The sequence below is a fragment of the Chenopodium album genome, chromosome 9, assembly GCF_948465745.1.
Source record: "Chenopodium album chromosome 9, dcCheAlbu1.1, whole genome shotgun sequence".
NCBI classification, from domain to species: Eukaryota; Viridiplantae; Streptophyta; class Magnoliopsida; order Caryophyllales; family Amaranthaceae; genus Chenopodium; species Chenopodium album.
In genome coordinates this window covers 4,789,702-4,861,790 of record NC_137842.1, presented here as the reverse complement: position 1 = coordinate 4,861,790, position 72,089 = coordinate 4,789,702, and the positions used below count along the sequence as shown (strand labels likewise).

General features: G+C 35.5%; 1 protein-coding gene and 2 pseudogenes across 1 annotated transcript; 1 reads left to right on the top strand and 2 right to left on the bottom strand.

The window, feature by feature from the left end:
* Positions 1–7,778: 7,778 nt before the first annotated feature.
* Positions 7,779–9,044, top strand: LOC145559438 (heavy metal-associated isoprenylated plant protein 2-like). Its single transcript, XM_081620859.1, has 2 exons — positions 7,779–8,136; positions 8,676–9,044. Exons 1-2 carry the CDS (start codon positions 8,052–8,054, stop codon positions 8,954–8,956), a joined length of 366 nt encoding a protein of 121 aa, XP_081476985.1. The 5' UTR covers positions 7,779–8,051; the 3' UTR covers positions 8,957–9,044.
* Positions 9,045–35,098: 26,054 nt separating this feature from the next.
* On the bottom strand, positions 35,099–44,533 carry LOC145557357 (tryptophan aminotransferase-related protein 1-like; annotated as a pseudogene).
* Positions 44,534–45,372: 839 nt separating this feature from the next.
* Positions 45,373–51,630, bottom strand: LOC145557356 (cytochrome P450 98A2-like; annotated as a pseudogene).
* Positions 51,631–72,089: the final 20,459 nt, after the last annotated feature.

Sequence of the window (72,089 nt, the reverse complement as noted above, 5' to 3'; positions counted from 1 at the left end):
GATTAACTCGGAGGGATCAAACTCCTTGTTTGCTATGACCGCTTGAACGAGCTCAGAGCTATCATTGCAGACCGGCTTGGATTCATTTCTCTCCATTCCAAAAAGAAGATTAATTCCCAGATCACCAGAGTTCAGGTTGGCTGACTTCTCGACTGTGGAGAGTTCTTCATCGAGGAAGTCACAATCGAGGAATACTTCGAATCCTGGTTCACGGATCCCATCATGGACAAATGGCTCGGGGAATTCATAGCATGGGAAGTCTTCCCCTTCTTTGATGTACTGGCCATTGAGAGTGAACGGATATGGATCCATGGCCATTTCTGTCTTCGTGATTCGAGCATTGTTGCGAGCCTTCAATTTCAAGGCGGCCCGTTTCAAGTCTTCCTTTGTTGGTTCGAATCCTAAGCCGAAAGTGTCTTTCTTGATTGCACCAGGATGGCCCCAAGATTTAGCCATTTTCTTCTTGAGCCCAAGGGTCATTCCAGGAAAGTGACCTTGTTTCTTCAGAATGGCGTTGATACTAGTGTTTGAATAAGGATCGAAGTCGAGATGACACTTTTCCTCTTCTTCGATCGCAAGAACATCATCTAAAGAAAAACCCCATAGGTCTTCATCTTCCTCGTCGTGTTCAACATGGACGATAGGGGTATCAATGACTTGAATGCGCATAGGAGAAGCATCGATAGTAATCGGAATCCCTCCCATTATGGCTTTCACTTTCTGGTGGAGCGACGACGGAATCGCCTTTAGCTCATGAAGCCAAGGGCGTCCTAACAGCAGATTGAAAGAGGCCTTGATATCCACCACCTGAAACTTGGTGCGATGCTCAACGGTCCCAGTGGTTATATTCAGTATGATAGTACCCACGGCTTGACGGCGAGTATTATCGTAAGCGCGAATCCCCTGAGTGGAAGGAGTCAACTCTTCATTCTTTATACCCAACTTCTTTGCAGTACGGAGTGGGCACACATTGATTGCAGAGCCATTATCAACCAGGCTCATAGGAACATTCATCTGCCTACACACCACAGTGAGGTGTAAGGCCTTATTATGTTGATCCCTTTCCGGGGGTAGATCCTTATCAGAAAAGGAAATCAGATTGCTGGTACTCGGCAGCTCAGTAGTGAGGAAGTTGACCAGTCCTTGGGGAGTCATGTCGTCATCGACTCCTATTTTCACCAGAGCATTCATTACAGCCTTTCGATGCTCGTGGGAAGTGGCCAAAAGCTTCCATACATTCATCTCCACCTTGGTCTTTTGTAGCTGTTTGACCACATCACTATTCACAGGGTCGATGGAATCAACTATCGGATTTGATTGTGGTGGTGGTGGAGGTGGGTTAGGTTGTTGCAACCGTCCACTTCTAGTGAGAACCTTGACCTCAAGGTCCCCCCAAACATCTTCACTGGTGCCGAGAGACGAACAGGCTATATCTTTGAGATAGATATCTTCATCATCGCTATCCCAAATCCCATTTACTTCTTCAGTGCTTGAGATAAATACAACTTCTGGCAGAGGTTTATTCACAGGTTGAATGAGTATCGACGGATCAAAGGAGACTTCATCTCCCATGATAGCCAGAGCATCAGAAAGAGGACCTGTTTGAATGTTAGGCTTCTTGCCCCCCGGAGGGACAGGAAGTTGGTTAGCATCTATTAGGTCTTGGATTGCGTCTTTTAGCCTCCAACACTTCTCAGTATTATGACCCTTGCCTTGATGATACTTGCAATAAGCATTGGGGTCATAATTAGCGGTCCTATTCTCAGGTCGAGGTTCTGGGAAAGGTCCAATTGGCATAATCAATCCCTTACTATGAAGACGGTCATAAGCAGCATCATAAGTCATTCCCAAAGGCGTATAAATCCTCCTTTGCCTTTGGAATTTTTGAGGAGGAGTATTAAGGGCCAGCACATCACTAATGTCGATGTTGTTGGTAGCATTATTGGGCTTAGAAGACGAAGAAGAAGGAGTGTCGTTCTTCTTGTTTTTCCAAGTGCTGCTGTTATTGTTGTTACCAACAGACTTCATCAGTTCATCTTCGATATTGATTCCAATATCGTATACAGCTTCAAAGGTACTTAAAGGCAGAAACTTCAAGTGTTGCTTGTATTTATGCGTCAGATTGGAAATGAACAAGCGAACCATTTCCTTCTCCTTGGGAGGGTCTACCAGGAGTGCAGCTGTTTCTCTCCACCTACTTAGGTAAGTAGTGAAGCCTTCATTCTCTTTCTGTTTGAGAATGGAGAGTTCACGTTCAGAAGTCTTGGCCTGAATGTTGCACTTGTATCGGTTCATAAAGCTTTCAGCAACATCTTCCCAGGTCGCAACATGCTTAGATTCTAGGGAATAAAACCACTGTTGACAGGCATGCTCTAAGGAAAGAGGAAACACCGTAGGGAAGAGTGTCACATCTACTCCCTTAAGAGCCATAGTTGCAGAAAAAGCCTTCAAATGGAACAGCGGGTTATCAGTAGGCTTGAACTTTGGAATATCAGCAGTGGAAAATTTTTCAGGGAGTTTCTCTCTTATGGACGAGGAAGTGACAGGCTGTTCCACATAAGTGAACTCTTCTGAAATCTTACTCATCTGTTCCTTGATCTTGTCCATCGCAGCAACAGTAACACTGTTTTGCTTGTCTTGCTCTACAGTGCTGACTCTAGTAGTGAGTGTCTGCATCATGTCAGACAACCTTTCGATTGTCCTGTTGAGGTTCTCGATGTCTTCCTTAGTGGCCATTGGTTGAAAGTAGACTGGAGACGGATCTTGTGGAGATGACTGAGGTGGTTTCCTTGTACGCCTCTTTGGTACAAGAGGTTGTTGAGGTATGGACTCGAACCGTAACAATCTACCCTTGCTTCTTGCCCAAGTGCTGTGACACCGAAACAAACACACCTTTAATGACCAAACTTGACCTTAACCTATCCGGATTAAAGAAAATTTTTTTTTTTTTATCGAAGCTCTACTTATTAAAAAAAAAGGAAACATGGGAGGATACCATCCGACTTACTCCGAAAAAAAAAACGACACAAAAAAAAACGAGACTTCCCTAAAATACGGTCAAAGTGATGTACGACTAAAAAGAAAAGTGTGTGGACATAACATGTGAGTTTATAAACACGTGTTTTGACCGTATAACTAGACACGACTCAATACTGGACACAAAAATCGAGAAAAAAGACTGACGGGACACTTTCCTGGGCACCGTGTCACGGTACAGACTGGCGTGACACGGTTAAGGCTTACCGTCAGACGGTAGCCTTTACCGTGTCACGGCACTGTTCACCGTGACACGGCAGAAAATGCCGTGACACGATGCGCAGTTCCAGGTCAGATTTTTTTTTTTTAGACTTTAATCGATTTTAAGTCCGTACTAATTACTATGTGAGAAAAAACCCTCGGTCATGGGTCAAACAAAAAAGCAAACACATTAGGGTTAGCACCGAACAAACACATAGCATGTAGGCACGATGATGTAAAAAAAGTTCGCAACCTAAAGTCAAGGTCTATGTTCAACTATTGGTCAAGCTTTGGGTGTCAAAAGGGTACCATGGTTAAGAGTTTGGACGCGTTAGCAAGGCAGCCTCCCTTGAGGGTGTATGCCAACGGGCGGCTCCGCGAGTTCGTGATGAAATCGAACTCGACTCCATGGTTTGGGTGGATTTAATAACTCGGATGAACCCTTATTGCCATGAGCGTTTTTGGGTTGATAGAGCTTAAATTCCCCGGGGCTAAGACGCATGTAGAACACATACGTTTTTTCAGAAAAATCGAAGGAAGTCGACTGTGGAAAAAGAAAATAGGTCACCGGACAGATTTTAGGACTGCCGTGACACGGCAGAAATTCCCGTGTCACGGTACAGTCTACCGTCAGACGGTACACTGTACCGTGACACGGCAGACTCTGCCGTGACACGGCAGTCAGAAAATCTGACTGGTGCCCTGTTTGCTTTTGCGCGCAACCGAGTTATCCAATTTTTCCTACGGGACAGACCTGAATGTGACGTTAAAACGTCTATGCAGATGCAAAAAATGCCAAATTAATCACAGGAATATTTTTTCAAGAATCTTTCAAGTCTCATCCACTCATCTTAATTAAATACCGATCACTCAAATCGATAAATAATTAAGAATCCTCCCCAGTGAAGTCGCCAAATTGTAGGCGTCGTTCGAAGTGCGCCTACGTTAAAAGCATGTTGTGAATATGCTTGGCACTCATAGGAAGTGGGAATTGACATTACGATTAGGGACAACGATTAGGGACAAATAAAGTAGGGAGCCGCCAACAAGTTTTTAAGGAACTTGTAAACCGTTCACGGATCATAAAAAGGCAACCACGATAAAGGGACAACGAAGGCAACGATTGACCCGTGAAGGTTACACCCCATTCATAATCCATGAGATTACTAACTCCATATGGTTCGGAACCACGAAAGGAGGATCGGGGATGATGGTACGAAGTGAGTCATGGAGTCACATTCGCCCGTATTGGCCTCTACTCGATTCTTATAATGAAAAGTATTCCTGCAATCTCAAAGGCATACAAACAAAATATTCAATTTGCTCCAAACCATTATTTAACTAAATTGGTTCAAAATTAATGCACACATAATTCTAAATATTTGTGATCACTTGATTAAACAACAAGATTAAAAAGGAACCTAAACCGGTTGTCCAAATTATCTTATTAGGCGTGATTTTCAATTACATATTCCCATTAACATGCAATATTGTGATCAAAATAAATAATAGAATCAATATAAACATAAAAAGAATCAATTTAATCATAATTCCAACAACATAAAAATCGTTAGAAAGACAATAATAATAAAAAGAGCATGATCCTTACTTTGAATCTGTTTGTTTGCAACTACAAAATAATAAAACGAGTTAGTAACTTCAAGGAAATAATAAAACAACAATTAAATTAAATTAAATAAAAACAAGGTTAATTTTGGGGCCAAACCCTCAAACGATTCTACCTTTCACGCCTTGGTTTAAGGACAGAACCTCGAGTAAAATATGGACTCCTTTGAGTGCTTGAAGAGGGAATTTTGAAGTGAAAAGGGTAGGCTAGTGTTTAGGTTAAGAGCATAGAAGAGAGGAAAAATAAGAATAATAGAATTCTGGTTGCCCCGTTCATCAGAAATGAGGGGGTATTTATAGGGAAATGTGCTGAGGGAGCACACGGAACCCTAAAATGATAAAAAACCCTAAAAAAATATCCCGTGACACGGTCAGACCGTACCGTGACACGGTTAGACTGCACCGTCAGACGGTACAAGTTCCCGTGACACGGTCAGTCTTTGGAGTGTCGCGGGAAATTTTCAGAAAACGGAACGGAAAACGCGTTAAGGGTTTGCGCGGAAAGGACGCGGAGCTTCCCGTGTCACGGCAGACCTCCCGTGTCACGGGAAGTCCCACCGTCAGACGGGAAGAGTTCCCGTGACACGGTCAAGCCTGACCGTGACACGGTCAACTCCAGTCCACTTTTCCGTCTAAATTCATTTTTAACCTACTTTCTTTCGGCTTTTTGAGTGCCGATTGATAATTACGGGCTTTTTTCTGACTTTTAATATTCGGGCTAAAATAATAAATAATAAATAAAATTAAATAAAATATTTGGGCCAAAAATAATAATAAAATAAAAAGGTTTGGGCTTAAATTAAAACTATGCTTTTACCAAACACCAAGACTGATCCATGGACCTTTCAAAAATATGAATTTAATAAAATACGATTTTTTAAGCACTCTCGGGATTAAATACTAAACCCGACCAACAATGGCGGTGAAAGGTTATTTATCATCGGGCTTGGTTTTGGGGAGACATTTTTAGGTGTCTACATTAGTGTTTTATTATTAGTAGTATTATTATTATTGAAAGAGCACTTAAGTGATACCAAGTAGATAGTAGTATTATTTTAAGAAAATATAGTGACCATATTATAATTCAGGCCGTAAAACTTGAATTTCTTATGAGAATATATATATGATCGTGCATGTAATTTAATTAAGTCTCATTTAGTCTTTTAATTTTGATTTGGAAACTTTAAGAAAGGGTAATATAATAATATCATACAAAAAAATTTACAAGAGGAAAATTTTTTATATATTTTTTGAAAGAAGAAAGGGGTAGCCTTTTCAAATCTACCCGAAAAATCGATCCGTAACCGTTCCGAAAATAAGGGTAACCAATTAATTAAAATAATCAATACAAGTGTTTCCATAAAAAAAAATTTCCAAACAAATTAACAATAAAAATAATAATACAAAATAATAATAGTAATCATAATAATATTACAAAAAAAAAAAAAAAATATAAACTAACCCGATGTACATGGAAATATGGATTTGAATACAAAATATTAAATAAGATCAACAATAAAAAAAATATGATAAAATTTATGTAAAAAAGATAATATTTATTGTATTTCCTTATAAATAGACATAAAACTATTTCATAATACATGCATCAACAATTAACCACACAATACGTAAAAATAATAATCATTGGTTTAATATCAAACCTACATGGCTTTACAATACCCTTTGCAAAACCTATATGGTGAGAATATCCAACAACATCAACCACGGCTCAACATGATGAGGGATGCAATGGAAAACGAAGATACTGCGAGGACCGAAGACGGGAAAAGAACAATCTTGACACCAACATTCTTCGGAGACATAAGATACATGTACCAGAATTATATAAAAAGAATAGACACTACATACTACACACTTGAGATGGAAAAGGAGAATAGAGTAATTTTGCCGGCATCATTCACAGGAGGACCAAGATTCATACACCACAATTACATAAGCAAAATATACTCTCCATAGAGGAGATGAAGATAAAATCCGTCTGAAACTAGCAGTTTTATTTCTAATTATGTTATTAATAAAAATATTTCTAATTATGTTATTAATAAAAAGTAGTATTTAATAAGTTGAAATAATTATATTTTTTCTCTGTAAAGAATTGCAATATTATATCGACTAAATTAATAATTCATCTCTTCATTATTTTAAATGTAATAATTCATCTCTTCATTATTTTAAATGTATTTGATTAATAAATATTGAAGAAAATAATAAAAATAAAAAGCTATAAATAAACCCGTGCATCACATAATTAAAAATAATAATACAAAAAGTAAAAATACTAAAATAATAATAATAATAATAATAACAATAATCTATAAACTAACCTGTGCATCGCACGGGCTTCACACCTAGTATTTATAATTAAATAAACGTCAATCCTAATCCATTGGCTAAACGAGTGTTAAATTGTCAATTTGTACGTCAACCATATTCGTTAGTATTTTTAATAAAAACCATTTTAATGTCAACATCTTGCATGCATGTCGTAGACCTTTTCAACTGATTCTTACGTCTCAACTACAAATCAATAAACAATATGATCGTACCCATCTTCAATACCTACTCAACTATACTATATAACCATTAGATAAACGTAACAAAATTATATATTTCTATTTGAGGGGTATAAGCCGTATAACAAAATTATATTAGAGATTAATTTATCATATTTCTTCATATTTACATCCTACATTGAATTTTCATGTACATTATCTTTCTGCAACCTTATTACTTGCATTTTTTTATTTAAAATCACTGTCATAGTAGTATATTTATTTTCCTATTGGTTTGGTACGGTGCTCACAAAAATTGACCAATTATATAATTTCACAAGTAGTGTACGTACATAGTGTAATTATATGTATACATAATAATTTAATTAAAACGTTAGGCTTCCAAATCTAAGGATTTTCCGGGAAGAGGTCTCCAAGAGGAAAAAAAAAATTAAGAAGAAGACATGCAAATAATTAAAGTAAGAATTTATGTTACCAAACTAAAATAAATAAGACTTTGTAAGTTGGTTGTTGGGTCTTTTATGTTTGTCTTTTTAAATATCATGACAAGTTAGAGGATTGTATTATTTGTGTACGTTAACTAAGATTGTGATTTTTAGTTGTTGGATTATTCATCGTTTGGGAGAAAGTTGAGAGGAAAAAAGTTCCTTAAAAATGGTGCATAAAACAGTTTTGAAGGTGGATGTTTCTTGTGATAAGTGCAAGCAAGAGGTCTTCTCTATTGTGTCCAAAATAGAAGGTAACAAAACTTTCCTTAGTTAATTAATTAAATTAGTTGTTCATCTTTCTCTTTAATTATGCAAGTTTAATTTCTAATTAATTATATGATAGATGTATGTAATTCGATGTTATACTCTTTGAAATTTCTTCTAAAGATCAACAAACAAGAAAAAGTTAATAAAAGGTAAATAATAGGGTGTTTGGTCAACAATCTTAAAGATTGAAAGTGAAAGGGAAGGAGTAAAATGGTCAAAGCTAAGGGAGATACTTAGAGAAAAAGGTGGGTTATTTTTCCTTTCATTTAATTAAAAGAAGTAAGATCATGATCCAACTAGGATGGGTTTGGTCTGAATTAGCAGACTAGACACTTTAAAAGTAAGAGAATAGGTAAAGGATAATCTTCGTCCTTAAACTCAAAGTTAGAAGTCACTGGTTGACTTGTTGTCTTTGCGGCCTTGCCATTAGGCCAAACTTAACTTGACAGTCATTTTCAATCAAGTTGATATTAATTAAAGAGTGATGTTCTAATCCATGGTTAATGGTGAATCATACTTTTAGGTGTGAACAAGATTGAAGCTGATACAGAAAAAGGGACCATAGCAGTAATAGGAGTTGCAGACCCATTTGCTATAATCAAACGCATAAGAAAAGCAGGCAAATCAGCCTACTTTGTAACTGTTGGGCCTCCTCCGAAGCCAGATGAGAAGAAGGACGAGAAGAAGTGCACATGCTCGTGCCCATACCCGTATTCGTATCCGGGTGGATGCTATGTTTGCAAGCCCGTTGCTATGATGACTATGGATTATCAAGATCCAACTCCACCTTGCACCATTATGTGACTTACATGATCAATTGTGTTCATCTTTTCTGCTCCATGTTGTTCGTTTTTTTGAGCATGGTTTAATTTATCTATTTAGCATTTTTGTATATATACAATACTTGTGTCTTATGTTGATGAATGTTTGTAATTTTTTTTTTGATAAGATTGTGATTGAGAGGGTCATATTCCTATTAATATAAGTGTTTTAGTGTAAGTGTAACGTTATATAATGCAAGTTATCGTTGATATATAGCTTTAATGTGCGGTGGGACTGGGACTAATTTGCAAGGGGTGAATATCTAAGCTAAATACTAATGTATGAGAAGTTTGGTGTCCACTTAAAATAGGGCAAATACAAGTTTATCTGCCATATAAACGAATTTTTGTTAATCTGATGACATTTTTGTAAATATATTGAAAAAAGTGGTCATTTACTCATTACTTTTGGTGAGCTGTCCAATCATTGTTTGCAACTTGCTTTTACTGTTTAGTGAGGAAATTACACATGTACCTCTCAACTTGTACATAAAAAGACACATGTACCCTTCCATTGGTACTTGAAAAGACTATTATACTCCCAAATAAACAAATTGTTTATCTGGGGTATTAACTGAGCACAGCTAGTTAAAGTATCTAAAGTGTCTTTAATTTTATGTACGAGTAGTTTTTTTAAAATGATTATTAATCTTGTAGTCATCATAGCAAGATATCTCTCATACATAATAAGTTCCTTTTCTTGTTAAGTTTGATTTAGATATAATAACTTCAATTTGTTCAATTTATCTATCTATTAGCAATTTTATATATATAATACTACCTCAGATTCTTATTATGTGTAACAAAAGAATATTTTATGTCTCACAAATAATACCCCTTTGTTGCAAATAATAAGAAACGGAGGTAGTACTTGGTTTTTTAAGTTGATGAAAGTTTTTGTTTGAGAGAGTGGTCATATTCTTATTGTTTTAACTTTAAAGTGCTCTAGTGTAACGTTATATAATTTAACTTATCGTTGACATATAGCTTTAACGTGGGACTGGGACTAGGACTATATTGCAAGGGGTGAATCTCTGATACTCCGTATTATATACATATAACTATATAAGATGTTTGATGTCAACTTAAAATATCTAAAGTGTCTTTAATTTATTTTTTTTTAAAAAAAAAAATTGTAAATCTTTTAATCATTATAGCTAAGTATCCCTGATACATAAGTTCCTCTTTAGTTGTTGATCTGGGTTTAATTTAGATTTGATAACTTCAATTTGTGGTTAGATTGGTAATTTGCTTTGTCGTTGCTGGAAATTTCCAAAATGAGATTTTTAGTACATGAATGCCCATTGTGGGTTTGTTCGATTTGGAGGAATTCGACGGTTTATCTAGGTTTAGGTTATTGTCAAAAGAGTTTGAATACACAGTAACTGGTCTTCCCCAGGGATTTTATACTACCTTCAAATGTGGTATATATTGAAAATGGTAACGTAATCGGATAATTGCAAAGTCTGACGATCCAAGGAATGAATACTCGTGGTCGGCCGGGTAGGCTGTTGCCCGACCGGGCCCACCAAATTTGCTAGAGTGGGTTTGTTTATTTGTCTCCTATGGGATACATATAAATACAAGTATTGTCTTCTTCTTTATGATTTTTTTAATACAATATTATTGAACCCTAAACACATAATTTAAACACAAGCCTACCCTTTTTAGATCTGAACAATTCTTAAACATTTCCAATCTTTGAATTCGGGTACACCGTACATAAATTGCAGAGGTCGTTGTGTAAAACTTGGGGGGTGTGCGTCACTGGGATACCTGTACTGGTGGTGCATGGGAAGTTCTTGATATGTCTATTATTATTTATGGAATCAGCACGTATTTTTTCCAATAGTATATTATGTTTTAGCTAGGATGGATGAAGATGGTTATAAGGGAGTTTGCAAGGGCTCTCCTTAACATTTTTTTGGCTAACCTAAGGTTAACCTAAGTGGGATCGAGGATGCGGCCACGTGGGGCTAGTGCAAGTAACTAAATAAGTACATAATAAAATTAAACTGGCCTTAGGGTTCTCCTCGAGGAAATACCTCCGATGTTTAAAATTAGCAATTAAGAGAATAATAAGTGAAGTATCTCTTATTGACATTTTTTTTGGACGAGTAATTGACATTGTTGTTGGCTACAAGTGCAAGTACAATAATTGACAAACGAGTTAGAAACCTACCGCAAATTCTTCTATGGACCCTGGTCCATCTAAAAATAGGTGCATTATGCCTATACTTTTGAATGTTTAGTAAAAAATCTGAACAATTGCAAATTTTAAACATTTGTTAAAAAAATCTAAATATATCGATCAAATTTTGAATCTTTAGTAAAAAAAAAATCCAAATATTGCAAATATTAAAAATTTAGTAAAAATATATGAACAACTGCTATGTACTATGCCTATACTTTTGAACATTTAGTAAAAAAAATCTGAACAATCGCAAATTTTTAACATGTAGTATATATAATACAACACTATATAAGCCATCCTTTGCTCTTTTTTACTTGACCTATTTCTTTTATCACGCTTGCCAATGCAAAACTTTAACGGTTTATAACATTAATTCTCCATAATTAAAAAATATAAAAGTTATATATTATGATAGTACTTATTGAGACAAATTCAAAATGATCCAACATAAATATATTGTTCCTTACATATTATTCACAAAACATAGTGAAAGGAGGGGTGGTGCATAGTGTAAAAGTTAAAGCGGGTCAAGTAAAAAAGAATGGAGGAAGTAAGTATCAATTTTTTGAAAGAAGCTTGTCTGGCTCGTAATAACTCAATAGAATTGTAATATAAACTGAACATTTACTGCATATAAAATAAACATCTCTTTATAAAATATGAACGTATAAAATTGGATGTTTATGATGTTCATTTTTTGTGATGTGTTCATAATTTCTTTTTTTACTAAATGTTCATTTTTTTTGGTAAAGTGTTCAAATTTTTTTACTAAGTGTTTAAATTAATTTTACCTTTCTGCACTATTTTCTTGTTTTTCTTTCATGTCGGTTTGTCAATTTGATCAGGAGAGAGAATGTGTAGTTCAGCAATTGAAAGAGCAATGACACGTGTCGTTTTCTGATGTATCTTTAGTTTAGTTTTTTTTTTTAAATAAAAAAAAAATTGAAAACCTATTTTGGGTAAAAATTTATAATCAAGTTAAAAAAGAATCAACTAAAATCTAAATAGCAAAATAATGATAGCAAAATAATTATAGCAAGAATTTAAAATTTCTAATCAAGTTTAAAAATAATTAACTAAAATGTAAATAGCAAAATAATTATAGCAAGAATTTATGTAGCAAATCAATCATAGCAATGTGGCTGGCCACACCGTGCGGCCAGCCACTCTCTCCTCTTTCACTCTCCTCTTTTCTTCTTCTCCAAGCTCAGAAAAAAAAAGACATCTTGATTTTCTCTCCCCTCAACACTTTTCACATTCCCATTATCTTCTCTCTCTTAAAACCATCAATTTTTCTCTAAAATCCATTGTAACTGCTCCAAAATTCAAGCAATTTTGTTCTACTTTTTCTCAAATTCAACAAATTTTAGTCAAACTTACATATAAGCAAGTTGAAGTGACCAATTTGATTAGAATTTTTGCAACTACGAACCCTATTATGACAAAAGAACAAATTGAAGAAAATTTAAATGGAATGAGGTAAAGAACAATAAACTCGTACAGAAATTTGTTCTCAAATGCAAAGGTAAGTTATACTCCAAAATTTTCGAAGAATTTGATGATTTTTTGGGCGATTTTTTATTAATATTTTTTTTAAAACAATTTTAATGTTTGTTAGTGGTACGGGAGTTGGTGATGGTGTGGTGGAGTTTAAGGTTTTGAGGACGGCGGTTGAGAAAGGTTGGTGTTGGTGGTGGTTATGGTGGGTTCGAGTGTGGATTAATGGTAACTAGGTCGGGGGCTACTAGGGGTAAGTAAGTCAGTCAGGGGTTACTAGGGGTTACCATGTCAGTCAGGGGTTACTAAGTCAGTCAGGGGTTACTTAAGTGGGGTTACTAGAAGGGTTAATGATATGACAACTTGCCGCACCGTGCGGCCAGCCGCACCAAAAACGCGCTGTTTTTTTTTCACAAAGTTTTTTTTTCCTTTTCCAATATCTACTTTATATACTAGACTTAGGCTAAATTAAATTTCATTATTTCTTATTTTAAAAAAAAAATTAATTGACAAAAGAATTAATATAAAATATTTTTTCTAAAAAAAATATTTAAAAAAATCATAAAACGTATTCCATTCAAGTTTAACTGTAATCTAATGTTTTTGTTTAACAAAAACAGTGTGTATATCTTCAATAATTTCTAAGTAAAAATTACAAACACTTTTTTAACGATAACTTAAAATATTGAGTATAGTATTAAACTAATGATAAATTAATGATAAATTATAAAGATCATCGTGCATGACAGGTGAACTAACCTAGTTAAGAAAGAAAGAAAGTGTGAGTGTTTGGGCCTAGGTTTTTAGCAAGAAATAAAGTTTGTAGCGTAAATGGGTTTGTGGTCTAGTTAACATGGTACATAACAGACTTATTGACCTTAGACAATTATTTAAATGTGGGCTTGATGGCCTCAATTAGGATTTTGGGCCTTATTAGGAAATTGGGCTTAAGCAATTTGTTAAATAGGCCGCAATTTGTACCTTCCGAACCAACATAATAAGGCACATAATCAGCCCAAATAAATCCTACATCATTTCTTGTAATTCTTCCTGTTCCTGACCTACGCATATTAGCATATAGGACTGTAAGTTTGCGCCCATTCTTGTAATTATAGGACTGTAAGTTTGCGCCCATTCTTGTAAGCACCTTCACCTGACCGGTTTAATGTCGTAAATGTTACCAATGGCTTTGGACAGGGGGGTAACTTGTACCGGAATCGCTGGAAGATGTAGTTAGCTACAACAAAGAAATCAATAGAAAATGGAAGGGTTAGAAAGAGAACCATGATTTTAAATTGAACTATTGGTGTGTTATAGCTTGTGTATGAGTAAGTAAAGATAAATGGCGACCGGCGAGGTTTAGGTTTTGATAATTTGGAAGTTTAATTATAGTAGTGTATATATGAATATTTAGGAGCAATATTGATATAATGTGCCACTATTTTATCCCAAACATTCATTAATTTACACACACACATATATATATACTCTATTCGTTCCCATTTAATTAACACATTGAAATGGGCAAAAAAAATTTGTGTGGACCAATAAAATTAGGTGCCTTAACAACACGAACTTTTAACAAGCTAAGGTGCGCATGCATTTAGGCATGTAGCAGCGGCATGAACTTTGACTAGTAGCCTCAGCTCAACAGCACCAACTTCTTCACCGGGTGCACAAAACATCATGAATAAAACCCATCACCAGATAATTTGTTGTTATTGATGCGAAATTTTTAATATTTTAATAACTTTAATTTTTGTTTTGACATCATATATAGTCCTTAAGATCCAAATTGACCCAAGACCTTAACCAAGTCACTTTATAGTACACAAATTGATGCACTTTTGGTAATTTTTTTGCTAAATTTGATTTCAAAATTAATCTCTACAGACTAAAAATGACCCCCCAAAATCTGATCTGAACATTTTTGCTGTATGAAAATCGAGACACGCAATTCAATCCAAAATGATTTTTGATAATAATAAAACATTAAAGATACCCTGTCTAATTACTAGGATTATAATTTAACAATTGACACTTCTACTTGTTTTACAAAGTATTAAAGATACTTGTTTCCACCAAATGACTTAGACCCTTCATAATAAAAAATTTTGCCTCTTTCCCATTTTGGTTATTATTATACATTTATACTTGGTATTTAGTTCATTAGTGGCCGTACATGTAAGAGTAAAATAAAATAAAATAATATATATAAATCACTTTCCTAGAATAAGATTCTGAGTAGTGAAATAGTTTGTTACCACAAGGGATAGTTTAGCAATAATAAGTTGTAATTGCTCTTATTTCAAATAAAAAAAAAAAAAAAAAAAAAAAAAAGAAAAAAAAAAAAAAAGGTTGTAATTGCTCAAAATAATGATGTAGTGAATGATGTGATACATATCAATCAATCTATATATATTAAAACTCATGGCAAGGATGGTAATCTTGCCACGTGTTGCCGATCTTGTCACGTGTCGCAATGTCACCTATATTAATTACCAATGTTTCCTCACAAAATTTTATTATTTGTTAGAAATAATATTTGAACCCATAAGCCGTAACCTTTATATTCATTAAAATTGAACTTTGATCCAAGACACATCTTACTCAATTCATTATAAAATATATTCCTGGGCCTCAACCATCAGCTTAAGCTTTTGGTTGAGGCCCAGGAGTATATTTTATACTCTATCATGATGCACTGATGCAATGTTTCTGCTCTTGCATCACTTGAGCTTCATTTTATAATAGAAGGTTAATTTGATGTTTTAACTTAAGCTTATGTTGTCCACAACCCGAAGGGCAAAAAAAAAAAAAAAAAAAAAAAAAAAAAAGTGTTTCATGATAAAGTTGAATCATAAAGTCACCATTTATTTGAGAATTTAACCTTTGAACTATTTATACAAATGAGGTAAAAGGGAATTACAAATTGAAAATCAAATTTGAAAAATGAGTTAATATGAATTTCCTATCTTTTTGTTTACTATGAAATTATTGTATCTTCAAATTAAAAGTATTTATATTTTCTAAATAGGTGAACCGAACCATTTCAAATCCAATCCAAATTAAAGCTCATTTTAAACACATAAATCCTAATGAATTGCATATACTTGTTTATAACTTTCTCAATTATAGGATTACACACAATTCAGATACATAACCTAGACTTCTTATAGAGATCAATCCTCAATGTATTTATACAACAAAATTTTCTAAGTAAATTGAAGAATAATCAATTAGAACAGTCAACAAGAGCAGCTATGTTATTTAGCATGTTGAGGGGAAGTAGCGTCTTTTCATTGTTCCTGGAGAAGAGTATGCAAACTTCTCACTTATAAGGTGGAGACTTTTTGTGAAAAACTACCTTACATACATTAAATTTTGTGAAAAACTACCTTTTAAATAAATTATTGTACTACCTTTTAAAAACTAAATGTTGTAAGTTGCTACCATGCGTTTGATTTAACAATGAAAGAGAAGGGGAATTAGGGGTTATAAGTGGGCTACGGAGAAATTTGGTGGGAAAAGGAGAAAAATGACACAATGCAATAATCCAAAAAAGGTAGCTTTTTACAACATTAAGTGTTTTATAAGGTAGTTTCTTACAGCATTTAGTGTTTATAAGGTAGTTACTTAGAGCAACTCCAATGGTTATAGGTAGGGACTTGCATGCAATTTCAATAATTTCCTAACTACTAGCTTGACCATTGAAGCTAGAAAACTCAATTAGCTTTGCCAAGCTAATTTGCTTGGAAAATACACTTGCCAAAATAAAATGCTCATTGCACCAATTAAGCTCTTTCTATTTATTTTCTATCAACCACTACTACTAAGCTAATTAATAGCTAATTATTGGAGCAAAAAGTAGCTAAAATGATAATTAGCTTAAAAGCTTATGTGGCATGTCAACATAATTGTCAAATTAGTTTGCCATTGGGTTTGTTCTTACAACATTTTTTTAATAAGGTTGTTTTTCACAAAAAAATGAAATGTATAAGGTAGTTTTTCATAAAAAGTCCTTACTTAAAAATTCGACTTTTTTGGTTTTTTTTTGTGAAGGACCTTCAGACGGGAAAAATAGTGATGAGGAGCAATAGTGTCGGGAATCTCTATCCTCTCTCATCCAAATCATCATCTTCTTCTTCTATTGTTTTTGCTATTCTTTCATCTGAAGTATGGCACAATCGTATGGGACATCCAGGAGATCATACTCTTACTTTCCTTAGAAGTAATAAACATATTGATTGTAATAAAGGAAATGACTTTACTATTTGTCATGGTTTTCAATTAGGCAAACATTGCCACCTACAATTTACTGTTTGTCCTTTTGATATTGTACACAGTACGTGATTTGTTTACTTAACCTCTCCATATCAGATCAAATGGGGTGCCGTTACTACCTGCTTTTCCTTGATGATGTTAGAGATTTCGGAAAATATATGTGTGATATATTTTCCGTAGGTATAATTTAAGAGAATAATATATTTAATTAGGATATTTATGTTAAGATATCAATTTGAGAATATATCTTTAGGGTTTATGGTTAGGCGTATATCTTTTAGGAAGATTGTTCCTATCTTATGAGCTTAGGTTTTGTATAAATACTTAACCTATTGATGAATAATAATCAAGCCATTCTATTCTCTTCTTCTCTAATTTGTCATGGTATCAAGAGCAGGTTAATTTTTTTTCCCCCTTCAAAAATCACAACCATGGCCGGTGGTGAGACATCACCTCCGTCCCCCTTACATATAATTGTGGGTAATGCAAAAATTCATGAAAATCATCTACATCGTCAATTTGATGATACTTGTTGGATTATAGATACCGGAGCTACTCATCATGTTACCGGCAATAAATCTTGGTTATTTGACACTCGTTATATTGAATGCCCCGTTGGATTGCCGAATGGTGAAAGTGTTCTTGCTACTTTGGAGGGATCGGTCAAATTATCCGATCAAATAACTATCTCTGGAGTTCTTTTTGTGCCACATCTTAATTGCAATTTAATTTATGTTACACAACTCAGTGATCAATTAAATGTTGTTGTCCAATTTAACTCATATATGTGTGCTATACAGGACCGATTGAAGCAGCTGATTGGAACGGAAATTAGGCGAGATGGACTATATTATTTCTTTGGCAAGTCGGATGTGGTGCAACGTGTGTTGTGGTTGAAGCAACTTCGGATTTGGAGCTTTGGCATAGAAGAATGGGGCATCCTTCGAAGAAAATAATTAAGTTACTTCCGCACATTAGCAATAAAAGTACTTTAAATAAAGGTTGTGAAGTATGTTTTCGTGCTAAGCATCCAAGAGACAAATTCCCCTTGAGTGAAAATAAAACATCAAGAATTTTTGAGAAGTACATTGTGATTTATGGGGTACATATCGTCATGTTTTTTCGTGTGGGGCTCGTTATTTTTTAACTATTGTTGATGATTATTCAAGAGCTGTATGGATTTATTTGTTGATTGATAAAACAGAGGTTTTTTTTAGATGTTTATGGCTTTTTTTGCTATGGTTGAGAGGCAATTTAATCAAACAATTAAAATCGTTCAAAGTGATAATGGAACCGAATTTAATTGCTTGATTGATTTTTTTGTCGCTACTGGAATTATTTTCCAAACTTCATGTGTGGGAACCCCTCAACAGAATGGGAGAGTGGAGCGAAAACACAAACATATTCTTAATGTTGGGAGAGCTTTGAGATTTCAAGCCAAATTGCCTATTTATTTTTGGGGAGAATGTGTTTTGGCCGCCGCTCACTTAATAAACCGAACTCCAACACCTCTTCTTCAAAACACATCCCCATTCGAAATTATTTTCAATAAACCTCCTTCTTTTGATGCTATCCATACTTTTGGTTGCTTGTGTTTTGCTCATAATCAAAAGAATAAGGGGGATAAGTTTGCTAGTCGGAGTCGCAAGTGTGTATTTTTGGGGTATCCGTTTGGGAAAAAGGGTTGGCGTTTGCATGAACTTGAAACTAAAGAATTATTTGTGTCTCTTGATGTCAAATTTGTGGAAGAAAATTTTCCTTTTGGTTGTCCGGATGACATTAATGTTGATGTGAGTGTGCATGATATGTCTGATAATGTTCACAATGATTTTGCGGAAATTTTTGTGGGGGAAGAAGAGTACGAGGACACCGAGGCAGCCCACACCGCAACCCCCTTGTGGCACGACGATGCTGGCCGCAGGGGGGCTGCGGAGTCTCCTGTCCAGCACGCACCATGGCAGCAGCAAGCTGGCCATGATGCTCACACAACACAACAGCAAGCTGCTGCTCATGATGCTGCCTCTGTCTTGCAGCAGGGCCTTGGCGAGGCTGATCAAGGTGGTAGCAGCAGCACAGAGGCACCGCTTCAGCCGCACATAGACCACACCAGCACCACTCCACCCGTCGCCCAACAACCAAATTTGGGGCTCGGTTTTCGGGAAAAATTCCCGTCTGTTTTGCTCCGTTATTATGTCACTCACACGGTTTTTGCTAATAGTCCATCTCCGCCTTCCAATCAGTCTTCGGGTACTCCGTATCCCTTAGCACATTATATACATTGCGATAATTTCTCTGTGAATTATCGGAAGTTTATTTCAGCGGTTGTTCAAACCAAAGATCCAACGACTTTCAAAGAAGCTATGCAATCTGAAGGATGGCGTAAGTCCATGAATGAAGAAATTCGGGCCCTAGAGAACAATGGTACTTGGACTTTGGAGCATCTTCCCCCGGGTAAAAAGGCTCTAGGGAGTCAATGGGTTTATAAGACCAAGTTTCTCTCTAATGGAGAGGTTGAGCGTCTTAAATCTCGTTTGGTGGTATATGGGAATCATAAAAAAGCAGGTGTAGATTATGATGAGACATTTGCACCGATTGCTAAAATGACAACGGTTCGAACTGTTCTTGCTATTGCAGCTGCAAAGAATTGGGAAATTCACCAGATGGATGTCCACAATGCTTTTCTCCACGGTGACTTAAATGAAGAGGTATACATGAGACTTCCACCCGATTTTCAGAGTTCGGATCCTTCTTTGGTTTGCAGGTTGAGAAAGTCCCTCTATGGTTTAAAACAGGCACCGAGATGTTGGTTTGCTAAACTTACTACTGCCTTAAAACATTATGGTTTCATACAATCCTATTCTGATTATTCTTTATTCACATATACTACTCGTGATTCTCAAATTACTGTTTTAGTATATGTTGATGATTTGATTATTTCTGGGAACGATTCCGCTGCATTATCTGTGTTTAAGACCTATTTGTGTGATTGTTTTAAGATGAAGGATTTAGGTCCTTTGAAATATTTTTTTGGGGATTAAAGTGGCTCGTAGCTCTGCAGGTTTATTTTTATGTCAGCGAAAATATACTCTGGACATTGTTTCTGAAACAGGTTTGCTAGGCGCCAAACCTAGTGGTTTTCACATAGAGCAAAACCACAAGTTAGGTTTAGCCAATGGCGCAATTCTCTCTGATCCGGAGTCTTAGAGGCGACTTGTTGGTCGTCTAATTTATCTTACTGTCACGCGTCCTGATTTGGCGTACTCTATTCATATTTTGTCTCAGTTTATGCAGCAACCACGTAGTAAACACTGGGATGCTGCTTTAAGGGTGGTTCGATACTTGAAAGGGACTCCCGGACGGGGTATTTTGTTAAGCTCTGATTGTGATTTAAATCTGCAGGGTTGGTGTGATTCAGATTGGGCTGCATGTCCCCTGACTCGCCGATCTTTATCTAGTTGGCTTGTTTTTCTCGGTAAATCACCTATTTCGTGGAAAACCAAGAAGCAACCCACGGTCTCCTTCTCTTCTTCGGAGGCCGAATACAGGTGCATGTCTTCGTGTTCTAAAGAGCTGAAATGGGTGAAGGCTTTGTTGTTGAGTCTTGGATTTCACCATCCAAAGGCTATTAAGTTATTTTGTGATAATGAAGCGGCTTTGCACATTGCAAATAATCCAATTTTTCATGAACGGACAAAGCACATTGAGATTGATTGTCACTTTGTTCGTGATGCAATTACTGAGGGGTGGTTATCTACATCTCATGTTCCGACTTCTTCACAGCTTGCGGATATTTTTACAAAAGCTCTTGGGAAAGCACAGTTTGATTATCTTCTTTCCAAGTTGGGCACTTACGATCCAAGCACTCCAACTTGAGGGGGGGGGGTATTGAGATATGATAGTATATTATTTTGATATGATAGAATATTTCCATATAATATCTTTTCTATTTTAGTTATTTTCCTAAGATCCTAAGATATCTTATGATACTAGGACTACGATTTGTATCTCCTATATATTTCCCAATGTGATTAATGAGAAGGCAAGCAATTTTATTCCAATTCTTCTTTATTCTCTATAGTTTATCATGGTATCAAGAGCAGGTTAAATCTTGGGACCGCTCACAAAAATTTTCCCCCCTATCGGTGACTTAGAAAGTTAAATCCACCGGTGGGATTAAAAATTTTGCTTCCGCTATGCAATATTAATACTCTTTTAATTTTTTTTTTTTTTTTTGGGTTGGTACATGTATCATGTGTATGTGAATTTTTTTTGGGAGAATTTTTTTTTTTGGAGTATGTGAGTGGACTTCCTCCACTATAAGTCTATAACACATCTTTGGAGATGAAGAAATTAAATAGCGTTATGCTTGACGCAATATTTTTTTTTTAAAAAAAAAGGCTCTTTTGTGTCGTGAGACAAGATATATTTGGTTCTCCTTGTGCGGTGAGACAAGGTTTGTGAGTTGATTCAAGCATGATTTTGCTCCTTTGGATATGAGTGTGGTTTAATCTGAAAAACCAAAGATTTGAGTGTGGTTTACTATGAAAGACCAATAAAAGATTTGAGTGTGGTTTACTCTGAAAAACCAATATTTGATTGGAGCTCGATTTTGCTCTAGAAAAACCAAAAATTGTTATATTTACAGGTTCGAAAAGAATGGCGTTCTTATTTGATTGATAACTGATGAGTTCGAAAAGATGAACGTCCTCATCGTTGAAAAAAAGAAGAAACAAAAATTGAAGGAGGTGTCACAAGAGTGTGCATCTCGACTTCAACAAAGTGAAGAATTTCCAATCGCAACGTTCGTGTTACTGCCGTTACGACTGCGGGAGGGTGTTAGAGATATCGGAAAATATATGTGTGATATATTTTCCGTAGATATCATTTAAGAGAATAATATATTTAATTAAGATATTTATGTTAAGATATTATTTTGAGAATATATCTTTAGGGTTTATGGTTAGGCGTATATCTTTTAGGAATATTGTTCCTATCTTATGAGCTTAGGTTTTGTATAAATACTTAACCTATTGATGAATAATAATCAAGCCATTCTATTCTCTTCTTCTCTAATTTGTCAGATGACTATTCACACTACTTAGTGATAGAACAGGAAATTGTAGAAAAAGATGGAAGACAAAGATCAAGATCGAAAAATTGCAGTGGCTAGGGTTTAGCTCTAATACCAAGCAGAGTGATGGAATTTTCCCTCCGAGGGCTTGTGTTATTATTCACAATATATATAGGTTACTGTAGGAGTTTATAGGTACTACGCAGCGGAAAAACATGAATCATATTCAATCAAGTACCAATCCCAAGATCACATGCATAACACACAAGACACATAATCATACCTTTAACGCGTGAATTCCACGAAGCTATTCGACAGGCAAATCAGGGAGAGAATAGAGCCTCAAGCGTTGCTCCTCTACTTAGTCCATGAGATTCGAACGAGCCGTCCACCAATACTAGATTGGTCGAGTGATTGAGGAAAACCGCGATCACCACCTTTAAGGACAACCGACCACCGCACGAACCACCACCACCACGACACACCACCGGCGCCTAGGAGGAGGAGAGAGTCGTGAGAGAGAGAGGACTTTGAGAGGGTTGGGTTTCGTGTTTGCTAATTAGGGTTTGATCACACTGATCAGTTAATTGCTTACTTGCTGTAAACCTAGGCACCTAGTCTATTTATAATCTCATTATAATTAGACTAGGGCACGAAGCCCAAAACTCCCTTATCCATTCCATATGGCCGACCACCTAGAGTGATGAGGCCCATGTTGGGCCTCGTCTTCTAATGCTCGATCTAGCTCCTTTGTGTGACCTTATAGGATCCGTCCAATTGGGCTTTGGCCTATTTTACTAGTCCAAAGATCGTTAGTACCTCTAGCTATGGCAAAACGACGACCCAAAAGTACGAATTTAATTATCTCCATAATTTGATCCAATTATATATCTAGTAATTGTACACGACGAAGACATAACTCCTTCAATCTCCCACTTGTCCGAGACAAGGGTGCAATATTCAAATTCCTTAAGTCAATATATGTGTCGATTTGATAATATGATTGCATCGCATGTCGAGATCATATTAATCTACAAATCGTTTCTTGAAATCTGAGTTAGAATTACAAAACCAAATGATTACTGTATAATGCATTTGAACGCGGCCACGTATTTTCTGAATTCTCCCTCTTCAAGCGGCCATGACACATTTCCTAATTTAATAGGTAGACTATATCCAATCTTGTGGTAACATGACTCCCACTCAACTTCTGAAATAACCGGGAAACACCCTTTATAATCTCCAGTTACGGCTAGACGTTTGAGTGTACCACAGTCACAACATCCATTGAATGAAATCAATGTTCCACTCATGTCAAAGGAATCCACTAATATATACGGAAGCTCTATACTTGAACTTCAAAGTAGGTCAATAGTTCGATCATGCATCATTCATGCATATCCAAGTGATTGACCGAGCATCACTATGCCCCTATAGCCCATGAAACTGCGCTATCCAATCAATCTTACATGCTAGTTCATTTAATGAAATCATTTATGTCCACTTTAATGATCTCGAACTAGGAACTTTAAATAATATATGAATTTTGTTCACCTGTGGGGTTTCAATTCACCAGGTCATCAACCTGATGAGCCCATGAATTCATAATTATTTTGGACATTTTATTTAATTTCCAAAACCATAATTAAATAAGAGAAATAATAATTTCTATTTTAAACATAATTCTGCAAATTAATGCATTTCTCATGTAATATGCTTTCTCAAAACATATACAACTTAAATTACATAACTTGCTTCAATCCTAAGACTTTAATATGACTCTCATATCTTAGTCCATGGAAGGGGTTTAGTGATTTCTCACTCATAATAAAACTTTGCAGAACACGACCTTCCGCTGGTCAATGATCTCATAATTGAGGTGATATCTCATATCTATAAGTTTGGATTTGTGATGTGACTCTGGCTCCTTTGTTTTGGGCAAAGGTGACCTGTTAGTCACATGACATTTTAATCCGAACTTCCTCTGTAACTATCTGACTATAGTTTAAAACACATATTTTGACATCGAGTATGCAACAGTGCTCTGCTTTGAACTCTCCAAGCTCACTGTCCTTTTCGATCCAGACACAAACATGCATTTAGATCACCATCTAGAATCATCTTGCCTGTTTGGAAAACTTGCATTCGTGTAACCTTTTGACAACTTGTTTAAATTACCATTTAACATAATAGCTAGAAGAATTCCTTTAGTGCTTCTCAAGTACTTAAGGATTTGTTCTTGGTAATTCTCCGTATGCTTATTCTGAATTTGCTTGAAAACTGTTACATATGCACAAGTCACATGCAACATCTTGCTTTGTACATTTCATGGCACATATAATGAACCTTTTGCAGAAGCATAAGGTACACTAACCATACAACTCAACTCTATTAGCTTTTGAAGGCACTGAGTCTTACTGAGTGTATTACCATGAAATATGGGAAGATATCCTCTCTTAGAGTCTTGCTTCATGAACTTGTCAAGATCCTTATCAATATAAGTCTCTTGATTCATTCCAATCATTCTTCAAGATTCACATCAAGGATCTTAATTCCCAATATTTACTCAACATCTTCTAAGTCTATCATATTGAAACAATCTTTCTAATCACTGCTTGACTTATTCAAGCATTGATATATCATTTCATATGAACTGTATGTCAACTACATACTAGACTAAAAGACCAATTGCTCCCACTAAACTTCTTGTCTCTAAAAGAATTCTTTCGTTCTACTTAGGAAATCAAACTGTTTGATTGCCTAATCAAAACGAATGTTCCAACTCCCTGATGCTTACTTCAATCCATAAATTTCTGAAGTTTGCAAAACTTTCTAGGAATTTCTGGATTTCAAAACTCTTAGGATGTATCATATACATTCTCACCATCAAGAATATTTCATGAAAGTGATTTTGATATCCATTACTAGAATAATCCGAATAGGCTTACCCAACTAATAGGTTTGACCCTATTTGTAAGACTATTATAGACTAACACATTTTTACAAACATGGAGTCCATACTAGATTTCATGGCTTTAAGCCATTTCCTGAGTTGGCATTTATCCAAAGCTTGATTGTAGGGCATGGATTCTAACCATTCCAATAGGAAAATTTTAGAATCCACTTTTTTTCAGAATTTCAACAAACTGTTTGTTTTGATCCTAAGTCACCTACGATAGGTATGAGCGACAATAGAATTATTCTCTTCAACTCTTTGAAGTCTTTCATTCTAGTGGGACGATAGAAGCCTCTCTAGTTGAATTAGCTTGCTTCGACACATGTTTTATCAAATTAGCTGATTTCATATGCCTTCGTCTCTGATGTAGTGTTATCCATATCCATTTGTTGCTCGTCTCGAATCTCATCGAGATCTAACTTTACTCCCACTTGGCTTTGTAGGAAGACATTCTTTCTATAAAGACACTATCGTGAGCAACAAACACTTTGTTTCTATGCGATTGTAGGAATAATACCTCTTAGTTTCCATGAGAAGACCCATGAAGAACTACTTTTCTGATTTAGGGTGTATTATGTTATCTTTGTAAACATTTTACATTGATTTCATAACCCTTAATCCTGTTTAGGAAAGATAACTTTTGGAACATTTCCAAATCATAACTCTTATGACATCTCTTCTTATTGCTTTGGTTAAGTTTCTTGTTTAGTGTATTCGCAATTGTTGTTGTTTTAATGCATATCCTCAAAACGATATTTGTAAATCATTAAATCTTGGATCGAACAATGGCAAGCAAAGTTTGATTCCTTATTCATAAACATACAATTTAATTGTAATGTTTCTGGATTGTGAATTAATTCAACAATTCCCTTTAGATGATCATTCCTTTTTGAGCTAAATATTTATCACAACAATCATATTGTGGTGTTAAATTGTTTATCTCAAACTGATTTTACATTTCATTTTTGGAATTTTGAACATTTCAATGTTTCCAAGCTTTACTTCATTAAGTAATTATCGATATATTTACTTAAATCGTTAGTAAAAGCAATGAAATAGTCAAATCTCTGTGCTAATTTTGAACTCATTGGTTCACATACATCATATGTATGAGTTCCAAAAGGTCATTTTAGCTTCTTTTACCCTTTCTACAAAAGGCAACTTGGTCATCTTAACTTATCAAGCATGACTTCTAATTCTCAAGTGATTCATAATCATATAAGAATGTGAGTCCATCCAAAACTTTGGATGTGCAAATGGTTTATGTGACCCAACCTTACTTTGTTATAAGTAAGTGTATTTTGAATCATCTAAATCTTATTTTGTCATCTACTTATATCAATGTCATAAAACAAAATTAACTCATATCTAGCAAAATGAAAACAATTTATTACCTTGGTCATGGATCAACACTTGTCCAAGCCAAGTAAACCAAATTCAGTATTCAAAACAAGAAAATTGAAATATTGTCTCATCAAAACTGGAAATTGTTCTAAAATCATGATAAACTAATCAAAAATTTAAAAGTATGAAGCTATCTCTGGTCACTCAAATACTTCTAGTGTACCTTCAAGCTCCATTTCCATGCTAGCTTCACTTATTTGCAGTTCCTGCACAACATCACTATGTTAAGCACTGCAACTTGGTATCATATACCTAAGTGAAAGTTAAAATGTTTATAACATTATACCTGAGGTTGATGCTCCATTCTTCTTGAGGAATTCATGGTATTTCTGGCAATTTCGCTTCCAATGCCCCTTCATTTTGCAGTAAAAGCATTCACTTTCACTTGCAGCCTTGGGCTTTGGAGTCGTCTTAGGCTTTTCAGGAGCCTTGGCAACTTGCTTGCCCTTGCTCTTGGCACTAGCCTTTTGCCCCTTCTTCTTGAACCCCTTTCCCTTTTGAATCATAAGAAATTCCTTTTTAGGTTCCTTAGGGATTTGTTTCTCAGCACTAACCAACATTGCATGCAATTGATTCATAGTCTTTGCAGTGGCAGTCATGTTAAAATTCATGATAAACTGGTTAAAACTTTCTGGTAGTGAATGGAGAATGATGTATGTTGCCAAATCATCACTGTATGGGTGCCCCAGTTTTTCCATACTTTGAATTAGGCCGATCATTTTGAAAACATGATCATGAACTGTGGCTCTCTTCTCCATCCTACAATCCAGAATCTCACGATGGAGCTCATACCTTTCAACTCTAGCTTGTTTCTTAAACAAAGCTTTGAGTTCTTGCATGATTGAGTAGGCATCCTGGTCCTCAAAACGCTTTTGAAGACTAGGCTCCATGGTAGCAATTTATTAAGCAAGTGATAGGTATAGCTCTATCATGAGCTTCCTTGTGCTTCTCGATCTCTGCCGCAGTTGGATTTTCTGGCAGAGGTCCTGGTAATGGGGTATCAATGATATCCTCTTTACCCTCAGATTTCAGAACAAGTCTTAGCATTCTTTCCCAAGTGGAAAAGTTCTCCCCTGTCAACCTATCCTTCTCAAGGAATGGTCGAAGGTTGTAAACGTTGTTGTCATTGTGATTACAGCTACCTATCTATGTCAAAATAAGGCAAAGTTTAAAAATTATGTTTAATTTAAAACTAAAGTACCATAAACGCATTCATTTGGTAATTTTAAAACACTTTATTCAATGATTAATTGATCCCAATTGAATTTTAAGTGATTCCAAGATCCTTTATTTGTGCAATAATTGACCGGACTGAGGCCCTACCATCAACCATTACATTTTCAAGGTGAGTAAACTTTTTACTGATTACAACTCTTGTAACTCTTGGTTGAATAATTAATCATCACATGCTTAATTATTACCCTTAGCTTCAAGGTTCTAAACTCTTTAGGTAACCTTGTTGAGTACAACCAATTAAAAGTGTAAAACGTAATTTACCCTCACTCCCCTAAGATATAATATGACACCCAGCTGAGGCATGACCCATCATAAAATATCAAAGGTTTCATCGGGTTTTTTATTGGAAAAACTATCTCAATATTACTGGGACCTAGATTCATTATGTTGTGATTATTTAGTGAACTCTAGTGCATCATCAATCAACATAAATAAAATCTAACATGCATAATCTACTAATGCAATAAATCATGACATAGTATGACCCCTTAGTCCTAAAAAAACTAGAAATGAAAAAGCTCCCACTTGAATCATCATGGATCTCCATCCACCTTGCTCCTTTGGGCCTTCACTTCATGGGCTTCTTTGGACTAACACTATTTAAATAACTATTCTATTTACTTTAAATAAAAGTTACAAAAATACTTAACGGTACGCAGACCGTATTTAGATTACAAAAATACATCACGATGCGCAGATCGTATTTAAGAATCTATGGGCCATACTAGTCTATATATAGCAACATAATATCATATATTATAAAAGTGCCATATAATAAATCACTCAACATGCTTGTCTAAACTACAACATCGAATGTTCATAATAAAGTCAACGCATTTCCTAAAATATCTCATATTTTAATCATAATTAGATAATATCATATATTATTCATGACCGTTATAAAATATCATATATTTAATTTAGTCATGAGATAGAATCAAATCATATTTTAATCTAGAAAGATAAATCATATTTAATCATTCATGATTATCCTAACAAATTTAAGAGATTCTATCCTAATTATTAACCAATCAAATAATTTTAAAATCAATTATATCCTAATCTAATTATGGGATAATCACATTATTTAAATCAATTATTATTCTTTTGGAATATGCTCAGAATATCCTAGTCAATCTTATCCAAAATTAACCACTTTAATTAGGATAATTACCAATTTAACAACTTTAAATATGGATAATATCAAATATAACAACTCTTGAATATTTGATTTTATCCTAAAATAAAAGATTTTATCCAAATAAAACCAACTTTATCTTTTAAAATAAAAGATCATATTTTCAAAATATTTTATCTTATCCAAAATAAAACTGATTTTATCTCAAAATAATTCACAATTGTCTTGAAATAATTTTTAAACAGGATAATAAATTTTTTTTTTTTTGAAAAACCGCAAGCCACCATCGCCGGCCACCGTGGTTGGCTAGCCGAAGCTAGCCACGGTGGCTGGCTGTCTTAACAGCAGCCACTGCCGCAAGGCAGCAGCGGGCAGCTGCTCTGGCAGCCATGGCAGCAGCCGTGCAACGCTTGCACGCTGTTGCCCACAGCCACCCTGACCTCCTGCCCTCCCTCCCTCCCTCTCGGACTGTCACCTGGTCGGCAGCCGCCGTGGCTGCGCCACCCAGCCGCGGTTGCCGACCACCTAAATTTTTTTTTTTTTTTGTGTTTTAATTTAATTAAAATAATGCTTATCATAATTAAATTAAATCAGTCCATAAGATTAAAATTAAATCACATTCAACTTTAAAATTAGGGTTCTTCATAAAATTAATCCCAATTTAATTCTAACTTTTAAAATTAAATTGATCATCATACATAAAACACTTTTATGCATAAATCAATCCGATTAAAATTATGAATCATAAAATAAATCGAATTAAACCAAATCAAGCACAAAAATCATATTTTAGGGCTAGGATTTTCGAAAAATTCGAAATTTAGGGTTATGGGGTTCGAAAATTTCGAACAATTAGGGTTAAAATTCGGTCTCTTCATGGCTATTTTGAGCATAATTAAATCACATTTAATCTATTCCAAAAGTTTAATCACATTAAATATAATAATTGAACCATAATTAAATTAATTTCTCCCTCTTAATTGATTATAAAATTAACGTGGACATCAAATAATCGTATTATTATGATCTAGCGCGTTCATGCAAGAGGTTAACTGATACCACTGTAGGAGTTTATAGGTACTACGCAGTGGAAAAACATGAATCATATTCAATCAAGTACCAATCCCAAGATCACATGCATAACACACAAGACACATAATCATACCTTTGACGCGTGAATTCCACGAAGCTATTCGACAGGCAAATCAGGGAGAGAATAGAGCCTCAAGCGTTGCTCCTCTACTTAGTTCACGAGATTCGAACGAGCCGTCCACCAATACTAGATTGGTCGAGTGATTGAGGAAAACCGCGATCACCACCTTTAAGGACAACCGACCACCGCACGAACCACCACCACCACGACACACCACCGGCGCCTAGGAGGAGGAGAGAGCCGTGAGAGAGAGAGGACTTTGAAAGGGTTGGGTTTCGTGTTTGCTAATTAGGGTTTGATCACAATGCTCAGTTAATTGCTTACTTGCTGCAAACCTAGGCACCTAGTCTATTTATAATCTCATTATAATTAGACTAGGGCACGAAGCCCAAAACTCCCTTGTCCATTCCATATGGCCGGCCACCTAGAGTGATGAGGCCCATGTTGGGCCTCGCCTCTAATGCTCGATCTAGCCCCTTTGTGTGACCTTATAGGATCCGTCCAATTGGGCTTTGGCCTATTTTACTAGTCCAAAGATCGTTAGTACCTCTAGCTATGGCAAAACGACGACCCAAAAGTACAAATTTAATTATCTCCATAATTTGATCCAATTATATATCTAGTAATTGCACACGACGAAGACATAACTCCTTCAGTTACATCATTAACCTACTTTACGTAATTACATTATGCTATATATATCACAAAACAAAATTTGAGAAATGGTATACAGCTCAACAATGTCCAAAACAGCCTAACACGGCCTAAAACCCTAATCCGAACCTTAATAAGTCAGCTAGCTTTTTTCTATAATTAATTGTTCTTCTACTTTTTCTCTACAAACTCTCTCTCTCTCTCTCTCTCTCTCTCTCTCTCTCTTGCTCTCTCTTTCTCTCTCTAAACGATTGGTTAACTTAACTGTATGAGGGGTTTTCTCTAAAACACCTCTCAAGGCAGTTGAACTTCTCTATTTTGCAGGACTCATTTTGACTAGACAAGCAGATTTTCCCATTTTCACATTCTCAAACTCTATTGCAGAAACAATAAATATCGTCTTGCTGATGTCAACTAACTTGGTTAAAATATATTATACCCGATATTGAAGATCTAATCTTTTTTAGCATCATTACCCTTATAGCTCTTTCAGCAGCCTACACTGATGATTTCTAATTCTTTACAACGGCTTTGATGAAGACATATATACTATATCATCGAATTATAGCCTGGTTGCATTATTTTACATATATATAGTTGTTGGCCAGGAATAATCGAAGAAATACATTGATTACGCAATTTATGATTTGGTATCCGATTTGCTAAAATAATACGTACCTTGTGCCGGTGAAATCATTGACGCATCTTTATTGAAAGATAGTCTAAGGGTGGAAAATGAAATACTATTAAACTCTTAGCGTAAGATTTGTAACGCATCTTATATAATTTAGTACCAAAAATTAATTAATAAAAGTTGTCTATATAACTTAATATCATCATTCATCACCAACCTGAAAGAAATTAAATCAGTGATGTGGATTTAACAACCTATTGATCTCTCCTAGTCTCCTACACATGATTTAGCATGTATGCCATATTATATGCTAGTCAATCTACGTTAACACCTGCGAGACTACGACTACAACTAGTTAGGTGATGATTATATGCGGGTCCACTTAATTATTAGATTTAATTGTTAATATTTTTATTAGTAATAATTAAAAGATTTTTTTTGTCAAAAACTAACTAATAAAACCCAGATTTTGCGAGAAACTACCTAATAAAAGAAATGTTGTAGTAAACTACCTAATCAAGGTAAAATGTCGTAAAAAAGTTACCTAAAAAAGGTAAAATGTTGTAAAATACTACACATGTCGAATTTCCACCGTTGATCGATCTAAAAACACTCCGAAACCACCGCTTTAATTCCCAAAACTAATATAACTAGCTTGCAATCGACTCTAACCACCTTTCAACCCCAAAACCACCACCTCTAAGCCCAAAAACCACCATCTTGAAGCACTAATCTATCCTCACTAATTCGAAATATCCTCCAACCACCTGGAAAATAACCTTACCACCTTAAAACCAACCCTCACGGTGGTTTCGATGGTGTTTTAAGGTGGATCAAGGTTGTAAAACTAAGTCAACGTTGGAAATTCGGTCAAAGGTAGTATAATACAACATTTTATCTTTTATTAGGTAGTTTCTTACAACATTTTTTTAATTAGGTAGTTTTTCAAAAAAATTTAGGTTTTATTAGGTAGTTTCTCACAAAAAGTCCTAATTAAAATTATAATTTTTTAATCATTAGATTCAATTATTAATAATTTTATTAGTAATAATTATTTTAAAAAATTGATACATTGAAAATCAATGAGACGAATATAATAAGACTTACATGAGTATATTTTTTCTAATTTATAAAAAGTACTTGCCCCAACGTTTCGTCAGTCGAGAAAGTATCATTGTCTTCTTCTTGCGATTAGAAACAAGTTTCCACCTGATGACAAATTGGTGGTGGTTACGGCAAAGGAGAGGAGTTAGGTCATCCATGGTGAAAGAGAGAGAAACTTTAATTGCTTGAGATTCTCGAATTTTTCGAAAAATGCCCAAAAATTCAAATTGGGGCTTTCTTATGTGATGTATAATTGTTGAAATTGATTGTCTCTAGCAAATTTTAACAAAAAATTTAGGGACTAGTTTCAATAACCAAGCTTTAGTCATAGCTATCAGTAAGTTCAATGACTATTTCATGACCAATAATGCTACTGAATTCTTTAAATATTCACCAAATGCCATCAAATTTTCACAAATTCACCAAATATCACCGGAATTTTTAAAAATTTACCAAATGCCCTTTTAATCGTACATAAGTTAAATTCCGAGCTTATTAAAAAAAAGGTAAAATTCCGAGCTTGGTGAAAATGACATAAATGCCTCATCACCAAATTCACCGAGCTTACTAATGGTTAATGAGGCATTTACGCCCTTTTAATCAAACATAAGTCATGTTTTTCTTTTATTTTACAAGATACATAAGTTATGTTAAACATACTATATATATGTTAAATTTCAAGCTTGGTTAAATTCGAGAAAATGACGTTAATGCTGTTAAGTTTTTACAAATTCACTTAATACCATTAAGTTTTTCAAAAAACCACCAAATGCCTTTTATATCATCATACATAAGTTTTTTTTAACGCAAACAAGACATTTACGTTATTTATTTTTTGCGGATTTCAAGCTTAATTTTGACCCATAAAGATCCAAATGACCCCAAAACCATATCCGTTTCATGGTTAAAAAAAATAAACGTAAATCGAGATATTTCTTGACACATGTAATCATCCAAAAATGTTACCCTACAATTAAACGCAATGATGAACAACCTTTAATTTCACCGCCATTATTATTGGTCGGGTCGAGAATTTAATCTTGGGAGTACTTAATCCACATTCAGTCAAACACAACTTACAAATCAATCTAAATGTTTAGTCAAAGCATAGTCCATTCATCATTTTAGCCCAAACCCTTTTTAATTAATTTCATTTTACTTATTAATTAAGCCTGATTAATGAATAATAAAACCCTAAACCTAAAATAAGTTCCGAATGAAATGGCGCCTAATTATCCCGTACGTAATGCTAAATAAAAAGATAAAAAGAATTTTAACGTAATTCCAGAAAAGGAATCTACAGCGTCACGTCAAATTCTGTCGCACCACGGAAAATTCGGTCGCGCCACGGAAAAATTCGTCATGTGACACGACAATTTATGTCGTGACCCGACTATTTTATAGGGTTTTTTTTGTGGCGCCTTCAATACTAGGGTTCCGTACCTCACCCCTCACATTTTTTCTATAAATACGAGGCTGATTTCTCAATTTCGAAGCACCAAATAATTCTCTCTCTCTCTCTCTTTCTTTTGCTCTAGCCTAAACACTATCCTTCCTTATTCTTCCACAATACATCCTTCAAGCACTCCCCAAAGTCCGTACTTTACCCGAAGTTCTACACTTAAACCAAGGCGTAAAAGGTAGAACTATTTGAGGGTTTGGCCTCAAATCAACTCTACTTTAATTTAATTTAGTTTCCAGTATTGTTTATTATATTTTCCTTGAAATTACTAATGCGTTTATTGTTTTATAGTTGCAAGCAAAATCAATCAAATTAATATAAGGAATCATGTTCCTTTTGTTCCAATTATATTTCTAACGATGTTTGTTATGTGTTTTGTATACTAATCGTTGTTTTCATGGTTAAATTGCTTCCAATGTTAATGTTATTCTATTGTTTATTGTTGATCACCATATTGAATGTATAAAGGGAATATGTAATTGAATATGACGCTTAATAAGATAATTTGTACGACCGGTTTAGATTCCTTTTTAATCTTGTAGTTTAATATCAAGTGATCAATAATATTTTAGAATTATATATATGTTGCATTAGCATTCAACCAATGTAGCTTAATAATAGTTTGGAGCAAATTGAAATTTTGTTTGTATGCCTTTGAGATCGCAGGAATTACTTTTCACAACAGAAATCGAGTAGAGCCAATATGGGCGAATGTGATTCCATGACTCACTTCGTACCATAATCTCCGATCCTTTTTTCGTGGTTCCGAACCATATGGAGTTAATAATCTCATGGATTATGATTAAGGTGTAATTTTCACGGGTCAATCATTATTGTCTATCGTTATCCCTAATTCGTGATTGCCTTAAAACTTGTTAACGGCTCCCTACTTTGTTTTATCCCTAATGATATATGTCAATTCCCACTTCCCACGAGTGCCAATCATATTCATAGCATGCTTAATTAGGCGCGCTTTGAACAACGCCTACAACACTAAAAAAAAAAAAAAAAAAACTAATTATGACAAAACACCAATAAATGAAAACAATAGTTGAATTTCTGAAGAAACTCAGCAACTAATCTAGCCTAGCTAAAATAATTTGAGTTTTTTCTTTTATATATAAAACGAAAACAAGTACAAAGGCTTTTGATTCGTAATAGAAAAATCAGAAGAAATTACATCCAAGAGCGATAAAAGACTCTCACTAAGCCAAACACCATCGTTAAATGAGTATACCGTCCATTTTGAGAATCGGTGAGCCCTTGAGTTTTGAGAGCTCATTTTTTTTTTTTTTTTTTTTTTTGCGGATTTACTATTGCAATGAATTACAAATAAAAAAGAATGAGTCTTTAAAAAAAAAAAAACAAAAAAAAAAAGAATGAAAGAAATATGAAGAATATATAAATGTCTAACAAACATTATTTAAAAAAAATAAAGCAAAAATATATTTTTTAGTCCACAATTCTTAGAGATGAGAGCCTTTCTAAGAAGAGGTTGAAAGAAGAGTCATCTCCCATCATGTTTACTCTAATATATCTTCAAGAGACGTTGATTCCGAACCGTGAGCCATTCCTTCCTTGGAATTTCAGCTTCCTCATTACTTCTTCTGCATCTTCACCACTTTCAAATTCTACCCATGCAAATGCTGCGTAGGGTGAAACAATTCAAAATATATATCTTTAAAAATATAATTATTAAATTTAAAAGTACACTTCCTCTTATTTTATTTAAGAAATTAAATTATCTAAACTTATATATATATATGTATATATATATATATATATATATATATATATATATATATATATATATATATATATATATATATATATATATATATATATATATATATATATATATATATATATATTTACAGAAATAGATGGAGTAGCAACACATTGTCAAATCACGATCAGACCATGTTATATAATTAAGCATGCGTGGGTGGACAACAAACCTGGAATAGTGCATAGTTGGGATTTATAAAAGAAAATGGGTATGAAAATTGGGATTTTTCCAAGTGGGATTTTTTAAAATCAACCGCCTAAAATTGAGATTTATAAATAAAATTTTCCTTTATATTATATGTACTCCGTATAAAATATTCAAAATTTAGAGCCAAGAATCAAATAATGACAATGATACCGAGCAATCAAGGCTGGAATAAATACCTGGAGTGGGAGAAGTGAGCTTTCCCATGAAGTTACAAAAGCTTGGAGAAAAGTCTGGGAGGTGAATACGCGGAGTGTGTTGGACAACAACAGCTCTAAGCTTCTCCCAGCGTTGCCCTAATACGCGGTGGCCATATTCGAACAACCCTTCAACTTCGAACAATTTAGGCACCTTGGAAGGCTTCTCAACCATATAATAAGGATCATGTTCATATTTATCAGCTATAAAATTTAAGATCTTTGTTGCTCGAAGTTGCCCTTCATGGCTACTTCCAATGCTAGTCAACAATATTTGCTTCTTCATCTTTTTTGCAATATCTTGATCCTTTATGATGGCCCACCTATAATATAATATAATGCCCCATCATTATGAGAATTTTTAACTTGAGTAATCATGAAAACAAAGAAAAAAGAAATAACATTTTTTCCACAAGCTTTGAGCATGCATGCATGTGAGAATATGACCTTCATGGACTATTACGCCTTCTCATCTATCCGTCCTAAAATAAATGAAACACTTTAACTTTTTACACTATTCATAAACTTACTTTGACTATAATATACTAATGTATTAAAAACATATACGATACATACAAAATATTGTCTAATTAAAATATCATAATATCAATCTATTAATAACTTTACTCTTGAATTATTAAAAAAAAAAATCTCAAATCATCAACATATAACTGTATATAAAGTCTTGATATTTGAAATTAAGAAAACAAAATATGCATTACTTTAGGGTTAGGGTGTGTGGTACACTTACCCTACTCGAGATCCAGCATGACCAGAAGTCTTAGACATTGTAAAGAGCATAACATCATAATCAGCTGGAGAGGTTATAGGTGTGTAGTGTGGCCAGTAATAAGCAAGGTCATATATCACCACTCCTCCTTCCCTATTCACCACCGGTGTTCGAATCGTGCCATCGGGGTTGTTCGGAGATGTTACCACTTCAACGTACGGACCCGATTTCTGTTGGAAGGTGTTGGCATCTCCTTGCCATTCAAATAACTCTGATCTCTCTTGCTCTATTGCCTCTCCATAATACTGCCATTAAAAATTGGATATGTCCCATCTGACGTCAAAAGTCTTTAATAGGCCAGCTAACAACTAACAGTACATCATCTTGACTTTTGTACAACTCATTATACGGAGTATTTTTTGTAACAACTAACAATACATCAACGCTAACAAGATTGTTTGGTACTATATAACGAACAATAATAATATTTTAGTACTTTATATAATACCTTCACACAACCACCAAGAGCGCACCCGTTCTTCCACCACCAAGGCTACCGAAAACGGCCCCTTTCCGACCCCGATCCCAGCTCCCTCCCCTCGAAAACCCAATCCAACCCAAATCCCATCCCCTCCCCTTCAAAACTTGATCCCAGCCCCTTCCTCTCGAAAACTCGATCCCAGACCCATTCTGACTGGTCTGGGTTTGGTGGTTTCGGTGGGTGGTGGTTTAGGTGAGTGGGTTTGAGTGGGTTTGTGGGTGGGTTCGTAGGTTTGAGGGTGGTGGTGGTCTGGCAGTGAGTTTGTGGGTGGGTTTGTGGGTGGTGGTGGTCTGGGCAATGGGTTTGTGAGTGGGTTCGTGGGTTTGTGGGTGGTGGTGATCTGGGTTAGGGGGTTACGGTGGTGTCGGTGGTGGTGGTCTAGGGGTTCGCCGGCGTCAAGGGAACATTTGGGCGTCGGCGAAGGGAGGGGGGAAGGTGGCTGTTTGGTGGTTTCAGGGTGGCTGGGGATTTTTGATTTTTTAGTTTTTTTTTTTAAAAAAATGAATTAAATTATTATTTAAATAAATATTGGGCCCCATTTAACGGGACCTTAACAGATTCCGTTAAGTGGTAGTGATTTTTTTTACAAACTCTGATTTAGGTGGTAGTAATATAAAATAAAAAAATTAAAGGGGTAGCAAATGTGAAGCAAGGTGCTTTCCCTGGTAGCAAATGTTAAGCAGGGTAGAAAATGTTAAGCAAAAATAATTTGAACTAAAATAAAGGCTAATGCTATGTCTGGTTACTCACAAAGTCTTATATGTGGCTGACCACACCGTGTGATCAACCATTATAAGAGTTACTTCGTTAGTGTAACATAGGTTACTTGGTCAGTGTTAAGGAGGTTGATGCGTTAGTGTATTATTAATGGTTATTTGGTCAGTATTATATGGGTTACTCGGTCAATATTATACAGGTTACATTTTTTTTGTTTTTGTTTTTTTTTTTTTGTTTTTTTATAAGTGGTCACAAGGTGTGGCAAGTCACACACAAGACGAGTTGCATATTACTATACTAGTTTACACTACTAGAAATAGGCTAAATACCGACGGATAGATTCCGACGGACCTATTTTTCCGTCGCAAATTTCAAAAATTCCGACGGAATATATTTCGTCGGAATTTATCGACGGATTTCTTATGTTTCGAAGAATTTTCCGTCGTAATATTTCCGACGGAACTAATTTCCGTCGTGAATTCCTTTTTCCGAGGGAATATTTCGTCGAAAATAATTTTGCGACGGAAAATTCCGTTGGAAGATGGAATTACGACGGAAATTAGTTCCGTCGGAAATAATAGGATTTTTTTAAAAATTAGGCAATTTCATTTTTAACCTAAAAACAAAGGGGGGGAATTTTTGGAGTCGTTGCACAGAAGAAAGAGAAGGAGAGAGAAAGAGAGAGAGGGAAAGAGAAATAGGGGACCACACCGCCGCAACCTCCGCCCTCCGTCACGCATCTGCCGCCGTCGATGACCCAAACGGAGCCGACATTGTAAGAGAGAAAGAGGACGAGTAGGAGAAAGAAAAAGAGGACGAGAAGGAGAAAGAAAAAGAGGACGAGAAGGAGAAAGAGGGCGGTTGAAGGGGCGGCTTGTTTCCGTCGAGCCTTCGGCGCCGCGTTACTAGGTCAGTTTACACTTTTTTTTTTTGTTTTTTTTTTTACATTCAAATCTGACTTTCTTTGCCCTGACCACCACAACCGCAGCCTCCGGCCTCCGGCCTCCTCCCTTCCCTCGCCGTGGCTGGTTGTTGTTGCCGGCGCCGCACTAAGGACAGTTTCCCCCACTTTTTTTAATTTTTTTTTGTTTAATAATAAACCCTTATTTATTTAATTTATTTTTTGAAATATTTTGTAGGATTTGTACAATTAGATGGTTTAATTGTCAAAAAGAAGTGCAGATCTAAAGGTTAGTCACATTACAAACCCTAATATTTTGTATGTATGTTAGTTTGGTTTGGTTTTGTTTAACATAACTTAGTTTAGTTAATTTCTATCCATAGGCACCTAAAAGTAATTGATATTGGAATGTTAGAAGAAAGAACGAGTCCATTGGTTTGAAAACATAGAAAATAGGCATGGTTTTAGCCATATAGGCCAAATTTGGATGATTTTGGATGAGTAAGGGTCAATAATTGACATATGTGCTTATTTCTCTTAATTTCTATCCTTAGGCATCTAAAAGTAATTGACATTGGAATGTTAGAAGAAAGAACGAGTTCATTTGATTGAAAACATAGAAAATAGGTATGGTTTTAGCCATATAGGCCAAATTTGGATGATTTTGATTTTTTTTAGTTCTCGAGGTCGTCTGATCTACGAGTCTCTTATTTCAAATAGAATAATTTTTAATTAGTGAATAATTAAATGGCAAAAGCTAACAAACACCCTCGGGGCATTGGATAAGCTAGCTAAAAGTAGAAACATTAAATTAAAAATTAACCTTAATTATACCAATCAACGCGTGATTTTGTCATGTTTTTCCAAATTAATACCACTTTAGGTGATATTTTAAATGCTTATCCAACACCCCGGGAGCGTTCGTTAGCAAGATCCTAAATAAATACCACCAGCAAAATTTATTGAACTGTTAACATTTCGAGCAAAGGCACAACATTATTGTGAAAAATCAGAAAATGCATTATTATTATTATTATTATTATTATTATTATTATTATTATTATTATTATTATTATTATTATTATTATTATTATTATCATTTTTATCTGAAAAACAAAAGTCATACAACCTACAATAAATTAGTGGGAAGCCGAGATACAATCTGGGCCCCCACTCCGGCCTCTAGCTATAGCAAAGCCTACCCTAGTGAATATATGAGCTGCAGCACGAGCCCCAATGTCTTGCGTCATTGAGAACCTTTGAATCCGCTTCAGCAACGCAACAGCCTCCTTCTCTAAATCCCCAAGCGAAGAAAAGGAGAAGGGAATGAAACCATATCCAATCGCCAGACAACGAGCTTCATACTTAACCCGCTTTCGATGAGCCGCATCAGCTACAACCCGTCCCGGAACAAAGTCAGATATCCCTGTTTGTGTCAAAGGAGAAGACCCTGTGAAGTCGACACATACATCACGACCACGATCCCATGAATAAAGTAACACATCGGCAGGTCTGAGGGCCCCGTCATTCCCTCCAGACAATCCTATGTCAACCTCCTTTCTTGCTGAAATCCCAGATCTGTAGCAAATATCAACAAATGTATCCCGAACAACATTGTGCCGATGTTTAATACCAACAATGCCATCACACGACACCGCATGGTCGCCGAATACATCCCCAGTAAAAACCCGAGAGCAAGTAGAGCACGGTGTCGAGACAGAGAACAATGGAACACCCATCCGATAACACAACACATCGGTATGTTTTAGCGTTCATCGTCTGACCCAATCCAGAAATAGGAAATGCCCGAAGCCAAGCATAGGTGTGATCACCCTGCAGAGACTTCCACAATGCCGACTGCCGAGGAGACAAAGAAAAGGTGGATTCTGCAGAAGCGGTAACCTTTGTGAAATATATATCTGTCAATTTCTTCATGAGTTTAGGGGCAGCGACCTCATAAGGATTACCTAAAATGTCAGACTCAACCGTTCTAGTAAACAAACTCAACGCATCCTCAAAAGCTTGACCAAGACCCACAATACCAGTACGACGCAGAAGCTGCGTCTGCAACCCAGCAGACTGCAACCGGGAAGCAAGAAAAGCATAGTGACGAACATCACCTGCGGAGTAAACACCAAGCCCTCCAAACGCAAATGGTAAGGTGGCAAGCCGCCACTGCCAATCACCAAACCCTGTCCTCGAAGCAGTAACAATACGCTCCAAGGAAGATCGAAGAGCCTCGTCGAAAACGCGCTGAGCCGCCTCAAATGCACCTGGAGGACAAGTACGCAAGGCAAAGTAGAGTTTAGAAACTCCAGTACATGCCCTAAGTAACAACAGCTCACATTGAGGATCATCCAGCATAGCAACCTTATCCATACACACAAGAGGTTGTAAAACCAAAGAAAAAAGGAGAGGACCAAGGGGATCACCCTGCTGCACCCCCTGAGATGACCATAAGGTGTGGTCCCCATAATACAATTTGGCTGGATTAGAGTAGCAGAAATCAACCCACTGCGAAATAGCCGGACAACGATGACGGACTTCACGTAACATTATTATTATTATTATTATTATTATTATTATTATATCTCAAAAACAAATAATGTGATACGACCTACAAAAAATTAGTGGGATGGAAGCCGAGATACAATCTGGGCCCCCACTCCTCGAGCTATTGCAAATCCTATCCTAGTAAAGGTATGAGCAGCAGCAAACGCCCAATGTCTTGAGTCTTTGAGAACATATGGATCCGCTTCAGCAATGCAACTGCCTCATTTTCTAATTCCCCAAGTGGTGAAGAGAAATGGAAAGGGAGGAAGTCGTATCCAATTGCCTGACAACTAGATTTGTACTTAATTCTCTTTCGATGAGCCGCATCAGCCACAACCCGCCCAAGAACAAAGTCAGATAACCCAGACTGTATCAAGGGGAAAACCCTGTTAAGTCAACACATACATCACGACCACGATGCTAGGAATAAAGTAACACATCCGTAGGTCTAAGGGCCTCGTCGTTCCCTTTAGACAACCTAAAGCCAACCTCCTTTCCAGCTGAAATCCCAAATCGATAAGAAACATCAACAAGAATATCCAGAACAACATTATGCCGATGTTTAATACCCACCATACCAGCACACGACACTGCGTGATCGCCGAAAATATCCCCAGTAAAAACCCTTGAACAAGCAGAGCACGACATCGTGATAGAGAACACTGGAACACGCAACTGGTAGCACAACACACATCGGTAAGTCTTGGGATTCATCGTCTGACCCAACCCTGAAATAGGGACTGCCCGAAGCCAAGCAGAGGTGTGATCTCCCTGCTTTGATTTGCACAATGCTGATTGTTGTGGAGTTAAAGAATAGGTAGATTCTGCAGAAGCGGTAACCTTTGTGAAATATATATCTACTAATTTCTTCATGATTTTAGTGGCAGCAGCCTCACTTGGATTACTCAAGATATCAGACTCCACCATTACGATAAACAGACTCAACACATCCTCAAAGGCTCGTCCAAGACTAATAATACCAGCATGTCGTAGAAGTTGTGACTGCAACCCAACATACTGTAACCGAGAAGCAAGAAAAGCATAATGCCAAACATCACATATGGAATACAAACCTATCCCTCTAAATGCAAATGGTAAGGTGGTAAGCGCCACTGCCAATCGCCAAACCCAGGCCCCGAAGCAGTAACAATACGCTCTAAGGAAGATCAAAGAACCCCGTCGAATGTTCGCTAAGCCGCCTCAAAAGTACTAGGAGGACAAGTACGCAATGAAAAGTAGAGTTTAGAAACTCCGGTACATGCCTTAAGTAACAACAGCTCACACTAAGGATCATCCAACACAACAACCTTATCCATACATAAGCAAAATGGTCTTGGTCACCCTCTACATCACCAGCTCACCACTAAAACCAGAATCGAAATTAGTGGGACCACCAAGAAACCTAACACCATGTAAAGCTCAAGCGATATTAGGTGGAAAGAAACCCACAAGCTTGCTTCAAGGGTCTTTTGTACGCCATTTTCACGTTAAGATGTAACCTAGAACGAGGCCCTTCCTCCATAATCAACTGTAGAACCTTTCCTACCACCAACGTGTCACCAATAACAATGTCGTCATCCAAATACCAAGCATGAAGACATACATCAAAAGTTTCTCTGATTTTACACCCCAGAGGTTGTAAAATTAAAGCAAAAAGTAAAGGACCAAGGGGATCACCTTGCTGCACCCCCTGAGATGACTATAAAGTTTGATCCCCATAATACAATTTGGCTGGGTTAGAATATAATTCAACCCATCGCAAAATGCCTGGACAACAGTGACGAACCTCACGTAACATGACTGAACAATCAACTAGATTAAAGGCATTTTGAAAAATTCACTAACAACAAAGAAGTACATACATCAGAACCACGGTCCTCAATAACCTGATTCACATCATACATCATGAAGAATTGCCTCGCCACCTAAAGAAACCCCAACACCAAATTGAAGATCATCAAAGTAACTTCCTAAAGACTGCCAACCATAACAACACCCAATTTTGAAATAAGATGCCGCAAAACAATACCTACAACAATCAATAAGACGAACACCACCACCGGACTTGATATAAGTGGTGTAAGAGGAGCACTAGCAAAATACTTTCCTAGTTGCATACGACATCTTCCAGCTAGAAACAGATTAACCACCTCGAAATAGAGTCAACTAACTCATCTTATACAACCACAGTAGCACCACTCAAGCAATCTATAAGGTGCTGAGCACGTAAGTAGTCTCTACCACATGATGTGCCATATGGAAAACTCCTAATTCGATCCAAAACAACATCTAAAGTAGTAACGAAATGAAGGTGATTAACATTATATCAGGCAAGGAAGGAGCTAGAGAAGTAGGGTGTTTAGCCCGTAAATCTGCGAGAAGTAAGGTGTTTATTATTATTATTATTATTATTATTATTATTATTATTATTATTATTATTATTATTATATCTCAAAAACAAACACTACTAGAAAACAACCCATTTCCGACCGAAAAATTATGTCAGAAACATCCTGAAATACAGATTGGTAGGAAATACCACCTTTTCTAACGGAAATTTCGTCGGAAACACTTTTCCGACAGAATTTTCCGTCGAAAAAGATTTTCAGGCACCGGAAAAGTTCGGTGGAAATTTCCGACGGAAGTAAAATCGGTCGGAATATTCCGACGGGCACTACTAGAAAACAGCCAAAAAATGACGGAAAATTTCCTTCGGAAACACCCTGTTTTCCTTCGAAAAACTCATTTCCGACGGAAATTCCGTCGGAACTAGTTGTCGGAAAACCTTTTGTAGGAAAATGGGCTTTTTCCGATGGAATTTCCGTCGGAAACACTATTCTGACGGAATTCAGTCCGCCGAAAAATATTTTCAGGCCCGACAAATTCCGTCGCAAGTTTCCGACGGACTGAGTTCTGTCGGTATGTTGAGACGGAAATTCCGTCGGAAAATTATTTTAAAAAAACAAAAAATTAACGCCTCCCACCACCCCACCACCAGCCCACATCACCAGCAACCACCCCGCACCACCAGATCTCACTTCACACCGACGCCAACCGACACCCACAGCAGCCTCTTTCCCACCTTCAAACATTACCACCAACACCCACAACAGCCCCTTTCCTACCATCAAACACCACCATCGACACCACCGACACCCACACCAGCCACTAATCCACCTTCAAACATCGCCACCGACACCCACCCTAGCCCCTTCCCACCTTTAAACACCACCACTCCAAAAATAAACCCCAAAAAACACAAAACTTAGCAAAAATAAACCGAAAATAACCCATAATTGAAAATCAACCCAAAAATACGAAAATTGAGACAATAAAATCGAAAAACACCACACAAATAAATCAAAATCAATAGATCTACAAATTTAGCAAGAATTTCATAAAGAAAATTAAAAAAAACGATAATTAAACCACAAAAAATAAAGGAAATATATAATTATACAGTCATCTAATAAAATTTATAAATTAACATTACAATTTCATAAAAAATTAACTAGATCTATGGGCATGTACGTGGTCGTCGTTCTTGTTTTGGTCACCGTTGTTGTTGTGGTCGCCGGTGTTGTTGCTTGGTGTTTATGGTGTTGTTGTTGGTGGTGGTGGTAGGGGGTGAAAGAGGAGAGGAAAGGAGGAGGAAAGAGAAGGGGCGGATGGAGTCACGGAGGGGATGAGGAGAGAGAAAGAGAAGAAAGGAAAGGAGGAGGGTTAAGGAGAGAGAAAGAAGAGGAAAGAGAAGTGAGGGAAAAAACAGTGGCGGATAGAAGAAGTTTAGGGTTAGATGTTAAATAAATTTTTTTCCCCCCTTTTTTTTATAGTATATGTTCCGACGGAATATTTTTCCGTCTGAAATGACCTTTTCCGACGGAATATTCCATCGGAATGTCCATTTATTCCGATGGATTTATTTTCTGTCGAAAATTTTCGACGGAATTTTTTAATTTGTCGGAATTGTCCGACGGAAATTAAATCCGTCGGAAATATCGATTTTTCTGACGGATTTTCAGGTCCGTCGGAACTGGTCCGTCGTTATTTGACCTGATTCTTGTAGTGGGGAATTCCATCGGAAAGTTCTTTTATGCAATTAAAAAAACGCCACGCCACCACCGGCACGGCGATCACAACCTCCACCAACCCAAAACACCGTTGTCAATCCCACAAAACCCCTCCTAGCCCTAACCTAACCAGATCCACCACCTTAACCCACCCCACCCTACCCCACCTAACCCTAAACCTCCCAAACTAAACCTAGATCTAAAATCACCCACCACGACATCCACCACATACGCGCCCACCACCATAACCGAATATAATTCATTAAGGAAAAAAAGCCACCACATCCACACCCACCGCATCCACCAGATCCGCACCTCCCACCATACCACATCCACATCCACACCCACCACCATAACCGAAAATAATTAAAAAACAAATAAAAGCCAACGACCGACGGAATTTTTTTTATAAAAAAACAAAAAAAAAATTAAAGAGTTAAAAACATATCTTAATAACCGAAGTTGCCTTTGAATTCTTGAATTTGGTTTAAATAGGTTAAATTCGACCATGAAAAGTCTAGATCTAGACTTTTTATGGTCGAATTTGACCAAAAAACCATATATTCCGGCCAAACAACTATAAAATAAAGAGAAACAAAAATACTATTTCAAGAGGAAGGAGGAGGAAAGAAAGAAAGAGAATAGGAGCAGGGGGCATAGAGAAAGAACAGAGGAACAAAAGGAGGAGGAGAGAGAAAGAGAAGGAGGAGGAGAGAGGAAGAGAAGAGAAGCAGGGGGCGTAGGAAAGAGCTGAGGAAGATAAGGGGGGCGGAGGAGAGAGAAGAGGAAGAAGGAGGAGAGAGAAGATGGAAGAGGAAGGAGGAGGGAAGAGGAAAGAGGAGGAAAGAATAGAGAGGAGCGGGGTTGGTTTAGGGTTTTAAGAGGGGAGGGTTTTATATATATATTATTTTCCGACGGAATATTCCGTCGGAAATTTCTGATGGAATATTTCGTCGAAAAGCCCATTTATTCTAATGAAATTATATTCCGTCGTAAATTTCCGACGAATTATCCATCGGAAAATAACCAACGGAATAAAAATCCATCGGAATTTTCGATGTTTCCGACAAAATTTCATGTCCGTCAGAACCAATATGTCAGAAATCAGCCTATTTTTAGTAGTGAAAAGTCATACAACCTACAATAAATTAGTGGGAAGCTGAGATACAATCTGTGTCCCCACTCCTCTAGATATAGCAAAGCCTACCCTATTTAAGATATGAGCTGCTGCAAGAGCCCCAATGACTTGCGACGTTGAGAACCTCTAAACCCGCTTCAGCCACGCAACGACCTCCTTCTCTAATTCCCCTATAGAAGTAAAGGAGAAGGGAGTGAAGCCATATCCATTCGCCTGACAAAGAGCTTTATACTTAACCCGCTTTCGATGAGCCGTATCAGCCACAACGCGTCCAAGAACAAAGTCAACTAGCCTTGTTTGTGTCAAAGGTGAAGACCATGTGAAGTCGACGCATACATCACGACCACAATCCCTTGAATAAAGTAACACATCGGCAGGTCTGAGGGCCCTGTCATTCCCTCCAAACACGCTATGTAAACCTCTTTTCTTGCTGAAATCCCAGATCTGTAGCAAATATCAACAAGGGTATCCCGAACAACATTATGCTGATGTTTAATACCCACAATACCAGCACATGACACCGCGTGTTCGCCAAAAATATCCTAGGTAAAAACTCGAGAACAAGCAGAGCACGACGTCGAGATAGAGAACAATAGAACACCCATCCGGTAGCAGGACACATATCGGTATGTCTTTGCGTTCATCGTCTAACCCAATCCCGAAAAAGGGACAGTCCGTATCCAAGCAGAGGTGTGAACTCCTTGCTGTGATTTCCACAAGCTGATTGACAAGGAGATAAAGAGAAGGTGGATTCTACAGATGCGGTAACCTTTGTGAAATATATATCTGCCAATTTTTTTTCATGAGTTTAGGGGTAGTGACCTCACCAGGATTACTCAAAATGTTAGACTGAACCACTCCACTATACAAAAGCAACGCATTCGCAAAGGCTCGACCAAGGCCAACAATGCCAGCATGCCGTAGAAGCTTTGTATGCAACCCAGCAGACTGTAACTGAGAGGCAAGAAAGCTGATGCAGCCTTGCAGGTTGTGAGATATCAGAATAAGAGTCCTGGTCAGGGAATACTGTTGCGATCCGATAGTGCTCTACAGTTGGAAGGGTGGTGTAACTTTGATTGGGCAAGTTATCCATTATCCCGACGTTCATTAACAGGTTGGTTTCTCTTTATTGGTCTATCTCTTGTGTCATGGAAGACCAAAAAGCAACCCACAGTTGCTAAAAGCTCTGCCGAAGCAGAATATATATATATATATATATATATATATATATATATATATATATATATATATATATATATATATATATATATATATATATATATATATATATATATATATATATATATATATATATATATATATATATTGTGACAATCAATCGGCATTATACATTGCGCAGAACCAAGTTTTTCATGAGAGGACGAAGCATATTGAAGCTGATTGTCATTTTGTGAGAGATGCTATTACAGACGACCTCATCAAACCTGCATATGTGCGTACAACGCTTTAGTTGGCTGACATTTTTACTAAGGCTTTGGGGAAAGTCAAGTTTGAATTTTTATTCCGCAAGTTGGGCATTTGTGATCCGTATGCTCCAACTTAGGGGATTGGAGATTCTAGGGATACTAGGATATTATTGTGAGATTATTGTGATATATTTCTGATAGAGTATAAAATATATTCCTGGGCCTCAACCATCAGTTTAAGCTTTTGGTTAAGTTGGTCCTCTAACATGGTATCGGAGCCAGCGTGACACAAAGGTCACGGGTTCGAATCTCATCCGCCCCTCCTTCAAAGTGGAATTAAGTCCTTCAGTTTAAACTTTTGATTAAGTTGGTCCTCTAACAATTTCGAAAACATATCTTACATAAAGATATGATAGAATATTGTGGAGCTTTAGAGTATAGTTACCCTAGTATTATACATATACATGAATTGTGGCCGTGAATATCAATGAGAATTACAGTGAATATTTTGTGACTTTGTGATTTATTTAACAATTTGAAATTTCATATGCTAAAAAAAAAAAAAAAAAAACAATAGTTGAGTGAACATAATAAACATTGTCATTGTTGCTATGATGTAACGATTGAAAATTATAGAATGTTTTTTTCATTTTACTTCTGGTGAGAGAATGCATTTTATTTTGGAGCTTGTCCATGAACTTCAACTATGCCTTCAATCACATGGCATTCTCAACGGACGATGAATTCTTATATAAGCTTGCAGATAACCTTGGAATTGGGATTGCTTGCAACGGAGTTTTCATGTAGGTCACAACTCCTGGGTTCTCACTTATGTCAATTTCTTCACGTGTAACTCCTTTTGGTGGGTTCCAATCAAAATGGTGCAAAAGATGGCCTAAGGTTGATGTAACCATGGTTATGCCCACTTGTGCGGCGGGGCATATTCGTCGCCCCGCCCCAAATGGTAGCAGACGGAAATCATGACCCTTAATATCAATATCCTCCTCCAAAAATCGTTCTGGTCGAAACTCGTGTACATCACCCCAGACATCGGGGTCACGGCCTAACGCCCAAACATTTACATGGACTACAGAGCCTTTGGGGACATCATACCCACCAATTTTAACATGGGTCTCGGCCTTGTGAGGTAACATTAAAGGGGTTGGAGGGTGAAGTCTTAGGGACTCCTTGGCTATTGCTTGTAAGTAGGGAAGGTTTAAGAAGTCTGCTTCAGTCATGATTCTATCATTCCCAATTATGTTGTCTAATTCTTCTTGGGCTTTCTTTTGTACTCTTGGATTTCGTAATAACTCTGCCATTGCCCATTCAGTAGAGACAGCAATTGTATCTGAACCAGCAATAATTATATCCTGTACAAATTCAAACATGCAAGTAATTAGATAATAACATAAACACATACATAGTAGAACTCGATTTCGTCATGTTTTAGAAAACTAATACACTTCAATATCATCTTCAATTTTACCCACTTTCTTGCAAATCAAACAACAATTTAAATTAATCTCATATTTTAATGTAGCATGTTTTGTGTACGTGAAGCTGGCCAAAATATGTGACCGCTTGTAAAACAACAAATTAGGGTCTGTTCATATTTACAGAACTGAACTGAACTGATGGAGCTGAACTAAACTGAACTGAACTGATTGGAGCTGAAATGAATTGAACTGAACTGAATAGAGCTGAAATGAGTATTTTATTAAAAGAAGGAAATTAAGAGCTGAACTAAACTGAACTAAACCGAACTGGACTGAACTGAACTGAACTAAACTAAACTAATTTAAAGTGAACTGAACTGAACTACTCTGAACTAATATTAAAATGAAGTGAACAAGCCCTTAACCTTTGTAAGACTGACCGAGTAATTCCTATAACTGTAACACATAAAAGTTAGTGATTTATGATAATTGAGAGATCCCAATTTTTTACCATTGAAATAATTTAAGGTTATGAAGGAAGACATACATACCCAACAAAGTGAAAATATAATGTCTTCACTAAGATCATACTCATCCTTTAAGGCAAGCAAGGCATCAAGTAAGTACTGCTTTGTAGTTGAACCATCGGTATTTTTGGAATTCCCTTTAGCTTGCTCCTGGATCATGTCTCTAACGAATTGGTCCTTTCGACTGTTAAACATTGTATCGTCAACTGTTTCTTTGTTGGGAGATGACAACATCCAATGGAGCCATGGAAGGTACTCGGCAACGAGGTTCCTCCTTTTAGATTTCACCATTAGACCGTTTAATATACTTTTTAATTCCATTCATGTGGAATTTACCTCACCTTCGGAATTTATAAGCCTCTTTCCGAAAGTAAGCCTTGAAATGTTGTTGAATGATAATATCTCTAGGTACTTTCTTATGGTGAGGGGTTTACCTTTGTTTACTGCATGAACAAGAGAAGTGCATAACAAATTATCAATAGTTAAATGTGAATGTCAACAACTCTAGGATGGTGTCTAGTAGTTGGTTAGTCGTCTTTAGGATGGTGTCTAGTATGATTAGAGAATACCATCTATATCATTGTCTTTGATTTTGACATTTAATACACCGAAACAAAAATTTACTCTGTATTATACTTCCTCCGGTTATATTTAGTTGACGCGTTTGATTTAGGCACATATATTAAGGAAATGAGAGAGAGTAAAAGAGAATGAAAAAGCATGTAGGGTAGTTTGTAAATGTAAGGTAAAAAATTTACCCCAAAAAGAAACGTGTCAACTAAAAAAACTTCCTAAAAAGGAATACGTGTCAACTAAAAAGAAACGGAAGTAGCACTTTATAACACGGGTGGACAAATTTTTTCAAATATTCAAATTTTTTTTGAGTAGTTAAACTAGCAATAATTTTATAAGTCTAATGTCGAAATCATCATATTATTAGACCTCAACATCTTGTCAACAGATTCTTTAGGATATCATATTTATGATTTGATTTTACTTTAAAATAAAATACCTTTATTCTATAAGATATACAATTTAGGACAAAAGTCAAACCACCAAGATATCTCAAAACTCCTTATTTCGTCAAATGTCAACAATAAATCACGAAAATTAACCAAAATATTGTCATACCAAGTAGTGTAGAGCTAATACATACCAGGATTAATGCAATCGTTAAAGATTGACTCGATCATGGCGTTGACTTCATCCTCTCTAATGGGCCTTTGGGCTCCAAGAATCTTTGGGTTAAAAAACGCCAAACTACTTGCCTTCCGAACCTTAACATAATAAGGCCCATAATCAGCCCAAATAAATCCCACATCATTTCTAGTAATTCTCCCTGCTGCTGACCTATGCCTATTAGCCAAATCATGGTCATGCTCCTTCAAAACTTGCTTTGCTAGCTCACCATTTGATACCACAATGTTTAGTTCCGACGCGAGCTTGAAAGAGATGATAGGGCCGTAGGTTTGCGCCCATTCGTGGAAGCACCTACACCGGACCGGTTTTATGTCGTAAATGTTACCGATGACTGGCCACGGCCTTGGACCGGGGGGTAGCTTGTACCGGAACCGCTGGAAGACATAGTGAACAATAACAATGAAAATAATAGAAATTGGTATGGTTAAAAAAAGAATCATATTCTTTAAGTGAACTATTGGTGTGATTGTTTGTGTATGAGGAGGTAATCATATATTGTAAGGTTTAGGTTTTAATAATTTGGAGGTTTATAGTAGTGTATATTGTTTATAATTGGGAGTATTATTGATCTAATGTGTCATTATAATACCCCAAATATTTTATCAATGAATTGTACACAACACATGTTATAATATAACTTGTATTCCACGTAGTTTCTACTTTGTTTATTAAACTATATCAATAATTGTTAACAGAATAGTTGACTAAAAAAAATTAAGAGACCACTAACGTTAGACTTTCATGGGTTATTCTTATGTAAAAATTAACTTTAGACAAGTATGCTGTTTTTTTTAGTAATACCAACAATAATTACTTAATGGTAAGCTATTAATAAAAAAAAAATAAATAAATAGTAGAACTTAGGCACACATAATTAAAGTGATTAAAAAATATGGAGAAATATATAATCATTAATAATATGCCATTAATAAAAATTAAAAAAAAAAATAGTAGAACTTAGGCAGACATAATTAAAGGGATTAAAAAATATAGAGAAATATATATTCATTAATAAATTGTATGAAGTAATCCTTTAATAATCACTGTCATGGAAATAGAACTTATTAGCTAATAATTTAATCAAAAAAAAAAATTAAAAAAACTGACACCCATAATTAAAGAGATATTTATCAGAAAAAAATTGTAAGAAGTAACTCTTTAGTAATCACTATCAGCAAAGTAGTACTTAGGGTCTGCTCATATTTACTTAATTTCAGTTCTGTTTAGTTCAGTTCAGCTCCAATCAGTTCAGTTCAGTTCAGTTCAGCTCCAATCAGTTCAGTTCAGTTCAGCTCCTAATTTTTCTCTCTCATAAAATATTCATTTCAGCTTAGTTCATTTCAGTTCAACTCCAATCAGTTCAGTTCATTTCAGTTCAGCTCCAATCAGTTCAGTTCAGCTCCAATCAGCAAATGTGAACAAACCCTTAAATACTTAAATGACAGAAGAAAGAAAAAAAAAGTATGTAAATAAGTAGGTGGGGGGAAGAACTTGAACCTGAGATTATCAAAGGAGTTGTGCCCATTTAGTTCCCCTAATTAACAAAATTTGTTTATCTAGGGGCATAATCGTCTTTTCAAGTATCAGTGAAGGGGTACATGCAACTTTTCATGTACTAATTGAGGGATACATGTGTAATATTCTAAATACAAGTTGCAAATAGTAATTGAACAGCTCACCAAAAGTACTGAATAAATGACCACGCTTTTTTAATATATTTACAGAAATGCAACCAGATTAACAAAAATTTGTTTATCTGATAAACTTGTATCTGTCGTTATCAAAGAGGAAAGAGTAAACACTCTCATCCACCAAACCAAGACCATATTTTGTTGATTAATACTCACTTCGTTGTTAATAAATGGATGAATTACCCGCAATAATTCGACCTTTGCTTCATCCACTAAAAATAAATATCACATTTTTACTACTTTATAGTAATTCGACCTTTAATGCCAATCCTTTTGTAGTGGTCCCAGGTGACCGGTAACATAACAAACCTATTAAATAGATAATTTTTTTTTTGGTTTTAAAGTACAGATGTCACCACACATGATTTATCTAAGTTTTAAATTAATCAAAATTGAATTAAAAAAAAATCGCCAACCGCCCAAACCCCATCCATTATCCCTCCTTTAGCCCTAGGCCCGCCTTTTGAAGCTACAACAACTAATCGAGGGACAAAAAATTGACAGAACGAGGAGGAGGGTAGAATTAAGATGGAGAAGAGAGATTGAAATCAGGGTGAAGGAAGAATAAGGAGGCTGGAATCAAGATGGGGGAAGAGGAGGAGGGTCGAAATCAGACCGGGAAAGAGGAGTGGCTGGAATTGAGACAAGAAAAGGGAAGGAGTTGGAATTGGGAAGGGGAGGGGCTAAGATCGGGTCGAGGAAGGGTTTTTTCGAGGGTGGTTGGTGTTTAGGGGGAGGGGGAGGCTGGTCGGCGCGACGATCCAATGATGGGGCAAGAAGAGGGTCAAGTTGGTGGGGTAGGTGGCCAGAGAGGATGGTTGGTTTGGAGCTGAGGGTAATTTTTTTTAATTAATTTATATATTTTTTTTGAATTTTTTTTATTTTTTCTAATTAGATGCTGACACATGTCAGAGGAGAAGAACAATAGAGAACGAAGGAGAAGAAGAGAGAGAAAGAGAAGGAGAAGAGGAGAGAATAAAGATAGGCGGAAATAGAAGGGGGAAGCGACAACGTTTTAGGGTTTGATAAAAAGGTTTTTTTTTTTTTAACATTATATTCTAACGAAAAATTTCGTTGGACTATAAATCTGTGGGAAAGCATTTATATCCTGACGGAATTTATTTCCGTCAGAAATTTCCGACGGAATTTTTGAATTCATCGGAAATATCCGGCGAAACATAAATCTGCCGGAAATTTCGCTTTTTTCGATGGAATTTCGTGTTCGTCGGAACTAGTCCATCGAAATTTGTCTGTTTTCTATTAGTGAATAAATTTAGTGTTAAATAAATTGTTTAATAGGTATTAATATAAAATTTTATTATATTAACTTTATACATATATTTTTTTAGGAAAAATTAGAAATAATGATCCCAACTTTGTCGGTTTTGTTTCAATAATCCAAACTTTGGATTATTGTAGAATAATCCGAACTTTGGGGGTTGTTGATTTTCTTCAATCCCTAATCGGTCAACAAAAGTCAATGACCTATTATATCAGGTAACTTGACACGTGTCAAGTCCTGATTGGTCCAAAAAATAAAAAAATTTAAAAACAATAAAAGTAAAAAAAATAAGCTAGCTTCCCCCACCGAGATCCACTCAAACGTCCACCATCACAAGATTAACAACAAAGCCTGTAATCCCCCGTATTTTTAAATATTTTATAAATGAAAATTTATTTTATTTATAATATTTATTTGTTATTTTCCAGAATTTAATTTCAAAAGTTTCAAATTATTAATCTGGGTCGAAATTATTTGAACAAATTATTTTATGCACCTTTATTCTACAATTTATATCCAATCACACAAGCCTAACCCATTTGTTTACTTAATCGACCCATTATTTTTATGAGGCCCAATCTTTCTATTTACCCTACAATGTTCTCTCCTATAAATACCCCATGAATCCCCAAAAATTTCCCACACAAAAAGGTTAGTCTTATTTTCTCCTTTGTTTTATTAATTTGTATAATTATAATTATTGATTTATGGGTTTTGATTTTATTGTTTGAAATTAATTTAATTAGTATCAAATTGTATTTTGATGAATTTTCAGATTTTATAAATGTCATAATTTTCAGATTTTGTAAATTTTATAACATAGGGTTTTAATTATTGAAAATCATGATTTTAGGGTTTTTATGAACAATTGATTTAGAGCTTTTATAGTAATGATGTTTTGAAATTTTGGTGATTATAACTACTGATTTTTAACTTAATTCCAGATTATTTTGAACATGTAAATTCGTGTTTTAATTTTTAGATTTCCATTCGTTAATATTAATCCCGTTTTAATCCCGATCAGATTCTGAACTCATCCGATTTTGATAAAAAAAAGTAGTGTTTTCCATGTGGAAACAACGTTTTAAGAAAGACGCACCACCCTCTCGTGGCCAAATTCATCCTCTAAATATGATTTTCGGGCAGTTTTTTATTTTAACAAAGTTTTTTTATATACTTAAAATATTATCCTTGAGTTTGATTGATAAAATTAATTATGTTTAAAGTTAATTAAGCATAAATATATGTTTTTAATGAAGTTTTAAGTGCTGAAAATAGTTTCTATGTACTACTTTTGATGTTTTATAAAGAGGGTTTAATCACCCATTAAAAAGGGAGATTATTAGGGGTTTTAAAATAATTTTCAGATTTTTATTAAACTTTAAACTTGCTGTAATTTCATGTATAAGATTGTATTTTAAGGTTTTTATGAAGAAAATTTAAAGAACTATATATAAGCCTATAATTTTAACTAAAGGGAAGGTTTTAAAGTGTTGTTTGATTTGGATTTTGAAGATTTTAAAGTAAGTTAGTATTGCTGTAAATTTGATTGATTGAGTATTGATTGAGATGTTATTGTTTGGTTTAGGAGAGGAGTTTATTGAAGGTGATTTCTAGATAGTAAAGTGGCATACCAATTCGTTTATTCAAGGTAAGTACGAGTTACGAAACCTTGCCTTTAGGTGCATGTTTAAGGACGGATCGAGAACTTAGTATCATGTATAGGGATGACTGAGTTAAATTGTTTGGTTATACATTGTGAATTTCATATGATGTGCACTATTTTATATTGCAAGTATTATTTGTGCTCTAATTATGCAAGGTGCGCTTAGAGGCAAAGGTATGTGATTGGTGTAATGATTAATTTATTACTCATTCATGATTATGCGAACAGGATGAGTAAAGGAAGAATTTAAGTCTTATAAGACGAGGTTAAGGTTTTGGGGTGCCATATGCACTCAAGGTGTTTATACACCGAGGTAGTAAAGGAATAAATAATAAATGTTGTTTGTCACTAATAAATCAAGATTTGAAATTGGAAACTTGCCTTGTTTGATTGAATTGTGTTTGGAATGTTTGTATTGTTATGCATATGAGTCATCACCAAGTCTAAACCTGTAAATCACATAAAGTGCAAGATGGATGAGCAATAAAACTCTGGATTGGTGCACTTCTGAAGTAATGATAATCAGGGGTTGGGGTACACGGGGTATTAGTCGTGTACTTTTCTCGAGGTCGTCTGATCTACGAGTCTCTTATTTAAAATATATTGTTTTTAAAACTAGGAGTTAGGTGAGATCTCATACTAACTACAGTCACGGAGTCGCGCCCGTGGTCGTTGGATGTTTATTGATGTTTCCGAAAGGAGGCATGAAGTTTTTCTTTTATTGATGTTCCAAATGGAGCATGGGTTGGACAACCTTGTCTATTGCGTAATCCAATGAATAAAAATAATGATTTACCTATTATTAATTAATGGAGTCTTAGTAATAAAAATAGTTGAGTCATGTGTCGAGTCTATAAAATAATGTGCGTGATGATTGATTATTAGTAGCATATATGTTAGGGATTTCTTTTATGTTTTGCAGCTCGTATGTACTCAGCTTTGCTGATTGCGTGCTTTGTGTGTCTTTCTTTGGTCATGGCTTTCGCCTTTCAATGACCCTGTGACGATCCAATTTTTACACTTGTAATATTGAGGAGCAGATTAACCACAGGTTCTTACACATGCAACATTCTTATCAGGGTTGTGGGATTTGGAGTGGAGAGTTGGTTATTGCTCGCAGTTTATTTCTTTTCATAAGTTTGAATTTATTTAAACTCTGGTTTTATTTATTTACTACTTTTGTGGGGTTTTGAATAAGGGCCTTAATGGTTCCAACTTGTAGCATTTAATTTGGTTTTGGTTATTGGTTTTGAAACTTATTTATATGACTGATTTAGTTTTTCCGCTTCTAATTTCTGATATAGCCTTAACGTTTGAACACGTGGCGGTAGCACGCCATTAATTCTCTTGAATTTTGTTCAGGGTACTCATAGGTTTAAAGAGAGAATTATTGGGGTGTTACAAAGCCCACCGCCTATTCCCTCGCCAGACCGCCACGTCTCCCCCACCCCTTGCGTCATTGGTTTCCCCCCTCTCCAAAACCCCTTCCCATTCCTCGATGCAGCCACCGAAACCCCATAATAATCTCAGCCACTAAACCCCAAAGTCGCAGCCACAAAACCCCAAAATCGAGCCACCAACCACAAAAACAGAGGTTTCACGGGTGCTTTAGGTGTTTTCGGGAGTAGGGGATAGATTTTAGGGGAGATTCGCGATTGGCGTACAAATGGTCAGATTTCGTGGTTAATTGAGGGCAATTGAGAGGAGAGAGAAAATGCAAAAAAGGTTTCCTGGCTGGGGGCAATTAGCCGGCAGGAGGAGGTCGGGGAAAGGGTTGACGAGTAGTTTTCCAGGGGAAACCCGGCGTAGTTGGGCGGACGGCCGATGTCATTGAGAGGCTTGCTGAATTCCATGGCTGGTGGTCGACGTTAAGATTTTTCTATTTTTTTTATTTCTTATTTTTTATTTTTAACAAATTAACTTGTGACACGTGTCACTTTAAAAAAAAAAAAGTAACCCATTCAACTGGTCACCGGTTTTTGGGATTGAAAAAAATCAATAACCCCTAAAGTTCGGATTATTCCAAGATAATCCAAAATTGGGATTATTGAAACAAAATCCAAGAAAGTTGGGATTATTATTTCTAATTTTTCCTATTTTTTTTTACTAATGTTAAATCATATAAATCTAAGTTCAAACTTATTATGAATTGGCATACATACCACTTTGGACAATGGCAACTATTTTGAAATGAAGGAATATATGTATAATATATTTATTTGTTTATACTTGTACTGTTGCTTTATTTTTAAACTAACGAAGGTGTAGGCGTCGCTCGAAGTGTGCCTACGTTAAAGCATGTGTGAATATACTTGGCACTCATAGGAAGTGGGAATTGACATTACGATTAGGGACAATGATTAGGGACAAATAACGTAGGGAGCCGCCAACAAGTTTTTAAGGAACTTGTAAACCGTTCACGGATCATAAAAGGCAACCACGATAAAGGGACAACGAAGGCAACAATGATTGACCCGTGAAGGTTACACCCCATTCATAATCCATGAGATTACTAACTCCATATGGTTCGGAACCACGAAAGGAGGATCGGGGATGATGGTACGAAGTGAGTCATGGAGTCACATTCGCCCGTATTGGCCTCTACTCGATTCTTATAGTGAAAAGTGATTCCTGCGATCTCAAAGGCATACAAACAGAAATTCAGTTTGCTCCAAACTATTATTATGATAAATTGGTTAAATATTAATGCAGCATATAATTCTAAAATATTAGTGATCACTTGATTAAATAACAAAATTAAAAAGGATCCTAAACAGGTTGTCCAAATTATCTTATTAGGCGTGATTTTCAATTACATATTCCCTTTAAACATGCAATATGGTGATAAAAAAATTAATAGAATAAACATTAATATTGGAAGCAATTTAACCATAATTCCAACAATATGGTGATAAAGGAACATAATTCTTACTTTGATTCTGTTTGTTTGCAACTACAAAATAATAAACGAGTTAGTAACTTCAAGGAAATAATAATAAAACAATAATTAAATTAAGTAGGGTTGATTTGGGACCAAACCCTTAAACAGTTCTACCTTTCATGCCTTGGCTTAAGGACAGAACCACGAGTAAAGTATGGACTCCTTGGAGTACTTGAAGAAGAAATTTTGAAATAAGAAGGGTAGGCTAGTGTTTAGGTTAAAGCATAGAAGAGAGGAAAAACTAGAGAATTATTTGATGCCCCGTACATCAGAAATGAGGGGGTATTTTTATAGAGAAAATGTGCTGAGGGAACACACGGAACCCTAAAATGATAAAAACCCTAAAAAGTATCCCGCGACACGGCAAAGTGTACCGTGACACGGGAAATCCCACCGTCATACGGGAAACATTCCCGTGACACGGTGCACTTTTGTGTGACGCGGGAAATATTTGCTGAACGGGAGAGAAAACCCGTTAAGGGTTTACGCGGAAAGGACACGGAAACCCCCGTGTCACAGCAGGTGTCCCGTGTCACGGAGGACCCCACCGTCAGACGGGAAAGTTTTCCGTGACACGGTGGACTGTTGCCGTGACGCAGGAATTTTCAGTCCGCTTTTCCGTCTAAATTCATTTTTAACCCTAATTTCGTTCAGCATTTTAAGTGCCGATTGATAATTTCGAGCTATTTTCTGATTTTATTACTATTTGGGCTAAAATAAATAAAACAATAAAAAAAAAAGGTTTGGGCTGAAATTAAAACTATGCGTTGACCAAACATCAAGACTAATCCATGGACTATTCCAAAATTGAATTTAATTAAATACGATATTTTAAGCACTCTCGAGATTAAATTGTAATACCCATATATTTTATGATTTAATAAAAGATAAAATTTGAGCTGTACTTTTTATTTGATAAATTTGTCAAACTATAAAATCCTACTTTTTCGTTGGAATCTTTATATGATAAATTAGATTTTTATATGTATATATAAATATTTAACTTTATTAAAAAAAAAAAGGGCTGCCGTTTTATTTTGATTACTATGCGTAAGTTTGAAGGGCAAACCCATCTTTATTCCACCATTACTCGTTCCAATTTATAATAAGGAAACAGTGAGATCATTGCCTCTTGATTCTTCTTATTTGATGTGCAACAAACCCTTATTATCACTCAACATCATTCATTCCAAGAAAGACACGTACCTTACACTAAAAAACCAAATTGATCATTAGCCTACCAATTAATATTTAGTCATCCTTCCAAGTTTTATAATGACAATTTGAAGTAGCCTTTTTGATATACATGTCAAAAAATTTCGTCAGGGCGGTATCGTACATGCTTTAGAATTTAGATACTTCGTTTATGGTTGTTTATGATCGAAAAGGTAATCACACTGTCAACCCTTAATTAGATCGTTTGTTTATAATTTGATTGTATTATTTATTTTATGTAATCACACGATCTTAATTAATTTTTTTGATTTGTTTGATTATAAATTGTTAGTACTAATTGTACTCCGTATTGTTATGTGTAAATTTTATAATTTGTGAATTATATATGATCATGATTTATATGTATATGGTTAGTGTGTGGTATTATATGATTTAATTGTCGCATTGATTGATTGTGTTATTTCTAGGCTAGGGTTTTTAATGTTGTTGTTACAGGGAGTATTGTTTTATCGAGGTTTTAGGTTTGTTAATGCAGAGTATTATTTTTGGGTTGAGAGATATGATTATATTTGGGTTATTAGTATGTGTTTTAAGAATTGAGATATTATGAATCGAATTGTCATGTTAATTGGGAACATGTGCCATTATTGAGATACTATTTATTGTTTATGAATAATTATTTGATCGATGTATGAGATCAAAAGGTTGAGGATTATTATTTTGTTATTGGTTTGAGGCTCGGCGTTATATAACTTAGTCCTTGGCTTGTTGGTAAGAGGGTAATAATCATGAGTTAAGAATGAGGTACAATCTTTAATATTTATTTTTCTATGGTCCCCTACAGTGGGAATTGACCCGTATGTGGTCTGGTTCAAGTTGTTTTCTAGTTATTGGGAGTATTCAAGTTTTTATACTTATTGGTTTTATTCGAATTACCCATGTCCAAGGCTAGGTATAGAACAACGAGCATGGCACACTTATGGGTTATATAAGTTGATTGAGTAAAGGTTCGAACTATTAATCGAGGTTGAGTTGTTAAAGGTTATTTTCAGAGTACAATGTGTTATGTAGTTTTGAACTACATTATTTAATTGAGCTAGTAACGTTGATTATCCTATGATACTCTGCATTCTGATATGTGGTGATTACTCAGCTTTTTGATGACGTGTGTGTGTTATTTTGTTCTGTTACTTGGGTTTGCGGCCATGTCTTTTTCCTATGGTGGCCCTGCGACGATCTATTTTGGAATTTGTCCTTAATGGTGAGCATTCAAGATTTTCTAAGCAGGTTGATCAAGTGGTCGTAGCTAAAGGAGCTCAAGTGTTTCGATTAGTGTGATGTCATGAGTTTATAAAGTTGTATAAATAGCTCACCTAGTTTATTGGGTTGTAATTATTGAGATTTTTGTAAGCCTTAACACTTGACAGGTTGTTGAGTGTGGCGGTAATACCTCCGATTTAGGTGTATGCTTCCGCAATTTTATTTAAAGGTTGTTTATTTTTCTTTTATTTATTGTTTATTGTTAATAGTAAATCGGGGGTGTTACATAAATACTGAACCCAACCAATAGTGGCGGTGAAAGGTTGTTCATCATCGGGTTTGGTTTTGGGGAGACATTTTTAGGTGTCTACAGAAGGACTTTTTTTTTTCTTCTAAATACTAGTTTTTTTACCTTCTCCATGCACGGTTACATAATAATAAGACTCGTAAATCATAAAATTAATTTCAATTAAAATAAATTTAGGCCTCGTTCTTTAATGTTGCTCTACTCTGCTGAAATCTGCTCTACTCTACTTAAATCTGATCTGCCCTGTTGTGCTCTACTTAAAAATAACACTCAATATTGAATTACTATAATAATAATAATAATAATAATAATAATAATAATAATAATAATAATAATAATAATAATAATAATAATTATAAATATTTAATAATAGAAATAATAAATAATTAATATTTATTAATTATAATATTAATAGTAATAGTAATTAATATTTAATATTTAATAATAATAATAATAATAATAATAATAATAAATATTTAATAATAGAAATAATAAATAATTAATATTTATCAATTATAATATTAATAGTAATAGTAATTATTATTTAATATTTAATAATAATAATAATAATAATAATAATAATAATATAATCTGCTCCGCTCTGCTAACTCTTTCTCTGCTCTGCTCTGCCCTGAAGCTCAAAAGAACATGGCCTTTAATTTATTGTTTTGAAATTTGAATTCATTGAGTGCGTACCCATATCATTCTGCTCTACTGACTCCTTCTCTGTTCTGCTCTGCCCAGAAGCTTAAAATAAAGAACAAGGCCTTAGTTGTTTTGAAATTTGAATTCATTGAATGTGTACCCTTAAAACTCTTTTGTTAGATATATTACTTAATATATTGTATCTTTTTATCATTATGTTATTTTTTAAGGGGGAAAAAAAGAAAAAAATGGTGGAAAATTTTTTGTTGTCAATGCAAAATGTGTACTTTAGGGATAACTCTGATGATTACTGTACTATTGATTACATATATTATTATATTATTATCTCAAAGTTCATAGTAACAAACCATTTATTTTTTTTTAGGAAAAATTGACAAAAATAATCCCAACTTTGCCTCATTTGCCCAAAATAATTCCAACTTTGCCTCATTTGCCCAAAATAATTCCAACTTTAGATAATTGTTTAATAACCCCAACTTTGATATGAATTTGCTATTATTGAACCCAAGTGACCCATAACCTATTGAAAATGTATTTTTATTTTATTTTTTTAAATGTAATGTATACATGTCACCATGTAATTTGGTCAAAATAAGTTGTAAGTTTAATTTTTTTCTACAAGATTATTAGTAATAACTAAAAAAAGATTATTAGTAATATTTTTTTAAAGTATTAGATTATTAGTAATAATTTACGGTTAACTAATTATTTCAAAAATAATTAAAAGCTATAACTATTTTAAAAATAAATGCAAGAAAACCACCAGCAGCCACCGTACCCTCCTTGCCCTCAACCCTCGCCGAGTCTGCCCCCACCGCAAAGACGCCTAAACTGCCCAAAACCCACACAACCTTTTTGCTGATCACTATCATCCCGTCGCAACCCCCTTATTGCGACCCTAACCCTTTCCCTTCCCTCACAACCCCTTTTTGCGATTAATTACCCCCATTCACAACCCCATTTATAACCACAAAACTAGAACAATTCAAGAAAGAGGTGGGGTTTGGGTGGGGTTTAGCTGAATGAGCATAGTAATTACGACGCGCAGGCCGGGTGAGGGGTCGGAGTTAGGGTGTAACGGTAAGGGTAAGGGTAAGGGTGGGTTCTTTGGTTAAAGAAGTGGATTCAAGGTAGGGGAGGGGTTGCCGGAATGGAGGGAAGAGAAGGGAGGTGATCTTACCGGCACATGGAGGGATTCCTGGTGTGGGATGGAGGGAGACTTGGGCTGAGCGGCGGGGAGGGTGGTTAGGCTGTTGGGGTGGTGTTTGAGTTAAGTAAATAATTATTTTTTAATTTTCTTAAAAATTCTTTACTTTTTGTAATTTTTTTTTACCAATCGTATGTTGACTGGTTGGGACTATATATTGAAAGCAAATTCATACCAAAGTCCAGATTATTTTTTTGCAAATGAGGCAAACTTAGGAATATTTTTGTCAATTTTTCCTTTTTTTTTTAACAGCACCTTTTTGATGCAGCACGCCACTGTAGGAGTTTATAGGTACTACGCAGCGGAGATAATATGAATCATATTCAAACAAGTACCAATCCCAAGAATCACATGCATAACACACAAGACACATAATCATACCTTTGACGCGTGAATTCCACGAAGCTATTCGACAGGCAAATCAGGGAGAAAATAGAGCCCCAAGCGTTGCTCCTCTACTTAGTCCACGAGATTCGAACGAGCCGTCCACCAATACTAGATTGGTCGAGTGATTGAGGAAAACCACGATCACCACCTTTACGGACAACCGACCACCGCACAAACCACCACCACCGCGACACACCACCGGCGCCTAGGAGGAGGAGAGAGCCGTGTGAGAGAGAGGACTATGAGAGGGGTTGGGTTTCGTGTTTGCTAATTAGGGTTTGATCACACGAATCAGTTAATTGCTTACTTGCCGCAAACCTAGGTACCTAATCTATTTATAATCTCCATTATAATTAGACTAGGGCACGAAGCCCAAAACTCCTTCTAATCCACTACATGGCCGGCCACCTAGAGTGATGAGGCCCATGATGGGCCTCGTCCTCTAATGCTCGATCTAGCCCCTTTGTGTGACCTTATAGGATCCGTCCAATTGGGCTTTGGCCTATTTTACTAGTCCAAAGATCTTTAGTACCTCTAGCTATGGCAAAACGACGACCGAAATGTACGAACTTAATTATCTCCATAATTTGATCCATTTATATATCTAGTAATTGCACACGACGAAGACATAACTCCTTCAATCTCCCACTTGTCTGAGACAAGGGTGCAATATTCAAATTCCTTAAGTCAATATATGTGTTGATTTGATAATATGATTGCATCACATGTCGAGATCATATTAATCTACAAATCGTTTCTTGAAATCTGAGTTAGAATTACAAAACCAAATGATTATTGTGTAATGCATTTGAACGCGGCCACGTATTTTCTGAATTCTCCCTCTTCAAGCGGCCATGACACATTTCCTAATTTAATAGGTAGACTTTATCCAATCTTTTGGCAACATGACTCCCACTCAACTTCTGAAGTAACCGGGAAACACCCTTTATAATCTCTAGTTACGGCTAGACGTTTGAGTGTACCACAGTCACAACATCCATTGAATGAAATCAATGTTCCACTCATGTCAAAGAAATCCACTAATATATACGGAAGCTCTATACTTGAACTTCAAAGTAGGTCAATAGTTCGATCATGCATCATTCATGCATATCCAAGTGATTGACCGAGCATCACTATGCTCCTATAGCCCACAAAACTGCGCTATCCAATCAATCTTACATGCTAGTCCATTTATTGAAATCATTTATGTCCACTTTAATGATTTCGAACTAGGAACTTTAAATAATATATGAATTTTGTTCACCTGTGGGGTTTCAATTCACCAGGTCATCAACCTGATGAGCCTATCAATTCATAATTATTTTGGACATTTTATTTAATTTCCAAAACCATTATTAAATAAGAGAAATAATAATTTCTATTTTAAACATAATTCTGCAAATTAATGCATTTCTCATGTAATATGCTTTCTCAAAACATATACAACTTAAATTACATGACTCTCATACCTTAGTCTATGAAAGGGGTTTAGTGATTTCTCACTCATAATAAAACTTTGCAGAACACGACCTTCCGCTGGTCAATGATCTCATAATTATGGTGATATCTCATATCCTTTTGGATTGGTGATGTGACTCTGGCTCCTTTGTTTTGGGCAAAGGTGACCTGTTAGTCATATGACATTTTAATCCAAACTTCCTCTGTAACTATCTGACTATAGTTTAATACACATATTCTGATATTGAGTATGCAACAGTGCTCTACTTTGAACTCTTCAAGCTCACTGTTCTTTTCATCTAGACACAAATATGCATTTAGATCACTATCTAGAATCATCTTGCCTGTTTGAAAAACTTGCATTCGTGTAACCTTTTGACAACTTGCTTAAATTACCATTTAAAACAATAGCTAGAAGAATTCCTTTAGTGCTTCTCAAGTACTCAAGGATTCGTTCTTGGTAATTCTCCGTATGCTCATTCTGAATTTGCTTGAAACCTGCTACATATGCTCAAGTCATATGCAACATCTTGCTTTGTACATTTCATGGCACATGTAATGGATCCTTTTGCAGAAGCATAAGGTACATTATCCATACAACTCAACTCTATTAGCTTTTGAAGGCACTGAGTTTTTACTGAGTGTATTATCATGAAATATGGGAAGATATCCTATCTTAGAGTCTTGCTTCATGAACTTGTCAAGATCCTTATCAACATAAGTATCTCGATTCATTCCAATCATTCTTCAAGATTCACATCAAGGATCTTAATTCCCAATATGTACTCAACATCTTCTAAGTCTATCATATTGAAACAATCTTTCTAATCATTGCTTGACTCATTCAAGCATTGATATATCATTTCATATGAACTGTATGTCAACTACATACTAGACTAAAAAGACCAATTGCTCCCACTAAATTTCTTGTCTCTACAAGAATTCTTTCGTTCTACTAAGGAAATCAAACTGTTTGATTGCCTAATCAAAACGAATGTTCCAACTCCTTGATGCTTACTTCAATCTATGAAATTCTGAAGTTTGCAAAACTTTCTAGGAATTTATGGATTTCAAAACTCTTAGGATGCATCATATACATACTCACCATCAAGAACATTTCATGAAGGCGATTTTTGATCTCCATAACTAGAATAATCCGAATAGGCTTACCCAACTAATAGGTTTGATCCTATTCGTAAGACTAATATGGACTAACACATCTTTACAAACATGGAGTCCATACTGGATTTCATGGCTTTAAGCCATTTCCTGAGTTGGCATTTATCCAAAGCTTGATTGTAGGCATGGGTTCCAATCATTCCAATAGGAAAATTTTAGAATCCACCTTTTCTCAGAATTTCAACAAACTGTTTGTTTTGATCCCAAGTAACCTACGATAGGTATGAGCGACAATAGAATTATTCTCTTCAACTCTTTGAAGCCTTTCATTCTAGTGGGACGATAGAAGCTTCGCTAGTTGAATTAGCTTGCTTTGACATATGTTTTATCAAATTAGCTGATTTCATATGCCTTCGTCTCTGATGTAGTGTTATCCACATCCATTTATTGCTCGTCTCGAATCTCATCAAGATCTAACTTTACTCCCACTTGGCTTTGTAGGAAGACATTCTTTCTATAAAGACACTATCGCGAGCAACAAACACTTTGTTTCTACGCGATTGTAGGAATAATACCTCTTAGTTTCCATGAGAAAACCCATGAAGAACTACTTTTATGATTTAGGGTGTATTATGTCATCTTAGTAAACATTTTACTTTGATTTCATAACCCTTAATCCTATTTAGAAAAGATAACTTTTGGAACATTTCCAAATCATAACTCTTATGACATTTTTTCTTCTGCTTTGGTTAAGTTTCTTGTTTAGTATATTTGCAATTGTTGTTGTTCTAATGCATATCCTCAAAACGATATTTGTAAATCATTAAATTTTGGATCGAATAATGGCAATCAAAGTTTGATACCTTCTTCATAAACATACAATTGAATTGTAATGTTTCTGGATTGTGAATTAATTCAACAATTCCCTTTAGATGATAATTCCTTTTGAGTTAAATATTTATCACAACAATCATATTGTGGCGTTAAATTGTTTTATCTCAAACTGATTTTACATTTCATTTTTTGGAATTTTGAACATTTCAATGTTTCCAAGCTTTACTTCATTAAGTAATTATCGATATATTTACTTAAATCGTCAGTAAAAGCAATGAAATAGTTAAATTTCAATGCTAATTTTGAACTTATTGGTTCACATACATCATATATATGAGTACCAAAAGGTCATTTTAGCTTCTTTTACCCTTTTTACTAAAAGGCAACTTGGTCATTTTAACTTATCAAGCATGACTTCTAATTCTCAAGTGATTCATAATCATATAAGAATGAGAGTCCATCCAAAACTTTGGATGTGCAAATGGTTAATGTGACCTAACTTCACTTGTTATAAGTAAGTGTACTTTGAATCATCTAAATTTACTTTTGTGATCTACTTATATCAATGTCATAAAACAAAATTAACTCATATCTAGCAAAATGAAATGAAAACAATTTATTACCTTGGTCATGGATCAACACTTGTCCAAGCCAAGTAAATCAAATTCAGTATTCAAAATAAGAAAACCAAAATATTGTCTCATCAAAACTGGAAATTGTTCTAAAATCATGATAAACTAATCAAAATTTAAAACTATGAAGCTATCTCTGGCCACTCAAATACTTCTAGTGAACCTTCAAGCTCCATTTCCAAGCTAGCCTCACTTATTTGCAGTTCCTGCGCAACATCACTATGTTAAGCACTGCAACTTGGTATCTCATACCTAAGTGAAAGTTAAAATGTTTATAACATTATACCTAAGGTTGATGCTCCATTCTTCTTGAGGAAGTCATGGTATTTCTGGCAATTTCGCTTCCAATGCCCCTTCTTCTTGCAGTAAAAGCATTCACTTTCACTTGCAGCCTTGGGCTTTGGAGTCGTCTTAGGCTTTTCAGGAGCCTTGGCAACTTGCTTGCCCTTGCCCTTAGCACTAGCCTTTTGCCCCTTCTTCTTGAACCCCTTTCCCTTTTGAATCATAAGAACTTCCTTCTTAGGTTCCATAGGGATTTGTTTCTCAGCACTAACCAACATTGCATGCAATTGATTCAAAGTCTTTGTAGTGGCAGTCATGTTAAAATTCATGATAAACTGGTTGAAACTTTCTGGTAGTGAATGGAGAATGATGTATGTTGCCAAATCATCACTGTATGGGTGCCCCAGTTTTTCCATACTTTGAATTAGGCCGATCATTTTGAAAACATGATCATGAACTGTGGCTCCCTTCTCCATCCTACAATCAAGAATTTCACGATGGAGCTCATACCTTTCAACTCTAGCTTGTTTCTTAAACAAAGCTTTGATTTCTTGCATGATTGAATAGGTATCCTGGTCCTCAAAACGCTTTTGAAGACTAGGCTCCATGGTAGCAATCATTAAGCAAGTGATAGGTATAGCTCTGTCATGAGCTTCATTGTGCTTCTTGATCTCTACCGCAGTTGGATTTTCTGGCAAAGGTCCTGGTAATGGGGTATCAATGATATCCTCTTTACCCTCAGATTTCAGAACAAGTCTTAGCATTCTTTCCCAAGTGGAAAAGTTCTCCCCTGTCAACCTATCCTTCTCAAGGAATGGTCGAAGGTTGTAAACGTTGTTGTCATTGTGGTTACAGCTACCCATCTATGTCAAAATAAGACAAAGTTTAATAATTATGTTTAAATTAAAATTAAAGTACCATAAACGCATTCATTTGGTAACTTTAAAACACTTTATTCAATGATTAATTGATCCCAATTGAATTTTAAGTGATTCCAAGATCCTTTATTTGTGTAATAATTGACCGGACTGAGGCCCTACCATCAACCATTACATTTTCAAGGTGAGTAAACTCTTTACTGATTACAACTCTTGTAACTCTTGGTTGAATAATTAATCATCACATGCTTATTTATTACCCTTAGCTTCAAGGTTCTAAACTCTTTAGGTAACCTTGTTGAGTATAACCAATTAAAAGTGTAAAACGTGATTTACCCCCACTCCCCAAAGATATAATATGACACCCAGCTGAGGCATGACCCATCATAAAATATCAAAGGTTTCATCGGGTTTTTAATTGGAAAAGCTACCTCAATATTACTGGGACCTAGATTTATTATGTTGTGATTATTTAGTGAACTCTAGTGCATCATCAATCAACATAAATAAAATCTAACATGCATAATCTACTAATGCAATAAATCATGACATAGTATGGCCCCTTAGTCCTAAGAAAACTAGAAATGAAAAAACTCCCACTTGAATCATCATGGATCTCCATCCACCTTGCTCCTTTGGGCCTTCACTTCATGGGCTTCTTTGGACTTACACTATTTAAATAACTATTCTATTTACTTTAAATAAAAGTTACAAAAATACTTAACGGTACGCAGACCGTATTTAGATTACAAAAATACTTCACGATGCTCAGATCGTATTTAAGAATCTATGGGCCATACTAGTCTTTATATAGCAATATAATATCAAATATTATAAAAGTGCCATATAATAAATCACTCAACATGCTTGTCTAAACTACAACATCGAATGTTCATAATAAAGTCAACGCATTTCCTAAAATATCTCATATTTTAATCATAATTAGATAATATCATATATTATTCATGACTGTTGTAAAATATTATATATTTAATTTAGTCATGAGATAGAATCAAATCATATTTTAATCTAGAAAGATAAATCATATTTAATCTTTCATGATTATCCTAACAAAATTAGGAGATTCTATCCTAATTATTAGCCAATCAAATAATTTTAAAATCAATTATATCCTAATCTAATTATGGGATAATCACATTATTTAAATCAATTATTATCCTTTTGGAATATGCTCAGAATATCCTAGTCAATCTTATCCAAATTAACCACTTTATTTAGGATAATTACCAATTTAACAACTTTAAATATGGATAATATCAAATATAACAACTCTTGAATATTTGATTTTATCCTAAAATAAAAGATTTTATCCAAATAAAACCAACTTTATCTTTTAAAATAAAAGATCATATTTTCAAAATATTTTATCTTATCCAAAATAAAACTGATTTTATCCCAAAATAATTCATAATTATCTTGAAATAATTTTAAAATAGGATAATAAATTTTTTTTTTTTTTGAAAAACCGCAAGCCACCACCGCCGACCACCGTGGTTGGCTAGCCGAAGCTAGCCACGGTGGCTGGCTGCCTTAACAGCAGCCACTGCCGCAAGGCAGCAGCGGGTAGCTGCTCTGGCAGCCGTGGCAGCAGCCGTGCAACACTTGCACGCTGCTGCCCACAGCCACCCCGACCGCCTTCCCTCCCTCTCGGACTGCCACCTGGTCGGCAGCCGCCGTGGTTGCGCCACCCAGCCGCGGTTGCCGACCACTTAAAACATTTTTTTTTTGTGTTTTAAATTAATTAAAATAACATTTATGGTTCTTCATAAAATTAATCCCAATTTAATTCTAACTTTTAAAATTAAATTGATGATCATACACAAAACACTTTTATGCATAAATCTATCCGATTAAAATTATGAATCATAAAATAAATCGAATTAAATCAAAATCAAGCATAAAAATCATATTTTCGGGCTAGGATTTTCGAAAAATTCGAAATTTAGGGTGAGGGGGTTCGAAAATTTCGAACAATTTAGGGCTAAAATTTGGTCTCTTCATGGCTATTTTGAGCATAATTAAATCACATTTAATCAATTCCAAAAGTTTAATCACATTAAATATAATAATTGAACCATAATTAAATTAATTTCTCCCTCTTAATTGATTATAAAATTAACGTGGACATCAAATAATCGTATTATTATGATCTAGCGCGTTCATGCAAGAGGCTAACTGATACCACTGTAGGAGTTTATAGGTACTACGCAGCGGAGATAATATGAATCATATTCAAACAAGTACCAATCCCAAGAATCACATGCATAACACACAAGACACATAATCATACCTTTGACGCATGAATTCCACGAAGGTATTCGACAGGCAAATCAGGGAGAAAATAGAGTCCCAAGCGTTGCTCCTCTACATAGTTCACGAGATTCGAACGAGCCGTCCACCAATACTAGATTGGTCGAGTGATTGAGGAAAACCGCGATCACCACCTTTATGGATAACCGACCACCGCACAAACCACCACCACCGCGATACACCACTGGCGCCTAGGAGGAGGAGAGAGCCGTGTGAGAGAGAGGACTATGAGAGGGGTTGGGTTTCGTGTTTGCTAATTAGGGTTTGATCACACTAATCAGTTAATTGCTTACTTGCTGCAAACCTAGGCACCTAGTCTATTTATAATCTCCATTATAATTAGACTAGGGCACGAAGCCCAAAACTCCTTCTAATCCACTACATGGCCGGCCACCTAGAGTGATAAGGCCCATGATGGGCCTCGTCCTCTAATGCTCGATCTAGCCCCTTTGTGTGACCTTATAGGATCCGTCCAATTGGGCTTTGGCCTATTTTACTAGTCCAAAGATCGTTAGTACCTCTAGCTATGGCAAAACGACGACCCAAATGTACGAACTTAATTATCTCCATAATTTGATCCATTTATATATCTAGTAATTGCACACGACGAAGACATAACTCCTTCAGCCACACCGTGTGGCATGCTTCCAATTCAGCAAAAATAACGGAGTCTAATGTGGATAACAAAGTCAGATACTCACTTGCAATTTCAAAAAACCCACAATTTCAAGTAACCCACAATTTCAAGTAACTTCCAATTTCAAGTATGTAACCCCTAA

Bases quoted from the DNA above. Each gene is read 5' to 3' on its own strand.
- LOC145559438 (XM_081620859.1), top strand. From the start codon at position 8,052: ATGGTGCATAAAACAGTTTTGAAGGTGGATGTTTCTTGTGATAAGTGC. The intron at 8,137-8,675 runs GTAACAAAACTT...TCATACTTTTAG, and splicing joins TATTGTGTCCAAAATAGAAG to GTGTGAACAAGATTGAAGCT.